The sequence below is a fragment of the Sceloporus occidentalis genome, unplaced genomic scaffold, assembly GCF_023333645.1.
Source record: "Sceloporus occidentalis isolate IW3139 unplaced genomic scaffold, rSceOcc1.0.p SCAF_23, whole genome shotgun sequence".
In the NCBI taxonomy this organism is placed as follows: domain Eukaryota; kingdom Metazoa; phylum Chordata; class Lepidosauria; order Squamata; family Phrynosomatidae; genus Sceloporus; species Sceloporus occidentalis.
The window spans coordinates 2854281-2926369 of NW_028317003.1; the positions used below are offsets into that span (position 1 = coordinate 2854281).

A 72089-nucleotide genomic window follows, 5' to 3' on the forward strand; every position below is an offset into this window, starting at 1 on the left:
AAAAGATAATTTTAAGATTTTAAGATAAGTATTTAACTCCGAAACATCTACACACATAATACAACAAAATGGCTAATCATATAAAAACTTGTACTGACCTACCGAATAAAGCAGCCTGTAAACCGCAAGTGTGCAGACAAGGGAATCTATCAACTAAGGGGAAAGTCGGTCAAGGGTTGTTAAGTAAAGCCAACTTCGCTTATTCGAAATTAACAGAATTCACTCTGGCACATTTTAATTAATTAAACAACGCCGACATTGGTCAACTCAGTCCTAAGAAGTGAGATTGATTTTGTCATGTTGGAGCTATTTCTACAGCTCAGCTTTCTGTGAATAAGTAAGTTGTTATTCTTTTTCTGTAGCTGTTAGTTACACCAATGAACTATGGATGAGCAATTCATGTTTTATTTAGTAACATGTTGCTGAATTTCAGTCGCTTCGGTCAAGAACCATTAGTAGTAAGATGAGGTTCAAATGCTGGGTCTGAAGATTGATGCAATCTACCTCCAATGCCTGCGAAGGCACATGTACATTTACCCTTCTCCAGAGTGATGAACACTAGCAACTAACTTCTACTACTGGGAGCGTGATGTTGGGTATGACCAACAGTTTTCATTAGGCCCAAACGGGCTTGAAAGAGAGCTCTCAGTGCTGCTTGTATCCTATTCAGGAGGATGGTCCGGGTCGGTCATCGATGAACTGCATTGGGCTGAAACATTGACAGAGCACTTATACATAATTCAGCCGTTAAGAGCTCCAAGATAGAATGCCCATCGTTCACAATCAGACTTGATATAATTTGGACTGTGAACGGTAAGGGGTCACTTTCTCTCTCCCTACCTCCTTAAATCTGTGCCTCTTGCTCTAAATGAATGGAGCAGTTAATCCTGAAGAGCACACACATGAACAGAAATCAGCAAATTTAGCCCTGTTTGCATATATATTATTCTTTATACTACAGTTTAACAAAACCAATCTAAAAATATAAGCAGAACCTTAGAACTGTGATGGAAACATAGGTGCATTTCTACAGGGGAGCAGTGCAGTACTGTATATTACAGCTGCCGCACCACAACAAGACACATAGATGCCTGAACTACTATAGTGGGAGATGGATGCTCAGCGTCACAACATGACTTTGTGCCACTAGCGGAGCAGCTTCCACCATATTGGACACAGACGTCTGGAAAAGTACGTATATTTTCTATTGATAAAGTGCTAAAAGATATACTGTTCTAGAATACCTACTGTTTACAGTATAATAAATATCAGGTACAATAAGTGTAGCGATGCAAGAGACACAGCGGTCACACAGACATTATGAATGCGGTACTGTAGGAAACCATACACTAGAAAATCCCCAAAGATTTATCGGTCTAATGTAGGTAAGCTTAATCATCAAGTGTACGTGTGTGGTTTTTTTTCTCCTGGAGTAGGCCCCAAAAGACATTGGGGCCCCAACTCGGTCTTTATCCACCACTGCAGTAAAGGCCTCATTGTGACATTACAAACAGCACCTAGCTATTAAAATAAGATAGAAACACAGACAGAATGATCAATAACCTGAGTTTCACACCAGTGTCATTTCCATTTACTACTTGATTATTGTATTGTCTTATCAATACTGATTGCAATACAGCTTCCATGTTGTGTAACTACATGACTGTTGAAAGTTGTGTGACAGGAATGCTACACTTGGGATATTTTGCTGAATGATGTTGCTTGTAGACTGTCTTGTGGTGGATCACTGTTACACTGTCATCCTTACGAGACTGTGGCAATAAGGTACAGCTGTGTCTCCAATGTATTGTTTGACATCTTGTTGTTGTTGTGCTGGTGGTGTTGTTGTTGTTGTTTGCTGCAGATTCTGATATTTGTATATATTTGCCCTTCTATCGCACTGCTTGTTGTCTAACCATTACCTTGTTTCTGTTGTTGTTGTGTGTAACCGTGTAGTCTGACACAGCTGCCTCCACCCGCTCCTCCTCTTCCGCCTGTATCAATATCAGCTGAGGGTCTCAACCCGGACACAACGCACAAGCAAGGCTAGGACAGGGAAATGGGCGTAGAACGGAATTACGTCACACTGCCCCGCCCACCTAGCTGTCACCGCAGTAGGAGGACCACACAACTAGAGGTTGAAAGCGCAAACAATTACGCGCGATGGTCTGTGAGGCAGATTGAGAAATGGGGACTGTGATTGGCTACAGCTTGAAGGCGGGAATTAAGAGGCGTTAGTTGTAGAGGGATGTCAGCTAACGTTCTGCTGCTTAGAGACTCACCAGATGATGGCAGCAAAGCCTGTCAGTGTTGTCTTACTGCGTTACTACAGGCAAATAGCTGAAAATGCTACATGTGTAACAGGAACTGTGGGTATTAAACAGGATATTATGCACGCTTTTTGGTATGCTGTAAAACTATGCAGTCTTTAGCTTGTTCTTCAAGGAAATGTAAAGAAAAGTCATGCATTTTATAAAATAATCACATGCTCAGTTTTATGTCATGGCAGGGGATGGATTGTTGCTGGCATCAATGCGCCAGGGGATGGATTGTTGCTGGCGTCAATGCTCCAGGGGATGGATTGTTGCTGGCGCCAATGCGCCAGGTGATGTTTTCAAAGCGACTACTTGTTAGATACATTTTAAGTATTCACTATTAAAATATGAATTGTGAATTGTTCAAATTATGTGGAAACTAAAGCTTTGACACTTCGGATAGCTCTGACAGAGCCCAATCCAATAACAAGCTTTAGACTCATAACTGCTATTCAGGTACATTTACTTTAATAAATGCATTGCATCAAAGTTATGCTTGAGATTAGCCAGTGCATTTTTCAGTATTTGCGCAACCAATCAGTCGCTACTTAAAAAGGTAATGCTTCTATTCATGTTAGACATCTCTAAATATAAAAGAAAACAAGCTGCGATATTAAAAACATGAATAAATTACCAACCATATATAATTAACTTCAAAAAATATTTTTATTATTGTTATGAGAGTTGTCATTACTAAAGTCCACTGAACAACATGCTGTTAAGGGTTAATATCTATGATTGAACAAAATTATTGTCCCGCAAAAAACAGGTAATTTGGCAAGTATACTAATAGTAAAATTTGATTCCAAATCAAATATTTATTTAGTGGTACACTGGGACACTTACTGGAGCAACAATTTGGCTCTGACACACAGGCTGACTCAGTGTGGGTGGTTCTGTACAGCTCTACAGCAGCCAATAGACCAGTGGGCTGAGCTGCCAAGTGCCAACCGTAGGCAGTACTATGAGCTGTGAGTGATGCTCTCACTCTCCATTCTACCCGTTAATGCAACATCCAGTGACGTCACAAAGACATCTGCTTGCTGCTGAATCAAAAGCTGACGCCTGGGTTCAATAATTTTTTTGGGTACAGCTATATTGCTATCTCTTCCCCTTAATAAACAACACTTCTAACTGCACCATTTTTTGTGGCAGCCACTCCACCTCTTTAGCCCCCCTCCTGGATTAACATGCCATCCACTTCCCACAGTGCCAGCTTTGCCCCCAAAAAGCTTGTCAGTGCCTTATGTGCCCCCAAGCAACTTACCAGTATCACTTTTGCCCTCCAAACAACTTACCAGAGCCATTGTTGTCCCCAACCAGCCTTTCGGTGCCATCTTTGTCACAAACAGCTTGTCAGTGCCATCTTTCTACCCAAACAGCTTGTTAGTGCCATTTTTGTGCCAAACTGGTTGGCAGTGAAATTGTTTCCTCCCCAAACTGAGTGTGACAGTGTTATCCAGTACTCTGACTTTAAAGTAGGCACCGAGCACAAGGGGCAGAGACGTAGCTAGCTCCTTTTGCGCAAGAGGCAAAAGCAGAAAATTGAGGCCCCCCGCTATATATTTACATATGTTATTTTGGGTAAAGTATATAAGTAACAATGAAATAATGATATTGGAACTGAAGAGAAAACTAATAGCAAAACAATTTTCCCCAAATCCACTGACCTATTCGCATTTTGTGCAGGTCAGAGCCTGAGCTCGAATTTTGCATGAGGTTAATGGGACAATGGGACAGTAAAGTAACTGGCACTCTAGAGGTTGTGTACACATTATGCATGTGCAGATGTTTTAGCGACCCTCTCATTAGCATACAGTAAGCCATACATTTTCTATGATACAGTGCAGCTCATAGCGAGCATAAGCACATAGTGAGCCTGACATATGTGGTACAGCATAAATCCAATTAATATATGTGGAGTCAGACACTGATGGTTGTACATTAAATGTAGCCATTAAGTAGGACTGTGTAAAATGATTGTGCTGTGTGATCAATGAGATGAGTAAACAAATTATTTTATGTGCTCTCAGCTAGACTCATTTGTGGTCTTTCCAGACTCTGGAATATCCACATATCCAGGAACATGGGATTTGTTTATTGTCCCAATTTGTTCTGTAATGGATGAAGTGTTATGCATGCTGCCTGTACTTTGCACCCTCTTCATACATTCACCCCTTAACAATTTGAAACTAGCCATGATCTGTTTCGTCAATTTTTACACTAGCCGGCTGAACAAGGTTGCCAGATCATGGAAGGGCAAATAACCCTCACAAAGACCCAGTTCTGCCACTTACTATATACTAAACGGTTGTTTCAGTCCATTATTCTTTGAAATAAATGCGCCATGAGAAAGTCTTCATTGGACTTCTGGATTTTCTCTTTGAGCAGTGTACAAAAACCTCCTGGGATGCAATTATATTGACTTTAGACTACTTAAAAAGCATTACTTTGTATTTGACTTACACAAATTGCATTTCCGTTTCTATGATAAACTTATTTTTGCATCTTTCACCATCAAGTCTTGTCCAAAAAATGATTAAGCAATTTAGTTTGAACCAGAGCCTTCCTTTAGCCAAATGTTCTTTTGCAGATCCAAATTTTTCTGTGTGTCTACATTTTTTAAACATTCAGAACATTTAATGTGTGTAAGTGTATACCACAGAACTCCAAAATCATCTATTATTCTGCCACAACAAATGAAACCTTTCTTTTTGTGGTTGTAAATGTTGTTCAGCAAGTGCTGCATTAGTTAGAATTGTAAAGTTTAGTTAAGAAAAGGTTTTAGTTGTATTAATCATGTCTATTTGCCTTTTACATAATTATTTGAACCATATCTACCCTTTTGTATGCTAGAACTGTTTTATTTTGCTTTTTTTACACAGAGGTCCACCATAACAGTTAATATTTTCCATCCAAGACATCACAACTATAGCTGAATTGCATGCCCTTTAAAGTGTTAAATGTTTTGTGAGATGCTAATAATGTGTGTTTTTATTTTATGGAGTTTACATAATTACTTGGGAACTCAGGGCATGAAAAACACAAGTTCAATACCCTAACCATTTCAGAAGCCCATAGTTCCTATATGTGTGTGTATATATATATATATTGAATCTCTATTTAATCAGCAGTGGAAGTTAGTGGAAAGTGAGCACACTACCACGATCTGAATTTCAAACAAATCCATTTGACAAACTATATAATACATCTCTAACAAAAGTAAATCATTTTCACATAAATTGGTGATTCCATTGCAAATTAGCACCCCTTGTTCTTCATTGCACATCAGATGCACTATATCGACAAAAGCATTGGGATACCTGACCGTTAAACCAACAGGGACTTTGATGACATAACATTCTAAATATATTAATATGCAGCTGAATGAATGGGCAAACAATTCCCACAGAAACATTACAAATCTTGTGGAAAACCTTCCAAAGAGTTGTTATAGCTGCAAATGGGAAACCAACTTCATATTAATGTCTATGCATTTAGAATGCAATGACATCCAAGTCCCTGTTGGTGTAATGGTAAGGTGTCCCAATGCTTTTGTCTATATATAGTGTAGTTCTGGTAGACTTGTTCACTCGGATTTGTACGAATGTCCGAAGAGGAGGAAGGGCCCAAATGAAACAAACGAAAACAAAGCTAAAAGCGCTCAGAATTTTGTTTTCCGCACTCACTCTCTGTCACGCTCTCTCACGCTTTCTCTCACATTCTCTTTCAATGACTTCTTACCTTCTCCATATCCTTTTCCACAGATCTTGTTCTCTGTTTCCTCTCCTCTGCGTCCCCAAGGTGCACACCAAGGCTCTGCCCTATTGTAGAAGTGCTCCATGAGGCCAGAATAATGCACACAGGGGGCCAGGGTGGAACAATTTTAAAAATAAAAACTTGCACATTTAATTTTTTTTGTCCAGCTGTAAATTATATTTCTTTCAGTTTAAATTTCTATGCTGTGCAAATGAGGCAACAATTACTGCTTTTGTACTCGTGCCAGAATAGTAACAAAGTTACATTCCCCTGTAAATAATTATCATACACTTAGATCTTCAGATACAAAACATGCGGTATAATCAGTCCACATCACATGGGTGGAGCAAAGTCCCAATGTTTTTTTTGCTATGAAAAAACATATTTTAAATGTGGCCAAATTTGTATGATGGAGAGCCACAGCTGCTAAAACTCCAACATAGACCCATATCACTAAAAAGATTCAAGGTAACTTTTAAAATGTGTTCAAGTATCACACATAGAAATAAATATTTTTTATCTTGTTATTTAATATGTTATTTGCAGTTTAGTAGCCAGGACACGGTGTTAAGTATCTCTTGTGTGACTGGTTATTAGGTGAAATACAAGCAAAAACAATTTTCTTATGTCTCCTCCCAGCAGAGTTACAGTCAACAATGTGGTATTTTTATGGCCTGATTAAAAGCAGGTATGTTCAGCTGTTATGAAATGCTGGTTTGCAGAGCGGCACAGGGGGCTTGCACTGGGGCTTGTTGTGATAAAAGGAGCACATGTTCTTAAAAGCAAGGAGGAGGAATTCCTTTCATCATCTTCACTCATCTAGCAGCAGAAAACTTATCAGTAGAATCACAGTTGAAACATGCTTATGCAATTTAGTAATAGAACAAACCTAATGAATTTACCTTTACATACCTCAGAAAGAGTTTGAAAAGCATCTGAAGACACAGTTGTATTATTTATCAACAGCCACTGAGGAAACAAAAACAGTGAATGTTTTACAACATCAACTTATGAAGTAACTGGAAAACACTGTCTATAGCAAGAGAAAGATCAGAAATCCCTATGTTATCATATGAAGCTTATATAGGAATATTTGTGTGTGTGAGTCAGGAGAGAGAGGAAAATGGGTTCTTCCTGGGATGCCTTTCTAACTTAGTATTATATTTAGAAAGTACCTTAGTACTGAGGTTTGCAGGTACGAAACAGTGCCCCAAGGGAGTTTCAGCAGGTGCACCTACTTGAGCGGCCTGTATTCTCTCACCGAGGTGAATTGTTATGCTGGTACTTATGGTGGCCAATACGCGGTCCGGGGGCTTTCTATGATCCATGAGGATCAGAATTGCCATGGAAGTTCCCTCGAGCAAATGCATCCATTCTTCGAGAGCGAGTATTATCACTAGCAACTCACGGTCCCCAATTTCCTAGTTGAATTCCGCAGGACTTCTGTGGCTTTTTGGGGAAATACCCACATGTGTTCAACTGGCTCTCAGGAGTAGGATGTTAAGACAGAAGGGAACCTACTCCTGTCTTAGATGCATCAACCTCAAGCATGAATGGAAGTTTGGGTTTCCAGTGTGCCAAAAAGGGAGCTGTGGCAAAGCAGCCTTAATAACTCAAAGTCTTTGATGGCCTCTGAGGATCAGTTACTGTCTTTTTTTGGTCATGTCAGTAAGGGGTTTTACAATAGAGGAAAACTCACAAATTAACTTCCTGCAGCACTTAGCAAACCCGGGGAACTGATGAAGGGAGCAGAGACCTACTGGTCACAGACAATCAAGTTTTTTAGGGTCCATTGCGAAGCCGACCTCTGAAATCATGTACCCCAAGAAGGTGACCTGTCTGTGGTGGAACTCACACTTCTCCAATTTGCAAAATATGTTATTCTCTCGTAACCTTTGCAGGCTACAGCTGCAAGATGGCATTCTATGGAAGCTAAATGGATCAGAATGTCGTCTAGGTATACCACCACGCATTGTTGGAGCATGTCCCGGAGGACATCATTTATGAATTCCTGGAAAATCGCAGGAGCATTCCAGAGACTGTAGGGCATAACAATGTATTCGTAATGCCAACTCCTGGTGTTAAACACAGTTTTCCATTCTAGGTCCTCCTTTATCCTTACCAAATTATATGCCCCTCGCAAATTGAGCTTAGTAAACACCTTGGAAACACCCTTTCAAGCGATCAAATAGCTCGGTAATAAGCGGAATCTGGTAGGCGTTTTTAACCGTAATATGGTTGAGTCTTAGGGGCAGGTGTTTCCCGGACATGTGTGGCAAGTTTGCACAGGCCCTCCGCCCTCTTAAAGGCCCTCTCCTCACCCGAAAGACAGGTAAACTCAAGTTGCATGGGCTCCACATCGCCCAAGGTGCCGAGAATAGGAGGTGTGGGAGGAGAGGGAGGCACAAGTGGGGATAAAAAGCTCGGGGCTAAGCAGATAGGAGGGCTCTACATACGCTCCCTGAAGGATGGTCTCTCATGGATTCGAGTCGTGTTATGTGCATACCTGGTAGCTTTCTTAATAAGCTGGTTCTGAGACTATTGAAATGTTGCCTCTTTAATATCCCATCATAAATGTTCTATGCAGTGACATGCCAAATGTGTTGCCAGATGACCGAATACCAGTCCTCTTGGAAACTTTGACTCACTTAATTGACTCACCTGTATTCAAATAGGGACATCCACTATAGCATATTTGTAGCATAAGAACCAATTACGAGTCTTATATATTCTCATAGCAGTGTAGAATAGGAGTCCGTTCCAGACCTTGTGACCCTAAGAAATTGCTCTTTCACCCTGAGATTGGGACAAAAAAACCTGATAGTTCCTCAGCATGGTTATGTGACCCTGCTGGGTGCCCACCTACCATCTACAGTAGCCTGTAAACTGTGGCTATTGTTATGAGGCCTGTGGAAGTGCGGAAGCCAAATAAACCATAGGAGCACTTGGGCCCCAATGCTCGGCGCATCTAAGCATGTGCCTAGTAGACCTAACGGATAATCCGGCATTGGCTCATTGAGTTTTTGGTTCTAACCAATTACGAGACTGAAAAAACTGACTCTAGCTATGTACAAGAGAGAGACGTGGTCTACAATAGCCAATCAGCACCCCCCATTGGTGACTTACAGTATCATACGTTAGACAGAGTTAGAGAGTGGATAATATGTTGTCTTTTGGGTTTTGCTGATTTTGTTAAGATTTGTAACTTCTGGTGTTTTCAAATATCCTGCTTTGTGTTTTGACCTTCAGACTGCATATTGTTTTAGGAAGCCTTTTACTGCTCTGATATATACTGGGATATGTGCTGCCTGCGCCTGAAACAGACCTGTATAGCAGGTAAATACTATCCATATTCTTTGATTTGAGTGTCAAAAAGGGAATCTTATCTTAGCAAATATTATTTTAAGAATTTGTCAATTATTAAGTGAATACGTAATAGGCAGATAAATGTTAACTACAATTCAAAACAGACAAGAGATTTACAATGTCTTTCACGCCGCATTCTGTCATTCTACGCCTCATAGGTTTGTGTTAGACTGACCACTTTAGTAGGTCATCGGGTTCCCATCAAAACACTACATGTGATCACTCAACTGCTTTTCAAACTTTCTTTGTTTCCTGCTCTTCTGCATCTCCTATCCCCGCAGGTACAAAACAGTTTTCTGTCATCACTAGATGTCGTTTGTCTCAGCAGTCTAGCTATACACCGGGCAGTGTTGGTGGAAAGTCCAAATGGCTCATTTCCTAGTTAAGCTCTCTTCTACATTCAGCATATTTCCCTTCACTTTGTAAAATGACTTCTCCGTGCACCTCTTGTTCATACATAGGTTATCTTTCTGCTTCCTGCTTCTACCGCTGATCTATATTTAACATACAGGAAACCAAGTTAATGTTTAGATAATGTAAGCAAAGTCAAAATTTAATAAATAATTATATCTCAAAGGAGCAGTCATGCCACTTTATTTACATGCAGCTCTGTCATTTCCATGTGAAAAACCTGTGCATAATCACTTTCTAGTACTAAAAAAAATATAACTTGTGGGTAGGTACAGGGCTTCAGAGAAAGAAGAAAATTTCAGCTAAACTCACACACTGCAAACATATTGAAACTCCCATTGTCACGAAGGGTAGGAAATATTTAAAAAATAACAGCCCTGTCATGAAGCGGTTAATATGTATTTTTCATTGGTGGTGCTCTGTTTTGCATAAGACTTAATCTGTATAACTTAAATTAACCTATCTTTTGGATGCAAATATGCAGCCTCTTTGCAAATGCTTCTGCTTCCGTAATGGTAAAAGAGTTTTGTTATGCCAGTTATAATTGAACTGACAATAGTAAATGTCTTAAAGTCGCTGACACTCAGCAATACAGCTCTCTTCAAACCACCAGCAGATAGAGCAAATACTTTTTTTTAACTGTAAATATATACATTTATTGCAATTCTGCCTTCAAACACCATAACCTTGGCTTGTTTATTGTAGTCGGCTATAAAATCTTGCCTTAGTGAGAAGTAAAAAAATGTAAGATGCACTTCAAAATTACTGGAAACCGTGTCTAGAAAAATAGCTTCAGGTGAGGTATCCCAACTAAAAATGTGATTTCCAGCTGTTAAAGGCAACGTAAGGTCATATTTCTTGTCTGAAACAAAATTCCCATAATATGCGGGCTATCCCCAGAGGCTTGGTCATAATGTGCCACATGCAGCCTGTTATCTGACGTGGCTTCTGCAAGAATTTTCAAGTTTGCAACTAAAAACATGGCTTACAGTTTGATATTCACTGCTTATTCAGGGGGCTTTCTGGGACACTGGATCTGAAGCTGCCATCCTAATCCCCCTTACTACCAGTAGGGAATAAGGCTCACTAGCCTCAGTGGGGTTTAATTCTGAGTAAGGAAGTTTATGTTTATGTATAGAAAATAAAGAGAATCAGTACTTTCAGCCTAAACATTTTCTATATCTAAGCAGTTGATTTAGATCTTCACATCTTCATCCAAAAATTCCTTTTTTTTTTTTTTTATGAAGAGCATTTTCATGATGTTGTCTTAAAACCAGGCTCTGATGCACCATATACTCTATTCCTATCTCACTTTTTTTTTGTAAATGCATGTAGTAATTCTGTTTTACAACAGAAACCATGATGTCCCAAACTATTATGCAGTATTAATAGGACTTTACATGATTAATGATTTCTGGTCAAGTCCGGCCCTCGGAAAAACATACAGTTTAATTATTGCTGGGTGTAAAAATCCAGCATTTCCCAACAATATTTTTGAATTTCTGTTTATGTAACTGGGTTCTTCACTTTAAAAGAAAATTACAATTCTGTTTCATGCAAAAGTCACCGCAGCACTCAACAAAGATTTCATTTATACTACTAATTAAAACCACTTTCTTAACCCCATAATTTAGTGTTTAATGAAAAAGACTACCATCAGCAAAATAAACATCTTGAGATCCGCAACAAAACACCGTGTAAGCAGCCTCAATTTCTCCCGATACGCTCCTGTCTCCCCGTGCCGGTTCAAAATATTTTAGGAAGGGCCCTTCCCGAACTGGACCTAGAGGCATCGCTGCAACCCCTGCCAGTGGCTTTACAACTACTTTTCTAGCACATTGCGCTAGAATCATGTTTTCTACCTTTTAATTTCATGAAATGCATATTTTATACAGGCTTCACTATTAATAATCCTCTTGCCATGTGTCTGGAAAATAGTAACATTTCCCACCATTATGGACAAAATAATGAACACAAGTGTAAGAAAAATCGCTATACCTTAAAAGCAATTTTATTGTCGCTAACTGATGACATTTTAATACAGATAATAAGGATAACTAAAAATTTCACAGACACTACAGTTTCACCCCTGGACAGCCCTTTACTTAGGAGTAGTCTCTGTTGGAAGCTATTAGCATAGTCTTCTCTTTATCCTTCCGCGCAGGGGCTTTATAGCACATAGTCAGCATGACATCACAGTAACTTGTGACAAGAGAATTATTTCTGGGCAGCCATCAGCATTGTAACTAGTGCACTTGACACCCTTTCGAAACACACTCTTTTCCCTTATTCTTTTCTTCCTATCTCTCCATACATCTTCTCTTTCTCCCAATCTCTTCCTACCTGGGTGGTCTTGTGATAGAGCAAGTTCTGCTCCTATATACCAATGTTTCTGCGTTTCCTCACGGTGGCCATGGTTTCTGTGCTTAGCACCAGGATATGACATCATATCCTAGCACTCAGCATCAATAGCCAGCCCACAGCGTAAGGGAGCACTGCAACAGACCTCCCGCTCCCTTCATTTTGGCATGGTTCTGTAGCACACTGTCATTGCTTACTACTATTAGTTAAAAAATACGTTTCGGAAGGAAAATTGTTCTTCTAAAACTATTCCAGGTGCGCATTAGCTAACGTATTGAGACAGCCTGTCTCCTTATCATACTGTGTTGTGGTCTTCATCACTGAGCAGGCAAACAGCTCAGTGTGGTACTTATGCAGGAAAGCCACTCAAAATATCACACAGCATCCTCCAGGTCTGCAAATAAAGGAAGTTCATTGGAATAAAATGACATGAAACCAGGCGTTTGTCTCATATACTGAAAGTACCCTTGCTTTGAGAACAGGGCAGAAACATGTATAGAAGAAGCCATCTTACGATCCAAACTGCTAGGCAGCTTGTTTGTTATTACAACGTGTAATTCAAGCCTCCTTCCTCCCGCAAGAGAGGCGGAGCCTATGGAATTCCGGAGCGCGCCTCAAAGCTTCCTGTGTGACGTCGCAGTGTGGGCAGAAGCTGCACTTTCCTTGCCCATTACGGACGTAACGCGCACGGCAACGTCCAGGGGCTGTGTCAGTCAGACAGAGAACCGATAGACGTGCACAAGGCGAGCTAGCAACTGTACACCACCGAAGGCAACATGGGTGAGTCTCTCCCTCGTTAGCCATACATTCGTGCACGAGTTCCCCTTTCGACTTGCTGGAGGGCGTTCGTGCGCCGGTGTGCTCGCGTGGAGGTTCGGGAGAGGGCCCTTGTCGCGTACGAGGAGAGAGGGGGGGAGGAATGATGGAGGGTAGAGGAGGCCCCGCCGAAAAAAAAAGAGGAGAGCGAGATAGGGACCCGAGGATGAGAGGAGCAGCGGTGGCAGGGTGTTCTCGAAGTGGCAGTAGGGCTGATATTGCGTAGGGGTTTGGTGCCATAGGAAGCTCTCGAGGGTCTTCGGTTTAAGCTTGTGCATGTTTTGGGTGAAGAAGAGCTTAATATGTGGGTTGAGGGTGTCTTGTGGTCACGGTTGTTAGGGTTACAGGCCGGGATACTCTAAGGTTGTGGTTATTGTGTAGGCGGGTGTGTGTGTAAGTAATACTAGTATCAATGGAGAGGACCTCACATAGGATGTTGTGCAGTCTGCCATCTGGGTGTGGGAGATGTTTATAAGTGCTCGCTCCTGAATGCCGAATCCATTATATCATTCCAATCCCTGTGTAATATCCGTATACAATCGGAATGACACCCTTTTTCATATAGGGGTGTATTCACTAAGTTGTCAGGAGAGTTGTGTGACTTCACTATACATCATGAAGGGCTGACCTCTCAGCTTCTGCTGCAGGAAAAGCCTGGCTGCCCCTGTACAATGTATAGTTAAACTTGTGAGATCTCTCCAGTCTTCACACTCCCTAAATTATACATTTGGAAGGGCCACCTAATTTATAATGAATGAAAACTACAACTCTCCATTTAGTGAATAAACCCCATAATTTGACCCGGTGCGGTGAAATATTTTACACCCAACACTTTCACATATAGGCTTATCCCACGATCTGTGAATTCAATTCCCTTTTAACATCACGTGTTATCTTTTCTAGCACAATTCTTTTTTTGTATTCTGGTTTTTTTTGTGTGTGTTTCTACAATAGCACTTACAGCTATGTTTTTTTGTGTGTGTTTTCACTAATTTATGTTGAAATAAGGATATACAAAATGACTAGAACTGTATGGGGTGACATCTGCGACTGTTAAGGATCACGGGGTGTAACTATTAGTGTTGCGTTTCTTTGACGTGTGAGCGTTTCACGTGTTGTGAGAGTTTTGGAACCCAAGGCTTACTAGATATTTTAAACACATCTTTACATTCACATCATAGATGGTGCCGCAGGGCTTCACACTGTATAATAATCTGTGTAAATATTGTACTCGAGCAATTCTGTTTTAGTGAGAGAGCCCTTAACGGTTTCCAAAGTATGTGTTTATAGCTGAAGCGTAGACATATCTTTTAACGACCCGGGATGGAGTTCCAAGTAAATGCGGTTAGTAGGAGTTGAGTTGTAGTTTGTTAAAGCGCTGTTGAGTTCATTAGGATGCTATATAGTTTGGTGTAGCTTTCTGTTTGTTTCCAGACTATAGCGTATATGTATTTAGTGTGTAATTATATAGCGTATGCACATATGTTTCAATATGTTTAAAAAAAAAAAAAAAAAAAAATCACAGTTGAAATATTTTAGTTACCCCAGAAAGGGAATTTTGTGTCAAATAGTTTTTTGGCTGTATTCTAAGAGACTTATAGAGTCCAAGTTCTTCTTTTGGGATTTTGTTTAAAATTGGAAGAGAATGATGGGAGTTCCCCCTTTTTTAAATTTTTTTTATATACATATAGCATGCTTCGTGTTCTGTGGGGTGGGTGTAATGAGTCGCGTCTGATGTCTTTTAGTTGGTAGTTGAGGGGCCGGCAGTAGTGGGAGGAATAGGGACACTCAATGGGAAGAAGGCTTTTCATTATTTATTTGGCCAGCGCTACAGGAAGTCTCCTCCCCTTATTAATACGGGAGATGTCTGGATGTGCCGTGTGTTTCTGTTAGCCTCATACCCCAAGTTGCCTTATTTACGCTCAGGGGGCCGGATAGCTGTGTTCTTGCCGAAAAGGCAGGCGAAGAGACCCGTCGGTGGGAGGAGATGGAGGAGCTAGCTTTGGAAGGTGAATCTGAATAAAACTTCCTTTATAATCTATAATGTAAAATATATGCCTTTCTTAGTTTTGGGTAAATGTGGTTTTGAGTTGAGCTTGTTTGCTGCTAAATGAGGCAAAATCTTATGGATCTCCATCAGTTGATTGCGTGCTACAGGATGAAATATGTAGATCTGTATCCGCCCACCAAATTCGTTCTGGGCATAGAAAGTATTGGGTTTCTGTGGGTAATGTTTGCTGGAAAGGATATTTACTTGTCTCTGTGAAGAGTTTTAGTACTTTAACAGATGGCCTATAGTTTGGATCTATACTGAGAAGGGAATGTCAGCAGGCCAAGCCTCTTTTTTTTTTTTTTTTTTTGCAAGTTTATTGAGCTTGTCCTAGTTTCGGGTGATGGGTGTTTACCCCTCAATAAAGAATTGCGCTTCCATTAATATAATGAAAGCCGTAGTGAGTGTTAAGTGCATTAAAATGCTTCCCGTTTACTTAGTGAAGTTCCAATACTTCTACAGTCTTTGTACTAAGTTTTTTTTTTTATATATAAATTTTTTGCGAGGTGAAAATCCATTGCTGTCTAATATCATTACTGCGTAAAATATTCTGTGAATCAATGTCAAGCATCGTATGCTGCTGCATATTGCAACAGTTGACTAGAATGTACGCGATCAAGGGGGCTGCTAATTGATGTTGTTTGACCCATATCCTATACATGACTTTATTAGTGCGTCATAAATAACGGAGTTTCTCTTATGTATAATAACACGTTTATACACCCCCTTACATTAATTACTGAATTAACCTTCTCTTGTCCAGCAAAAACATAACCGTGTGTGTGTGTGTATGTGTGTGTATATATATATATATATATATATATATATATATATATATATATATATATCACACACCCCTTATTATGAACAGTATGTTTACACATTAATTCCTGTATTATTTCTTGAAATGTGAATTATTGATACGCTGTTCATAAATAAAGCCCGATTGCAGGAGATTGTTATTGTGTTATTGTATATAAGAATGTTGCGTTTCCGAAAAATGTAAAGTTTGGTGTTTTCAATCAAGGCACTAGTAATTTAGCGTGTGATCGTTCCCAACCGTGTCCTGCCCTTAATACTGAGCGGGGATATTTAAGGCAGCCCTAGTTTTGCATTGATTATTTGTTGTTTTATATAGCGCCATCAAATTCTGTAGCGCTGTACAATGGGTGGACAGGACATAACACATAGTATGTAACATAACAATTTGATTTACAGAAACAACACGTGAGGAGAGCTTACAATCCAGAGGGAAGCTGAAGCCTGCTTTTCCTCATGACTTGCCCTGCCCCGAGACTTGATTTTGAAGCTGATGGGCACGTTTATATCTCCCTCAGCCCTTTTCTGTGTTCTTAAAAGAGCGAGAGGAGGGAAATCGGCCCTCCAGTTTGCATAGTTTTGAATTCCCTGCACATCTGGGCGAAAGGCAAGCTGCCGCTTTGGAAGCTGACCACAGTGTCTTGCTCAGTACAGTGCTTGTTATTTTACCTGGCAGACTGTCTTGTAATTGAAAATGAATTTAAATTAAGTCTATGTTTTACCTTCTTGGACGGCCTCCTCCAGAGCATGAAGTCAAAGTGATATATTGTGTTTTTTTATTCTGCTTATCTACCGCGATCATTGAAACTCTTTGCAGTTCCTTCTGATACATAAACCTTTTACGACTACTGAGGTGATCACATTTTTCAGTTTGCTACAAAATTATCAATCAGGACATGGTGAAGACTAGGATGGACTCTCTCATCATAGGGAATATAATACTGTGGCATACATACTGACATTCTTGCTATTATATGCTACATTATAGTATGGCGGGCTGTTAGTAGATTTTGGTATTATAGCCAGTGTATCCCTGCCTCCCCCATATCCTCCTTTTCCTCCCTGGCCACTCACGCATCAGGCGTTTCCTCTTCCGATTTCCCTGCTTTTTGTCGCATCCTATGTGTATAGCATAATGTCAGTTTAAATATTTCACCGCTTCTGTGCGGTCTGACTGCAAAACTTAGGAAGAGAAGAAAAAAAAAAAGTTTTATGTGCCCCCCCCCCCTTAACATGTGACCAGAACAGCCTACAGCAATGTGCTCTTTCATCCCACAAGTATGCTACTTTAACTGCTTGCTTGCTGGAATAACTTTCTTTCCTGACCACCTGAATAATAAAGGTTCTCTGGAACAAGAATGATGCAGCCTTTAAGAATATCTACATATTCATCTTAAATGTATGTTTGATTGTTAAGTTTGGACCCTCTCCTCCTCTCCTTTTTAAGAATCCAGAGAACGTGTGAATTCATTGAATTTCCACCCTTCTGTGCGCTCTTTGTGCAAGCGAAACAATCAAAAGCTTGTTTTACCAGATGTCCACATAGAACCGTCACTGAACTTGCTAGTAATGGGGAATGCAAATTATTTTCGCACATTGCTGGATCTATTAAAGAACGTGAACTCTTACAGTTGTATTAATATTTTACTAGCCCCCCCCCCCTTCCCATTTTATTCACTGTTGTAAATTCCATGGCACTGGAGGTTTATAGATCTTCACTAAAACCTGATGTTAGATGAGCCTGAGTGAAAGAAGCAACATATTTATCTCCTCTTTTTATTGTAGAAATGTAAGCAACACCCCCCCAATGCCCCTGTGTGAATAAACACCCCATGAGACTCAAAATGGTTGTCATCTTTAACCCCTTAATGACAATGGGTTGTCCTTAAACCCATTAAAAACAATGCATTGTGAGCCTGCACGTGTACAGGCTTTGTCATGAAGGGGTTAATAGTAGTTCAGTCCACTTCTTCCTACTTGCTCCACTTCCCCACATACAAACTGCATAAATTCCATGACATTCGTGGAGTTTTTGACCGTAAACGGCTCATTTCAGGTCTAGCTACGACATGTCAGTGGGGTTTGGGCTTTGCTTTCTCCGGTAGTTTTCTCTGATACGCTGCAGAATACGTGGTTTCTTCAGCGAGGTAACGTTGTCCACAACCTGAAGCAGCAAAGCATTGCCAGACCGTGGCGCTGCCATCACCACGCTTAGCCGCTGGTATGAGGTTCTTAAAGGAAAGTCTCATGGAAAAATGATATTACTCCTACAGGGCAGAAGTGTTGATTAGAGTTGACAATACGTTAAAGTGTTTAGACATTTATGCCATTTCATGAATCACCTTCTTTCCCACCGCTCCACAATTAGCGTGTACCTTTTTAACCCCCCAAAAAAGAAAAAATATCCAACTGCCAGTTCCTTTTTTTATTTTTTATTGACCTTGAGCTAGAGAGGTTATTGTATTGACTACCTACTTGCAACTTCTAGTAATCAACCTCTCTAGTATGTTTTTTTTGTTTTTGTTTTTCTTTAACAACCACTTCGTTGTATTCCATATAAATGAGTAGTTTCTTATATGTATTAGGTCAGCATTTCCTGCCAAAGATGGAGAGCAAAAGGGGTTTAGGTTATCTTAATGTTCCTGATAACATGATGGGTACAATTAACACACAAAAACTTTCACCAGATGTTTTTTGTCAGTTTGTTGTAGTATTTTGCCTCTTTATGACCTGTTGAGGATGCTTGCGAGTTGACCCATGTATCGCTTGTCACGGAATACTTGTACAGGCATTCGAATTAGCGTTCTTCAATTAAATGCGACCCATCGCTATTTATTAAAGTGCCATTGGGCTGGGTGTATATATCGGTTATAGGGTTGAGGTGCAGCAGCAGATCTCACCGCTTATGGCCTTCCCTGTGTTTCATCTTTAGATATTAAAATCAGGGAGGATTGGAGGAGCTGCATAGCCAAGACTGATTATTTTTTTTCTGCTGGTGCATTTTTGAAGTATTTACGGTAATTCCGGCTTCATGCACCCAGTTACTGCTCCTAAAACTGTTGCTGCTAAATTATACTTGCTGAACCCTGGTAATAACGCTTCCTAGTTAAATATCCCCCTTCCTTCAAAATGTTTGCCCAGTGGACCTTGAAGACTGAATGTTTACTGCCAGATTGATAATTTTAACTTCATACTAGTGGCATAAGGACCAGCATTTGCTACACAAATCCCTGGGTTTATTCATCGCATGATCTGTTTTTCAGAACCCCAAGAAACGTGGGAGCAGGACATTTGGGGGGGGGGGGGGGTTGTTTCATTGGTTAGTGATTACTGCAAATGTGGCTTTACTATAAACTTGAAAAAGTAGCCAACCCTTAGATACAACAATGCAGATAATGGAAACAAAGTTGGTGTCAATCCCATGGACAATTAGAGAAAACACACAGACAAGTTAGTAGCTATGGCCTCTGTTATTGACCAGTTATTTTGAATAAAAAAAAAAGAGTATAAATAAAAGTAGTTCTAGTACCATTGTGGTCTCTGCCATTCGAGGAGGAGTTGGTACATTGCTGAAGGCGTCCAAGTAGATCTGTGCATTTTCTTTCCAAGGGGGATAGAGGAAAAAGTAACTCCTGGATAAAAATAAAACTTTCATTTAATGCAAATATCATTTAACATAGCTTGTTTTACTTTATTAATGCAGAACTTGCATTTCTTTTCCTCTTAAGTAGAAAAATAAAAACTAAACACTTATGGGCTCCTAATACATGACCTTGCCTCTGTCCTGCAGAGATGTCAACGTGTTTGTCCTCTGTTGTAAACAGTTTACACGCAACCCACTTTTAATTCCAGGCTAGAAGCAGGAATCCTTGCATTGCAAACCCCCAAATGAGCTAATCTCAATAAATTGAAGCTACGCAAGAAATATTAAGGCTGATGGTTTTTCTTCTAGCTGTATATATACAGTACATTGATGTTCAGCCAAGGCTTTAGTGCCAAGTTTCTTGGGTTTTTTCCTTCCTTGATTATTTACTCTTTGAAGTAGACATCTGTGTATTTTAAAGCACTGAAATATATACATTTTGCCTTTCAGCTCACACAAAATATGCCATATATAGTTTTTTCATTTTTTTTTCTAATTTTCTGTTTAAACGTTTTTTATTCAAGTTGATTAAATTGTTACGCGCTAATTAGTATTCATCGAGCAACTGACCTTCTTTCTACATTAAAATCACATGCCAAGGCAATGTCCTCAAATGCTTCCTTTCAAAGACCCCAAATTAGCATAGCAGCAGTTCCTTGTATTTTTGGTTATTATCAGTATATTGATTAACCCCTTGATGGCACAGGGAGTAATACTGCTTCATGATTGCTTGAGGACATGCCCTAAACTATTTTAAAGTTGCATCTCAATTTGTGAATGCCGGCAAAGTGGTGCTCATCTGATGCCTTAAACGCCCAAGATAGATAGATGTAAGTAAAAGCGGTGTCCAAAGGGAAGCAAAGAAATATTATTTGGAGGATTTGGGGTGTTTTTTGTTTTAGTTGGGACAGGTGCACTTTTAAAGGGTTAAAAACATCTCCAGATAACCAGCTTCTTTGTCAGCAACGTCATTTCTGTCATGAAACTGGTTGACTTGGTTCCCCATATTTGTTGACTTGATTTTTTTTCCTTAATTTGTCCCTGAATGCTGTGTTGTAGAGTTGAAATGAGCCGGTTTTTCACTTGTTTGTGGGGCTCTACAATTTGTGAATGGCCTTGTTGCAACTGCTAGTTGCAGTGGCTTGTATGTCCCTGTAATGTAAGGAAGCGCAAGTAATTATAATAGCCGATGCAAGTACAGAAGAAGCAGATGGTGGCAAAGATTTACATATGAGCATACGAATGGAAATGTATATCTTCGGAGGCCGTGTGGGGGGAAGTGGTTAGATGACGGTCTGAGTGAGGAGGCCTTGGCGTGTGCACAGATGTCCCATTTCACCTTTGTTCTTTTTAATGAGCAAGCACAAGATAACATTGAAAGCTGGGATGTATATATGTGCATGTAATAAAGGTAATGGGTTTATTTAGTGTGTGCATGGTCAGATCTCCATTCTCGTTTCCCTTGCTTTTGTTTTTAGTTTTTGTTTGCTCCACCGTAGTGTTGACCATTAATTTCAAGAGCTGCTGAGTATCATGCCGAGGTGTTTCTGTACAGATCTTGCCTCCACTTAAGATTTTATACTCCCCATTGGCTGGAAAGGACCCCAAACATTGTCAACAAGATCGTCGGATGAGCTTATTTGCAGGAGATTATGGAGTTTCAGTTGCAGCCAGTTATAGTAGCTTTTGACCTAATACTTTTATTTAAATAATATTCTTAATTATACCCGATCACCAGCTTTGATTAATATCGCAAACATCCAACATTAGCACACTTTTTTTTTTTTTGTACCGTTTTGTTGCTTGCATGTTTATTTAGTTTTTGCACTACCATGTAATGTACACTTTAATGCCAGCCGCCTGTGGTTTCCTTTTAAGCACGATTCATCTCGTGGCTTCTCTGTCATCTGATTTTTATACTCTATTTGTTGCTTTTCCAAGTCATCAACTCCAATTAGAGCCTGAAACTCTGTCTGTCGATGGGAGTAAACATCCCCGTGACACGTGACGGGAAATATTACGCAGAATTGTGTGAAGTGTACTCGCTAATACAGGGAGCGTTAACCCTCCGCCTAAAGATTTATTTCAGTTGTTTCACATTTTTTAGTCTAACGTGAAATCACTGGTTTTCCCTTGTAAAATGGGTAGGTGGATGATAAAGCTCTCTAAATAAAGATTGTTTTTTATTGGTTTTGCTTTTCGATAATATAAAAGCACTTGTGTGCATGAGTGGTTGGGCAACTTAGCCATCTGGTAAACTTCATTTGATATGAGTGTCTTAAGAGTTTCTTCTCAACATAATCATTTTAAGTGTTTGTAATGGGTGGCGTTTCAGGTCATTGTCAAGAGTTTTGGTGTTTTTCCTTGTTTCTCTATGATGTCAATTTAAGAATATGCCATTGTAATCTCTGTAGCCTGCACCATGTGATATGGAAAATTCAGCAAGCTCATCTTGAACTTTTTGTTAATATGGGGCCATGCCAGATGTGTTTATTTTTTTAATAACTCTAGCATGAGTTGTCATGGGTTTTGAAAAATAGCCAACCATCTACTGTGGCCTCAAAGGCAGTTTATTACACATGCTATAAACTAAATGAGCCATAGAGTTTAGCAGCGATACTTTATATTAAAAAAAAAAAAATTGTCCTTTCATCTTGAATCGTTTGTTTTTATTTTTGTAGTCTTCAACAGTCTGACATAGTTACAAAGTATGAGCAGAAAAAGAACCAATATTCCACGTGCAATAAAACCAAATAAACAATAAATACTTCCCCACACTAAAAGCAGCCTCCAAAAACACTCTTCCTCAAAGTGTAAACGAGATCCAACATCAAAATATGGAGCGCATATACATGGGGGAACAAAAACAAATACCAATAGTGCAATATGTAAGAAGCCGACGTGCCATCGGCGAAACGCGTTGGGACTAATAAATTGAAGATTGTTGTGGCTGTTCACCGGAGTATCCATTTGATTTAGCATTTGCACATTACTCTTTTGAGTTGTGCTATTTCATCTTTGTAAGTGCAATACGATTTATTTTCTTTTGCGCTTTTGAAGATACTGCACCATTTTGGTTCTCCTTGGTTTTACAGCTTTCAAGATCTTTTACATCAGAGTCCGTTTGATGAGCCTCTTGTATCCAGCCCATTTGTGAGTGGATCTTACATCCCATTGAATTATCTTTTATTTTACATATTGCACTATTGGTATTTGTTTTTGTTCCCCCAAGCTCCATAGTTACAAAGTAGCCAGGCTCTCTTGGTATTGAAAAGCAATTTTAAGTCATTCATTTACAGCTAGAGCGCTGGATTTGTCCTACTGTAGTAGTTCTGAAAAACCTTCAACAAGGACGCAGCAGCTTCTATTCATGCAAATGAAGTAGAAAATGCTACTTTTTTAGTTATGTTTTTGGTCGTCTTTTGTCAGTAGTAGGCAATGTTCAAGCAACTTAAAACCATAACAGACTATTTTGTTCTCTGGACACAAGGGATACAAACCATAACCAGAATTTTGAGGGTCCCCCTTCCATTTCTCTGAATCGTAGGTTAGCAGGCAAGTATTAGTAAAATGAAATATACTTTGACAGGCCATGCCTTCAAGTTCCTTCTCTTGTAGAATACATGACTAAATCAGGTGGCTTTCTCGAGTGTCATCGAGAAAAAGAAAAGTGTGAATACGAGCCACACTTTAAGTGTTTTGAATAAAATTGGTACAAGGCTTTGACTAGGTCTGAAGCTTCCATTCAGAGGAGGCCAAAGACAAAAATCGCCTAACCAAGCCGCTTATCGATGTGTTCAGAAGACATGAAAGAATATTCTGTGTAATGCGGCAAAAGCAGTTGATGTTGTGATCTTTCTCATACTGGTCTGCTTACTTATACACATTATCCCCCCTCCTCGGTATGTGGATTTGTTTAATCTTTATTTCCCAAATTGTGTTGCTAATGTGTGTGTGTGTATATATAGGCGTGCATGTGGTGTCCCGCACTACAGTAATACAACAATAAAATCGTTGGACCAACCTTGTCTCTAAAGGTTATCTACTGCCTGTAGCAAAAATCTTTACTGGATCTCTTCCGACACCATTCAGTGTCACGACCACCCACACTTTAGTCACCCAGAAGGCGAATGAACCCACCATGTAGTAATTAATACATGCATTTTGGCTTTTGTATGTTTTTATACCTCTTGACTGCAGTATTTTACCAGTTGCTTTTTATTTGTAGTCTTGAACTATGTTTCTTGGTTCACTGTAGCAAAACTCAACACAATAACACGTTTTAACGTGTTATGTCATGTACAAAATATATTTAGTGACCTATAAAAAAAAAAAATATATATATATATATATATATATATATATATATATATATGATATAATATACAAAATCTTCCTACATTATCCTGGAAAAGCTACCCAGAATCCCTTGCAGTTGTGGCAGCACTACACGATTTCTGAGTCTTCTGGCTTGTCTGCTCGGTGTAGGCTACTGTTTAATAATGCCTGTGCTACCCCCTTAATTTTAAGTGGAGGGGTTTTCTATCGCCTTTACCCCACCGTAATGTTATGTGGGCTTCTGGAAAAGCTCAGCATCAACTTGATGTTATCGCTATACTCTGAATAGTTTAAATCTATTGCACTATCCAAAATGTATTAATATAAAATCCTGCAACCTGCATTTTTATTTAAATGCAGACGATTCTATAGTTGTAAATTATACATTTAGTGGTGAATTCCCCTTTTTACAAGAACCATGTAAAAAAGAAAGCTGAGACCTAAGTATTTGCCTACTGGTATATTCCACGATTGATTCATATCTGAGGGAAGGACTATATAAATCCTCTACTGCCTGCCGCCAATATGAATCTGTTTGTTAATACATCAGTAGGGAGATGCTCGGGACTTTTCTTTCTATTTTTATGAGCCATGTAGCAGGAAAAAGCTTTAAAAATCCATAAGTTTCTCTGAACATGTACACTGCAACCAAAATACTTACAATAGCACAAGAGGGAAGACTCAAGGTCTTGGGTTAATAGTATTACTACATAGTATTTCGTTGAAAAAAGGGGGGTTTTGTAGTAATGTACCTCAGCAACTAGCCACAAATCACTGTTGGTCTATTATTTAGTGTTAAGACATTTCAGTAGCCATCACAATATCATGTTACCAGCAGCTGAAACAAAGATCTACCTTAAGGAGCTTTCTAGAATGTTGGCTATTTGCTAAGAACTGAAGAAGACCCTTAGTGTTATGGTGGGAGACTTGTTTGCTTTGTGTTCGCTTAACAACTCTCTGATCTGGCTCGAAGATTTGGCAGTAGGATAAAACACTCAACCAGCAGCACAGTGTCATTAATAATGTGCAAACTTCCTGTTTTGACCGAATTTTGGAATTTTGAGGTGGAAAATCTAATTTGTGCTGAATGGCTCCTTCATGTTGACTTTCATCTTGATAGCTCCACCTAGGCATGTTAAACTGCCGTTCTGGTGGGCATTGGTATTTTAGACTTCTCCTTAGCGTAACACACCGAAGAATGTTTTGTTTTGGGGATAAAAAGCTGGCAGCCATGTTGAAATGTCTAGGATACTTTAAAGCAGACAGGCTAGGTGCAATTTTTTTCATTTTTTTTTTGTTTTTTTATGATACTGCATTGTGCTCCACCTCTGATCCCGAGGGGTAAAGACTAGTATGACCTTCTACTGCACTTTAAAACGTGTGCTTCATTCAGCATCATGTAATTTTGTGGACTGAAGCTTTTTTACGGGTAAATCTGTAACTCTGTGAACTTCATTTAAGGCCTTCCAGTGCAAAGTAACAGCGCAGAATGTTTTATTCTAAGTGTTTTCCGTGTGAAAGTTTTATATCATTGCTTTAAATGTATAACTATTTTCGCAAATGACTGTGGCATCAGCCCTGCTGGTTTTGCAAATGTGGTGTTGTTAAAATTGTTCGGATTTGAATTGTACCAATCTAACATATTTTCTGTAAGTTTGTAAAATAATTAACAGGTAACTAACTTTGATTTTCTTTCTTCTCCTCCTTTTTTTCTCCCTGAAACATCGCTTTCCATTCTGGGACTGATGGTTGATTGCATCCCATGGACGACATCCCATCATCACGTTCATCCTCTGGTAACTCGTGTGATGAAATTGCGTCGCTTACAAAGTAGCTGTAAGTAGCCCTATACCTTTTACCAACAAGCAGTTCTCCGGTTGTGATGGAACTTAATTTCCCATAATTCTCAGCAAGCATTGTGAAAGTACAACTTCTATGGCTGAGTGGGGTTATATTAGCTATGGGTCTTCAACAGCTGTATAGATGCTACCACTGTGCTAGGCACCATTTGCAAATTCATACGTCAAATTGTAGACATTTTGTATTTACTAGTCCCTCGATTTGTTTGGCGTGTTACCCTTTCATTCACGTTTTCTTGTGTTCGAGTTTCTTTGCCAGAATCCTAGGTATTTGAAACGCGCCTTTTTTTTTTTTGGAGGCACTTCAAAGCAGAACAATAATTCCTACAACTGTTTGTTCCGGCCATAGTTGCAGATTATTATTACAAATTACAGTTTTTGGTTTTCGATGTACTTACTGATGGGCCAATTTCACTTTTTAAATTGAGCTTAATTTGCCAGTTATTATTTTGCAGAATCTGTTTTAAGTATTTTCAGATGGCGCACCATAGACGTGCAAAACGTCTTAGTGTGGTTTATCTGTAGTAATTATGATTTAGAGATGTTAACTTCCAAAGCATTAATTTTGCACAAACTGGAGTCCCAACTAGTTTAAAATCCCTGCTTTTTCTGTACATTATAAAGTGATGATTACAGCTTATATAAAAAAAAATATGGGTATAAAGAGCTTATCCTTCAAGAGCCCTTGTAATTTTGGACTAGCCAATGAATTCAGGAGCAATTGGCCAAAAGTGGGGATTATTGTCCGTTAAGTAGAAATTTACCTTTAAGAAGATATCCTAATAGCTTATCCTGTGTATTTACTGCAGCAACAGAAGAACCTTGAAGGATATGTGGGGTTTGCCAACCTCCCAAACCAAGTGTACAGAAAATCTGTGAAGAGAGGATTTGAATTTACGCTTATGGTAGTAGGTGAGAGATGAAATCCTTTTAATTGTACACGTTTTATACCATGTGTTTGTTCTCTTGAGAAAAAAAAATGTCTTCAAGATTCCCTTATTAATTTTATTTTGGTTCTTACAAGATAAGTGACTCAAGGCTTCTCCATCTTTTTCTATCTTCATTCTGTTAGCCTTGTGGTTATACTTTTCTTAGAAGATCAGATAATGGCAACACTTTTTACTACTTAGAGCCTTTCTTAGTGGTGTATAGTAAAATTTAAAATTGTACAAATACGAATGCACAGGTCTAACAAAATTTGCCAGTTTTGTTAATTCGTACTGAATAATCCTACTCTCGCTTTCCCAAAACGTCTCCCTACCTCCCCCGCCAATCACTTCAATGTCCTTGTCTCCCTTTTTCCTGCAACTCCGCTTCCTGTCTTGCCTCTTCTTGTTCTCTTGCCTCTTTCTTCTTCCGCTTCTCCCTTGTATCAGCTCAGTTAACCAGACCTCCTGGAAGTACTCAAAGAGGATATTGCAGGCAGTTGCAGAGAAAGAAGTGTTTCTGCACCCCTCTTCTCCGTTAGTCTGTATCGTTCTGGCTTCTTGGGTTACATCCACAAAAAGGCAGAGCCCAATGGGCCAGCTTCTTCCCCATATCCTCAGGGGAATCGGGGATGAAGGTGCTGATTAACTGAGCTAATACCAGGGAGAAGAGGATGAAGAAAGAAGACAAGAGAAGAAGCAGACTTGTGGAAAAGGAGTCAGGGACGTGGATCCAGGGAGACATTGAGAAAGCGTGAGTGAAGGAGTGACAACAAACTTTATTTCTGAATGGTGAAAGCTGGACCAAAATTGGACCAAAAACGAAACAAAAACATTGTCAGAATCATTTTTGCTACATTTGCAAAGTGTAGGTCACTCAGGATGCCGTGAGGAGGGTTGTGTCATATTGTCACTAACCAGAGCAGAAGAAGCAGGAGATCTGTGTTTGACATTCTTAGGACTCATACACTCGAATACATCACCACACACTGTATGTTTGGGTGGTAGGTATCTGTTAGTGTTGGCAGTTCCTATGTGTATCCATATTTTTTTAGTGGTGGGAGTGCTGTTTTCGTGCAGGGTGCTTGAAGGCATGCTGGGCCTGCAACCCCATTCTGCATGTAGCAGCAAAGACTAGAGGTGGCAGTTTAAAGCTTTAAAGTCTTCTTTTTATGGAATACAAGCATTTGCTTCGTACACTAGATGTTACACTGCTTCCTATACACATATTCACTCTTCCTCTCTGTCAATATAGGTAGCTAATGTGTGCCTTTTCTGATGTAATGTGTCTAACGCCATTTTAATTTTAGCAGAATGGTTTACTAGAAAAGCTGTGAGGTTCTTTGATTTGTGTTTAGACTAAATATGTATGGCAAGCAATGCAATACTATTTACTCTGAAAAATACATTAATTTTCCCGAGCTATTCCCCATCCTAGGTGTTGCGTTAGTGACTTGTTTGGAGAAGATAAATGGCGCCTTCGTGATACCTGTATTTAACTTGGACACTAGCCAAGGAAAGATTGGCCAGACGTGTGTGACTACCAGCTAGTACCAGCTAGACTATCTGCAAGGCTGAAAAATGTGCCTGTTCGGACTGTTCACCACACGATTTTAGGTTATCTTTAGGGTTCATATTCATGTACGGCATTTTGTTTATCATTTTAATTACAAACATGTTAAACTGCCAAGAGGTAATCTGTGTCAAACAAAACTCACACAAACAAATACTATAATTGACCAATTAACTGCTACCATTAAGTTTTCCTTCCAAAGTCTGTGAGTTTGAAGATTCATGAGTAATCGAGCGGTTGCATCCACCTGAATGCGCTTCTGGCAGAATAGTTTGATGATGCGATGGAAGTGGAGGAACTCGTTTTTAGAGTCACAGGCTTCGTTTCTATATATAGTACACAGTGCTGGTATTCATACACGAGTATTGACATTGCTCATCTAATTTAACTAGCTTCTCCAGTCCAATAGTTCCTAAAGTTTTCATAAGATATAGTTTCCAAGTAAAACTTTAAGCACTGCTTAAAATAAAATGTACCTGTTATTTAACTGTGAAATTCCATAGTGTATATTGTGTATGGAAGTTCAGCTTCTTCATACACTCTCTACCTCCCTTTTTTTTTTTTTTTTTTTTTTTTTTTCTGAGCCAGAAACAAGAAAGTGATTCATGTCCCAGAGGCAGTGCGTATCTGTTGGTAATAGCTCTGTAAACAATGATCATATTGAAAAGTGAAAAAACGCTGCAAAGGAAACGGCAATGGCTGTTCTTAAAGTAAAGGCATGAAATGTACTTCCTGACTACGGCAAAGCGGTTCCTTTTGTGAAGGCCAAAAATTACTGTCTGGTTTGTGAACTGCGTACGTGACCTTCAGGTTTCAGACGGACTGGCCGCATGATCCCATAATGAATGTAGTATTAGAGGCACAGTATAATGTCCCTTGGACCACAAGAAAGGCATCTACATCCTAGTGCCCAGGAAAGCCAACTGGTGAATTGTTTGGGGGCCTCAGACAGATCTCATATCTTTCATTCTTTTCTCCTCCCTTCACTCCGTTGTATTGAGAAGCGGTGTTATTATTGTTCTGTTTGTAATCCCACAGCAGAGAATTTCACGATTGTGTACATATAAGATGGCAGACACGGGGGAGAAACCTATTCAAATGTGCATATGTATACCAATGTATGCAGTGCCACTCTGGAAAATTCTAATGGTCTTCTTTTATATATTTACATACGTTGGGCTGCCTTTTTTTATTTTAGGACTTCAATTTCTTGTGGTATTTTTCCAGGCTTATTTATGAATCTGTTTGAGTAGGAAATAAGGGGTTGGAACCTTCCTATTATTCTACAACCATATGTTATGTTTAGAAGTTGGGTTTTTTTTCTTTATAAAGACTTTAGTGACGTGGGTAATGATGAACCAGTCAACCATAACTCTGGCCTGTATGAGATGTGGCAGGAAAGTACCTTTTACTCAAAAATAGATGTCTGGAGCCGGAAATTGTGGGAGTGCCTCAACTGCGAAAAGCTTTTGCTGTCAGATGAGACTAGGTTAGAGCTTTTTGGAACTATATTTGCCACAAACATAACGCTACACATACCCCAAAACACACCATTCCTTCTGTGGGTATGGTTATGGCTGTTGGGATGCTTCTCATCAGCAGGACCTGGCTGACTTGTTACATCAATGTATCATACAAGGTTATTAAAATACAGAGAAATACTACAAAACAACCTTCTTAAGTCAACCAATAAATTGATGTTTGGGAGGAAATTCCCCTTTCAGCAGGACAATGTTCCCAGACTTAGCAACATTGGAGTGACTCAAGATCAAAAAAAAAAGACCTACGCGTTCAGAATCCTGGTTGCTGCTAGAATAATGCGGATCCAATAAATACACAAAACAAAAAAACTGAAGCATTGATGTTGATTCCATCTTTTTGTTTTACAGTTATTGTTCTATACATGTTTACCCATTAATAACCGAGCTGCAGAATATTATGACACTATATACCGGTAAATAAAACTTCAATCCTTTTTTAAGGATGCTGATACTGTTAATGTCTCCTAAGACATCCCAGCTCAAGCTTTTGTGTGTAACGGAGGCTTTACCTGGGTATCCGTCTGTCATGAGCTATGATGTAATGTAAATATATGTCCCTGGATATTGGTTTAAGATGTGTCGGGGCGTGGTAGGTGACTGGTAACGTTGCTGTCAGTGGGGCACACCCTAGCGTCTGGAATCTGGTTGTCTATGTAATGCATTTACATTCCACTCTTCCCTCCTTACACGCACACATTCACTTGGATGCTGCCACCCACTGCTGCAATTTCTACAATGTACGATTGCGAAGCACATATGTTTACCGTGGAGTAAATGCCTTTACCGTTTTTTTCTTTCTCACAGTTTGCCTAGTTATGGTCGTCAACTTGACCAAGTAAGAGGTTAAAATCAATTTTATTTCTTGGCAGTAGATCTCTTTCCCCATCCCCCAGGCTTCTTGGGTTTGGGCTGGGAAGCTTCCTGTGTTTTGCGTTTCAAGCAGCTAGAGTCAGGAGCCAGAGAACTAAGCTGAACTTAAACATAGCGCCAGATAGTTCCAAGTTCTTTTAAAATCTTGCTTTGGTTTTTCTTTAGAAAAATGTGAGAATCTCCCATCTGAGCAGAACCTTTTGACTGTTGCAGGAAAGATTGCAGTGAAAACATGTACAACCTTTTAACCATTAAACCAAGCTTCTCCAGATGATATCACCAACCATTCCCATTTTGAGATTTATAAGCCAGTGTTCAGTATTCTGATAATTCTTTATGTCGTGGATGCCATATTGGCTTTGCTGGGCTTAGCTTTCAATAAATGATTGTTTTGGCACTTTCTAGCTGCCTTTTTTTGATAACTGACAAACAGATGCTTGTTTCGAAATCTGAAGAACAGGAATGTAAACGACTGTTTTTTTTTTCAAGATAAGAGCAAACTCATTAAAAATTTCCATGTCCACATAACTACACGCAAAAAAACACTCGTTATATCTATCTGTATACAGGGTTCTTATAAACAGAATGCAAATTCAATGAAGCCTTTTTAATTGTAATTTTATATGGAGCCATCCCAGGTTTAAACCAATGTTAACTTTAATTTAAAAAAAAAAAAAAAAGTAGAACCACCCTTGTCTAATACTTCAAAACTACCACGATCATGATGTATATCCATGGCCTGGAGCTTCCAGATGGCAGTTGTGTCATGACTGCATGTGCTGGCTGTGTGAGTCTGGGGGAGTTGTGCTGTGATTGATAACGGCTCTTCCATTGAACCAGGCAACCATGTATGTTTATCTGGCTGGGGGACATCAATCAAGGTAATTAGTAGTGATGGATGACCCGTTTAATGAAGTGGATAGTGTTTTTTAGTGTACTATTTCACCTAATACAGTTCTTTTTTTAATGCTATGCCTAGAAGATCAAGAAACCCCCAGAAAAAACATGGACAAATCCATAGACCTCTGTGAACCCTTTCTGTAAAGTTCTGGTAAGCTTGTAAGCCTAGTGAGGGTAAAGCAGTCTGCGGAATGAAGATAGATGGTGTTTGGGGCAAGGGACGGTCTTTTCATAGTCAGCGTTTTATATTCCTCCCAGCTGTTGAGATGCATGCATTCATTTTAGGTCTTCCTGTTGTTTCAGCTGTGATTGGCATCTTGGAATCAATGCCTGGACAAGTAAAGCCTAATGCTGAAACGCAAATTATCTTTGGTCCTGTTGTGAGAAAGCTTCTCCGCTTTCACATATTTCCAATAGGTCTTCAACATTAATGAAAGTGAAAAACATTTGTTGGTTTGGCCAAAAGAGTTAATATGATTGGGATTCGAGTGAGGGTTTAAGCATTCCCAAATAACGCAACTGGGTCTGCAGTCCCGCACAGCTAGAATTCTTACCCTGGAATTTATGAAATGCTGTTATGCGGATACCACCATGTTGTATTGCTTTCAGTGCTTCGTTGGATAACTTCTTCACTGTTTGTATTAAGAGTTACTGAAAACACAGGCGTCGTTGCTTTGCGTAACACTTTGCGTAACAATAGGCATAGAAGATTTTTTGTTGTCTGTCTTTATGTTCAAGTTGGAGTGGCAGAATTTTCTACAGATATTTCTGTCCTGTCTCCATGTATTTTAACACAAGTCACCAACATATGTAGCGGATGCTATACTTAATGTGTGATTACCGAACAAAACTATACCGTAACATATATGTTTAACAGTTTAAAACCATATGTTCTCTGTGGTCTCGTTGCTGAGGAATGGGAGCCATTTATGTTCTTATGATTATGGTAATGTCCTCATAGGTAGGCATTCCTCTTTAATGCTTGGTTCTACTGTCTGCCGACTAGATTTCGTGAAATGGTGCCTGGGCACATATGGCGGAGTAACAGCCCTTATACGTCTGTTTTCTTAATCTATAGAAATTGAAGCAAAATAATGACTATACCTAAATTCATATACAGAATCTGAAATCCCCACAAGCTGAAATGCATTGCAGCCTTTTCTTCTGGCTACGTTTTTCTTTTGTTGAGATTTTCAGTGTTCTCTTACACTAAAGGAGGATCCAGAAGAGGAAGGAAGGGAAAGGCATTCCGTAAGGACAGGAATGTAAAACACATGTTCAGCTTTTTCGATGGGTGGAGTGAATGCAAATATCGTGTAAGGAAATCTGGTTTAACTGTCTGAGCACCAGATGGCCTCCTCAGTGGAGTTATTTCTTTCCTTGGAATGGAGCATTAAGTAATGGATATGCTGCAGACTCTTCAGGGTGGGAGCACACATCTCTTTCTATTAGAATAAACTGATGTGTTGCATAATACGTTGGAGTATACAGCTCATCGTATCGCCCTTTTCACTTGTATTCATTTCAGCCACCATAAGGAGTGTTGCCGGTGTTTTTGACAGCAACGTCTTCAAACTGTTTTGTTGATGTCTACCACAAATGTGCTCAACTATAACAAAGAATATCAAGCATCGTCACTCCATGTGCTGGCTGAGTATGTAGGGCTGGACAAATCTATGTAGAATTTACGAGTCGGCTGGATGTATTGTGCCATAAAAATAAGATGCCGTAATACTATTTGCGCAGCAAGATAGAATATAAAACCAAGTCATTCTGGAGCTTTTAGTCTTCTGTGGTGGATTTGCTCCATTGATGAAATGGTGTTGGCCGTCTAAGCATTAGCTTACTTAACATTGAGGGCCATTGCATCACATTTATGGAAGGAGAACAGTACCTGGTTCATCTAGCACATTCATTCCTTTTGTCCATTAACTAGTTAAACTTTTTTTAAAGCTTTTTTTTATGTAAAGTAAATAGATCACAATCTGTAGGGACTAGCAGATGATACGTTGACAAGAGAACTGACATGACTGAAAGCCTGCCTAAACTCCTTGCGCGGGAGAAAATTACTGCTTCCCCAAGCGTTTGTTTGCAAGTAGCCATGATTATGTAGACTGCTTGCATTTACGACGAGCGCATGTTTCAGATTCCTTATCGACCACAACCATTTCTCAGAAGACACGGTGGATTTTGCAGATCTGTCACGTAAGGAAGTGAAGGCGTATTTCTGCCAGTAACGAAAAAGCTCCTACTCCCTAAAGTGGAGATGGAATGGACAACTATTAAAATTAAAACACAGTAAGCCAGAGGCTCTTACACACTTCGAGGGCGGCGACAATGCAATTTGGAAGAAAACCGAAGTTTACTATTTCTTTTAGGGTTTATTTTGTCTATAGCCATGGTTGCCATATGTTTTAGGCGCCCTAGTGTTTCTGTAAATGACTAGTTAAAATGAAACCACCAAAGTCCACAACTAACTGCTTGGTGAACACCTGAGCGTATTTATGAATTTGTTTTCAAATCTGATACCTATGTTTAGGAACAAGTAGCACCAGTCCAAACTCTTGGTGGCGTGAAATGGTTGAACATGGACCATCACAGCAATGATTGTATTGCGTTTCTTTTGGCGTTTCAGCAACATGTCCATGTCATGGGGCCACGGTGTTTGACGTCCTATCAGCTCATCTGATGATCAAAACATTGCGTCATTTACAAAATATATTTAGTTCAAAGTTAACAAAGCCCTTTGAATATGTTGTAAACAGCCCTCAATTTATTCTGTACAATTAAGCTAATGTGGGGAGGAAAGACTACGTCCCTCACTCATAATTTGCATATGGAGTACATACAAGGGAAGAGTGCATCTACTGTGTGTTAATACATAATGCAATAGAGAGAGCGCATCAGAGCAACACATACATTTGAGTTGACCAAAGGCTATCCCTAAATTTGAGTTGCTGGCAGTCATATACAACAGACCTACTCTGCAGGTGCTGCTAGCGGCCAAAGTTAAAAGAATGTGGTGTAGTCACTAATCGTATAAAAGTAGCCAAAATTGCATGAGAAACCCAAGCTTTTGTTTTACTTTTACTGTAAGACTGAGCCTTAGTCGTTCTGTCCCCCAAGCAGATTTTTTTGTTCTTCGTGGAAGGTCGGCAAAAGGCTCACCAAACTAGCTGTGTACAGAATGACAGTATATACAGAATATAATTTTAAAATGTAAAATTGGCACCTTTTAGCCTTATTATTAAACTTGGTTCCACCAGATTAAGCCCTAAAATTCTGTTTCTGTATTTATAGTTGCAAAGAACTAAACGACTTGAGAGACCTTGCAGATCTGTGAATGACTTTCTTTTTTTCCTACAAATCTGTCAGATCGTGTTGCCTCATATCAGATGAGAATGACATGGGAACACACAGTTTTTAAGGTTACCTGAAACTCTGCCAGGTTTTTCTGAAATCTGATACAAGGTCCTGAATGTGCGTATGTGTACCGGTCACTGCATTCTGGTCACTGCAACCTGTGATGTAACGCTAGGTGCCGAGTTAAACTAGATCTTTCACTTATCCTCAATCCTACATTCTACAGCTCCATACACCTAATTAATGTAATCGTGTTTAGATGTTAAGATAACCAATATATAAAAAAAAAAAATCTCATGATTTGCCTAATTACAACAGCAAAGACAAAAAAAGTTGCCTGGTCCTCTTGTGATATTATATCCATATGTGCATTTAAAACATTACAAAACTAGTCCTTAGAATAATGGCCGGTATCCTGCCAAGTAAGCACACGGTGAGATCCATGCCTGCAATCCGTCGCTGCGCCCATTGCTGCTCTGACGTCGGTGTTAGACCCAGAGTGGCGACGCAACTTCTAAATATATAGATAGCATTTGACACTATACTAATTATCTTGTGCAGCATAAAGCGCATACAGTCCTAAGCTGGTTAACACAATATCTGAAAATTATATATTTTTTCCCCCTTGATCTGTCCATGTGCTTTTAGTCTTTTTACAGATATGTATTACTTTTTTGTTTATGGTGTAAATCCCTGAATGTAGTGTTAGTGTAGCGAGTACAGAATGCTTCTGTTGTGTCCGTAACAGGAAAAAAGACAGATTTTTCATAGCGAAGTCTAGTTATATAAAAAGCATATGTATGGATTTGAGAGGTTTACGTGTGTGTGTATGTATAATATGTATAATATATATATATATATATATATATATATATATATATATATATATAGTGTGTTAGGAAGCTTACTGAGTGCAATAATTTACAGCAGGACTGACATTCTTTCTGCTGCCACTGTCCTTAAAGGTGTTATATACTATTTACTTATGTGTATACAATATGGCTCTCTGTGGGCTTTGAACTGTGTGACGCAGATGAAAAAGGATGCAATTGAACTCTAAAAAACCTTATTTTAAGAAACGTCTCCATAATTCCCACCTTTCACCTCTAATGTACCAACCGCTGTTCAGTGCAGGATATTCCGGAATACTCTTGATCTTGAGAGTCATCTTTGCGGTTCACCTTGTTGTGACTAAAAATGAAGCCGGAATCATTAATCCGATACCCACGCTAGTTTTTAGGAGGGAGTTATGTGGTACAGACTTCGCTTTCCTAAGGAGTGCCTCACATTGTGCATCGTGCAAACGTTATGCCCGGAAAACAATAGCCAGCCATATGTGCCAACCGATTTCCCCGGGCCATAAGCCAGGAGATAATATACCTATCATCATTTATTCATACATTGTGCTTTTTATAACGCCGTTATGAGGAAACGTTACAGACGTTCTCAATCCCTTTCTGAAGGGAAAAAGAAAAGACGTTTTATAGTCAGGGAAACCGTGACGTGTATATGGTTACGAACGCGTTATATTTATAGCAAGTAGCCAAGCAGTGCTAGTCATTTCAGACTCAGTGAGTTGTATTTCTGGGGGGGAAAAAACCTTTACAAGATACAGGAATATTTTAAACTGCACAGTCTTTCTTCTATTGGTAAAAATGAACATATTTCATTTTCAGGGACAAACATTTTTAGATACATTGAAAGATCTTTAGATTTTTCTAAACCCACCTCAAAGTTCAATGCTTTGCAAATCTTGCCACTGTAAGCATGGGCTTCCTTAGGGGCAAGATTATCTGCATCGTGGTAAGTTGCTTATGGTGCCCTCTGAAAGTAGACATGTCAATGACCTGTAAGTGTGTTAACGTGTGTCCACTACAGGTTAGTTTATACATACACCAGGGCCGTGTGTGCAAACCGGGACCAGTAAAGTTAAGCTAAGATTTTAGGGGGAAACGCTGCTGATGTTTAGTTGAGAAAGCGTTTCGGACCTCTGGACCATATCACTGTCGGGTGCTTTTATACCCACTGGGTGTTGTGCTGGCAAAGTGAAGCTTTTTTAATTGCAGTCCCTGTAGTATTATAGCAAAAAAAAATAAAAAATAGAACGCATGGTATTCACCTAAAATTGGCTCGAGGCAAGAGTTTTTGACTGGCTTATTTTTCTTTGCCAGTTCTCTAATGAATAAAGCTAGAATGCTAATTCTGCTATTCTTTTTATTACAGGCTCTGGAAAACCGAGCCTAGTTGAGATCCGTTCATCTAAAGGGTAGCATTCAATTTGTTTTACAAATAAGCATAGGGGGTGTAAGCTATTCCAGTCCTTTCAATTTCCAAATGCTCTCTTGTCTGGAGTTTTTATTCCTGGATGCAACAAAGAGAAATCATTTTAAGCCTCATTGGATTGTTTCCGAGAAGCTGCTGTAATGCTGTTCCTACTGCTTATTTCCAGCACCTTTTCTTTCTGCATTACATTCTTGGTTGATGGGTGAATGCATGATCTTCCTTATTTGTTGTTGTGCACTTCACTATACTCGCCAAAAAAACTGTAGGAAAAGCTGCAGCACCAGAGCTGCAGAGGATTGCCCCCTGTATGGTCCACTATTTTGCACCATTGTTTGGCTGTTTAAAGGGACCACTCAGCTGTCAAGCTATAAAACATTTTAATAAGTGCATTAAAGTGCCTATGATGGCTGCAGCGTCCCTTTTAAGCTAAGGAATGTTAGGCACGTTCCTGACCATATGTATGTCTTAGTGGTCTAATTGTATGAAACTTCCCAAAATTGACTTATTTTAACTTAATTTCTTTTTAATCCTAATGCTGTTATAGCCCTTTCTCTTATAGTAATATTTTCACATTGATGTGCATTATTTATTCAGCCAGGTTTACTGCCTCCAGTACAGTTACCACGTCTTAGTAGCCCCTTCAAAGCCATATGTCCTCCTCTACAGCAGAGATTAACTTTCTATTTAGTCCTCCAGCTAAAATGAAAACGACTTCTTTGGACATCTGGCTGGGCCAGCAGTGCTTACATAACCTTTAAAGAAGCATGATCGTTTATAGGAAAAGGCTGTTTTTAGAGAAATTGGATATCTAACTTTAGTTTGCACAAGATTAAAAGCTAAAGAACATGAGGCTGTTATCTTATCTCCTCCTCTCTTTTTTGGTCTTTTTTTGTATTTTAGTATCCACCCTTTAATTGCCTGTTATCTTAAAAAGCACTAGATAAGTAGCCCCCTTGTGACCTCTTCACTTAGTATTTTAATTTAATATAGTTTCCTAAAGCTGTCCATTAACCCTGCCAATTACTAAGAACACTATGATCAACATTTGTGATTCTTTCTCGTTTTGTTTTTGGTATTATTTCTACCTCCTAAAATCTTAGCATGGAAAAGCATGGAAACTTAACCTCTTATGTAATTACAGGGCTTTAAGTAAAGTATTCTCATGAATGCCATGCCCCTCGTTGTAAACAATGGCACCCAAGTGGCACCGCTTAACAGAAATGTAATGAGAGCCATTGTATTCTTGGCGTAGCTTTACCAGGAAGGGCCCCTAATGCTTTACACTAAATGCAGCTATCTGTTCTAGTATCTTATGTCACGTAATCCAGAGTGAACCTCGGCCCAGATGTGGAAGGATGTGACCAAGTGCTTCCAGTCATCATATTTTGTGAAGCACAGGAATAGGTAAACTGCTACCACGATGTCGTAATGTTCATTGAGAGCTTTGTCATACCCTATTTACTGTGTAAAGAGCAACAGAGATTGTTCAAGCTAGCATTAGTAACGGTAATGCTGCTTTCATTACACCTATCCAGATGTATTCTAACTGGGAAACTGTACTTTTACACGTTTCCCAAGAATACGAGGTGTAATGGCAGAGCTGCAAAGTGGAAATGTGTTTTACATTTGGAGTCGAAGCACATTTTCGCTTAAATCCTTGGTTAAAGTTACCATGGCGTTGCCAAGTAGCAGCTGAACATTCTACATTTCCCAAGACTCTGTTTAGGCACAACAGAGCATTAATAAAATTAGTTTCCCCTGGGTTTTTAACATATTCTCCAATGCACAATTCAATTTATTTATAAACATTCATGTGTAGGCTTTATTTTAAAATATCCAGTGCCTGCTCCGTATTCATGCTTTTAATATTAAAGTTACAGAAGATCAGCGATGAGTGAATATTTCAACATGGAAAAAACAAACATTTCCAAGAGGAATTCATATCTGTTTTGCTGATGTGTGCAGTCCCACCATGCTTTCCATACTCTCAGAATATCATGCAGTTAGCTGCATCTTGGCCATTTGCACAGCGCCATGTGGAATCCATGGTACAAATTTAACACAAACGTTAACTCGTTTATCCCTTCTTGTGTCCGAATCCAGTTCTCATGTCGTCATAACCAGGCATTTCATTCTTCTCACCGTATGACCTTGTAGGATCATTTCCCCATCTACGATTTTGTTGGTCACAAGAGGAACTTCCTTGAGCTTGTGTTCACTTGATGTCCCTATCTAGCCGCTGTATAGAGGAACCTCTTAGTTGTAAACATTAGTAATGTGAGGATGTCCTCTTCAGTCTGCTACATGGAGCCCAGGTTGCATATTCCAGCTTCCTACGGGGGGATAATACAGTCTTTACTGATGTATTATTGTGGGAAAGAAATGTAAAGCATCTTGTATGTGCAACTTTAAAAAAATAAATAACAAACAAATATATTTGCAGAAAATGAGCTTGTGGTATGTTGTATTTTTAAGATGGTCTTACTAATGTGGAATTGATGTATAAAAAAGCTAGAATTTTTTGTGACGAGACATTATTTCCTCAGTTGTATGATTAACAGTATGTATTATTATTTTTATTTTTTGTGGTGAGGCTTCTTACTTTTATTTTAGAGCCTAAGAAGAATTTTAGGTCTGTATATTACGCTTGGAGGCTGGACCTGACTTGAGTCCCTCCTAACCCAGCCCAAATCAAATTTATTGGTAATGGTTTGTAGAATGGTGTTTAGTGGTTAAAAATCATAATGCAACAAATTGCTCAATTGGTGCAGATGCCAGACTTTGATGCAGGCGAGAGTTTACATCTTCTCTAGATGCCTGGGGCAGTTTAGGCTATGTGGCAGCGGTGTTATAATGAAACAAAATAAAGCATCTTTTCTTCCAAATCTTTAAATGTACCATACATATGGCAAATGTTTACACCTCTCTTTAGATTAGCAAAGCCATACGAAAAGGTGTGTAATGAAATACTTGTTTCCTTTAGGTGAATCTGGACTGGGAAAATCAACACTCATCAATTCTTTGTTTTTAACGGATTTATACGCCCCGGATTACCCTGGCCCCTCACACCGAATTAAAAAAACGGTTCAGGTAGGTCTCTTACAAAGTGACTTTTCTCGAGGAGTTAAATATAATTTGGAGCATGAAGTGTGTAACTAATCTAATTCACCCCTTAATCTGTTTATGCCTGGCAGTTTCTAATGCATATTTTCTCTTTTCAATCTTATTTCCTTCGCATCTATGGATATCCAAACTCAGATCATTCTGAAGTCACAAAGACTGTACTGAATAATGTTTTTGCTTTTGTTTCTACATTAGGTATGGGGTGCATTTTTTTTTTAATTTTTTTTTTTTATATTTTGTTCTTCCTCCCGAGTCCTGGATGTGGGATAACAGCAAAGGCTTATATTTGCCCTGTGCATCTGCATAACTGGCATCTTTAAGATCATCCACAGAAAGCTGGCCTTTGTTTTCTAGCATCTCACATGACGTTCCAAGAAAGCCTTCTCGTTTTAAATTAACCTAGGGCAAGTTTGGCTGGAGTTTTTGTCTCCATGTGGTAGATGTCCAGGGAAGCTCTGTAAGTTCCTTTCTTTCCGTGCATTCTGACTGAGCTGCTTGGTGTGAGCCGTCACATGGAAGTACGGCTGTGAAGGCATATATCCGTAGAATGTTTTCTTTTTAAGTCGTGGCTATCAACGAGAAGTCCAGTAGTTAGATAAGTGAGCCTGGATTTATATTTTGGTAAATCTATGATCTCCAGGCTTAATGCAACAAATGTGAAGTGTACACATTCCAATATATTTGAGCAAAGCGGGTAATGTCATAATGGAGAAGATGGGAGCCTTCAGTCACAGGTGAAATCCCAATAAAAGGTAGCAAAAGGTGCCGCCAACTTCTTTTCTGATTCTAGCTGAACATAGACCTCTGTTATCCTGAAAGCTTACATGACTGCATGTTTTTTGTTTGTCCAACAAAAGATATTACCCTTGAGCACTTCAAGAAGACTATATGTATCCACCATCCTCCTAACATTTTGGCATCTGTACACGAGACTTTGACTTGCTATTATATGTGAGTGATTTATATGTAAAATATACATATATATATATATATATATATATATATATACACACGTATCTATTAATGAATCATGCGTGTGTACTCGAGAGGCCGCTGCCTTATCTGCCATAAGCTTGGTTTCTGTACATTTTCCCATGCATGTATCAGAATGTGTACATAGAAAAGTTCAGTGATCGTGAAGATTTCCCAAAACAATTCCATGTTCAGGAAGTTGTCTTGACGACCCCACCCTCGCTGTTTAGTTTAGGCCCTTTAAAAGCATCTGCACACATATTTTGTTCTGACTGGATTCCTTTCCAGAAGACGTGCCGCCCCCCCCCCTCCTCCCCATAACTGCATGGGACCACAAATAGATCGTGAAAATGGCTGGAAGTGACCTGCTTTTCAGGAGTGCATGGGAAAGCAGCCATTTGGAGTGGATCTGCTGAGAAACGTTTGAAATTCCAGGACTCGGGCTAATTTGTTTTCCATGAGTCTCTTGGGAATTTTGGCTAAAGCAGATGATGGGATACAGTTGGATGTTTAACCGTGAACGACACTGGTTTACAGTTATGTTTTTTTGGATCCCTTCCAGATGTTTCTCTCTACATGCATTTGACCATGTATGGGCACGCCGAATGCTATAGGTCAGAATATTTGGGAAAGATTAGAAGAACTTTTGAAATAAACCATAGTGTTTCTTGTTTTCAGGCACGGGAACTCCGGTTTGTGTACGCAGCACACGTGATATAAATGTGTCTTCATCTTGTTCTTAAACGCATGCAATTCTAATATAGTACAAAATATGTGAACGTTAAACAGAATGTCTCCTACTAGCCTGTTCATCATTACTTTGCAGTGGTTTTGTATTTATGGAAATAAATGGCATCTATGTCATTCATGATTTTACGTCGCTTTGTAAACAAGTATCTAACATGAGTTTGAACAACCTCCCTGGGCAAGTCCCAAAAGCCCAGCGGCCACGGCTGCCACTTTGGTGACCAGTTTCTCAAATCCTGATCATCCCTACAAGTCATAACTTGAGAAGTAGCCATGTATTTCAGTGTGGATGTTCCAAAAAAATAACGTCTCGATCATTTTTAAGAGAAAGTTGTTGTCCGTTTTTTTTTTTTTTTTTTTATTAAATATTTTTACTGGGCCAGAAATAGACAGTAATCAGGAGTCTGTTATTTTCCAGACCCCTTTTTAATTGTATTTATTTCTAGTGATGTAATCACACATGGTCCTCTTTCTTTTGTATTTGTACAAGTAACCTTAAGTGCATTTAATCACTAGGAACTGGGTATATTATTTATAGCATTACATTTTTGGCCATCTGGGACCTTCTGTGGATAAAGTAAATGAATATCAATAGTACCTGTTTACATACCCCTGGAGAACGAAGAGGTCTGATGTATCGTATGTTCTTCTGGTGCTTAAATGTGGAGACAAGGAAACAAGAAATTGGGGTGATGCTTTTAATCGTCTGCCCTCGGTCTGTGTAATGCGTGTGTATTTAACTACCTTTTTCCTCTTTAGGTTGAACAGTCAAAAGTTCTAATCAAAGAGGGAGGAGTACAACTGCTTCTCACAATAGTAGATACTCCTGGATTTGGAGATGCGGTGGATAATAGCAACTGGTAAGATTTTATTATTATATTTCATAGTATCTATACCTGGAAACTTCTGGGCTCCGCCCTTACAAAATAATACTGCAGTTTTTTGGACATGAAAAAACTGCAATACTGCACTTTTACTGCAGTATTACTGCACATTTACTGCAGTTTTACTGCATTTGTACTTCACTGTACTGCAGTTATTTTTGTACGGAAGTACAAATGCAATAAAGCTACAGCACATTGAAGTAAAACTGTAGGTTTGCAATATAAAAAAAAAGTGCAGTAATACTGCAGTAAAAGTGCAGTAATACTGCAGTAAAAGTGCAGTAATACTGCAGTAAAAGTGCAGTAATACTGCAGTAATACTTCAGTAAAAGTGCAGTAATACTGCAGTAAAAGTGCAGTAATACTGCAGTAAAAGTGCAGTAATACTGCAGTAAAAGTGCAGTATTGCAGTTTTTTCATGTCCAAAAAACTGCAGTATTACTTCAGAAAAAACTGCAGTAATTTTTCGTAAGGGCGGCTGCCCAGAGCCTTTCCCTGTGGGACGCGGCCAGGACTGCGCACTGATGTGGGAGTTCCCGCTGACGGTGGGCGGTCCTCCTGACGGCAGACCCATTTAGAGAATAAAATGGGTGGGGAGCGGGGCGTGTGAAGAGCCTGTTCCCGAGACCCGGAGGATTCGACTATTGACCCGGAGGAGCAGCGCTCACCCAGCAATCTCTGGGTCAAACCCGGAGAGTTTCCAGGTAGGATAGTATCTGTATTATAATGAAATGTAATTGTGCAGTCACCAACAACCATTGAGTGAATTCTTTGCGTTGGACCAACATGTATGTGGCAGTTCACACTTAATTTGGACTAGCTGTGGCCATCTAGTTGGCCATCTGGTTGCTTTGTTTACATCTTGAGAGAATGGTTTTGCTTAGGGAACCTGGTGCATACTTAGTATGCTTTCATACAGAAGCCTCTAAGAATGTTACTGCTATTTCTGGCATTTTTTTAAAAAAATTTTTATATATGAACATATTGATTTTCAAGCTAGTCTTTCTGTCTCAATTTTTTCATCATTTTGTCAACCTGTCACTTAATTGGTAATTACCCCACCCTTAAATATGTGGCCGTCTTGATCTTCTTGCAGTTGGCAACCGGTCATCGACTATATTGACAGTAAATTTGAAGATTACCTTAATGCAGAATCCCGTGTGAACAGGCGCCAGATGCCAGACAACCGAGTGCAGTGCTGCTTATACTTCATTGCTCCTTCAGGCCACGGGTCAGTATTTAAACCAGAATGTTGTCTGCAAATCCGAGACCCTCGCAATAGGGTGTTTTGTTTTTCATTTGTGTGTATTTATACATACATACATATATACACACACAATTGTTTTCAAGAATGTGTACTTGCTGCATTGCACAACCGATATCATATAATTTTCTTCTGAGCTAGCTGGGACCTATAATCACAGCTCACAAATTATTTTAAAGAAAATCACCATTGCTTAAATTCTTGTTTTGACTTCCACTGTGGGAACAGGAGACTGAGTCAACACAAATAAGTACTGGCTGACCTTAAACTTTTAGATTGTACTGTTCCCTAAATTCCTTTGTAACTGTTATTGAGTGTCAGCGGCAAATACCATGCGGTTTATCGTTTTGAGATAAGAGTAATCATTTCACAGACAGAAGGACTCAGGTTTGTGAAGAACGAAGCTGACATGTTTAGAACAGGGAATAGAGAAGTGTTCTTCAGGTAAGTTCTGGGTGAATGGCTACCCCTGCTCTCTAGGTTTAGCTCATCCTTAAAGAGACACTCCAGCCTTCATATGGACTTTATTGTCCGTTTTTGCTAATGCATTGGGTATTCTGCAATATCCCACCCTATGCATTTGCCCTTTTCCACACCCTCCAGCTTGGCTGAACACATCCCCCTGTGCGTGATGTACTCAACCTTCAGTCGGCTCCATCACTGGCTCAAGGAAAGCTGGGGGCAGGGATCTGTTCAGAGCCATGTGTGTTGCCATTGATTTTAATGGACATGGCTGTGTTAAATGGGTGGTATAGGGTGTAGACTTTATCCATAACACCTACATTTGTGAAAGAGGATAGGCTATGGCAAGTGTTGTGATAATGTCAATGTAGTTAGCAGATTTCCATTTAATATCCATCTCAGTTTATTATGGTGTTCAAATTGTGAATTTTTGCCAATGTTGGCAACGCTAAGCATCCCTATTTTGGAATAGATGCATTTGGACTGAATCCAGCCCCCCATTTTATTGTTCGGAAGTCGGAATTTAACTTTCCCTTAAACAGGGAATAATTTTTTTCCATGGGTTTATTGACCAAACTAGCACATTCAGTTTGATAGCCAAGTTTTACTCTATAAAGCATGTATTGAAATAAATTGGATGTTTTTGTTTCTTTTTAATTGTGCGTGCTACTGCTTCTCATATAATGCCACAATTTTGATTTGGGTTCTGCCTAGAATTGCAGCCCCATACATACGTGTTTGTAGTAAGTCATCAAATATATTTGTTCTGCATGGCACATTATTTGATCAATTTGATCACCTTGACCCGGGTTTAGATGAGATCTTGGCAGCATTAGTATGATTGGTGTTTATGTGACTAATGGTACCAACCGAATGCTGAATAGGCCATCCCCTGTTTTCAAGCACGGATGGTGTGCTATACCGGTGAGAAAAGCCCTGCTTGGGATACTCTTATATTCAATCAAGAGTAGAATATTAAGGAGTCCAGTCTTAAATATAGTATTCATTACAGTACTTCCCAAGTAAAACTTGAAGATGCGGTTCATGAGTCCTCACACATGCTTTCTGGTTTTAATGATAACATTTCATGCTGACAAGAAATGAGGGACAGAGGAAGAGTGTTGGTCCTGAGCCAGAAATAGAGTAATGTTTTACATATGCTCCAGACTGAGGGGAAATCATCTGCTGATTGTCCCTTTTTGTCATTAAGAGATGGGTTAGTCATGTCTCTGCACATCTGTGTCTTAAAAAGAAACGATCAACATAGAGGTTTCTGAAGCTCAGTCCAGAGCTTGTATTGTCATATAGGTACGCTGGCACTATATAGGAAGGTACATAGTCAGCAAGCAGACATGAGGCCAGAGACTGATATTTCTAGTGGACAACATTGGCTGCTTCCAGAAAAAGAATATTGTTATTGCACAGAGACCCCAATACGTGTGCGCACCAGGTATCTATACTGCATTGATGGCATTTACAAGCAAGGTTTGACCAGTTTTCAAAATTGACCTCTAATAGCAGAATGAATGCAGTGTCCAATGCAGAACGAACGTCTCCTACGAAGAGCTTTATTATCTGGAGCTCCCTCACAGCTCCATCGGTAGAGGAATGCTTTCATTTCCTCTCTATCCAGTTCTTGGTTCAGTACTTTTCAATGGAAGAGACTGGATAGTCATATCTTATGAGTACAAATAAAAAAAAAACTATTGTAATTAGCAGACGCAGCTCTACAGATTGTAAACCTCCCAGCATTCAAAATGACTAATGGCTGAACAGGAACACAAAAAGTTCTGACCACCTAGAGATAGCGCCGTAGAGGAAATGGGATGTTTGGGCCACTAATAAGAATTTGTTGGTAGGGAAGTTAAGAGTCTAAGATATACACATGGAAAATGTGTCCGCCTACGCGCAAGCAGGCGCTTACGAAATGTTTAATAATAAGGTTGCATAATTAAACATAACTTTTATTTATGTGAAAAAAAAACTAGAACGGCTTAATGCATGCAGAATGCTGTGGTGTGAAATGGACACAAATTACTGCCATTTATGCTCTCTTGGCCACATTTTGCATATAAACATTTTTGTGGTCTGTAATGACTGGCTATTAACATGAATTCATAGATTCCTTGTAACTTCATGAGCCACAGGAGTGTTTCCAATGTGTGGCATATTTAAATAACAGAAAGCAGAGCTCGCTGCTCAACACCGGGCCACGTGGTTTATGCTGCACCCTGTAATCTGTAAAGTGTTTTTGATCATACCTCTTCCAATGATTTTCCTTCCCTTCTAGAAAGCATTTATTTATTGCTCATTCTGTTGCATACGTTTTTTGAAACTAATGCCGCTAGAGTACACACAACACTGAATACTGTGTGAGCCTGGAGACTTTGTGACCTAATCATGTTACTGTACCTTTAAGGCTAAGCATTACAGCAGAGCTCGGGAATGTTGGCGCGTATAACACAGATGTAGCATTTGCATTCTTACCACAGGAAACGGCAAGACACAGAGCAGAGTCTGGCAGACTACAGCACTTTTCTTTTAGCATGGTGGCTTAGGTTAGAGAATGTCAAGCGTCTTCCTGTGTTCAACATGACCTATATCCTGCCCCTTACCCCCCCCCCGCAAAGATTTTTGATGACATTTAACTTTAAACTTTAAAATTCTTGTTTAGGAACAAGCAATTTTCACTATAGAAGTGAACAGCTTCTCAAACAGTTAAAGGGCCTTCAGAAACCACTAACAATGGAAATATGAAACGTGCAGCTTTAACAATTACAGTAGGTCTGTAACATTAGCTAAATCAACAAAATGTGGCTCTAATATGTGGTTGAGTAAATGCCAGTCATTTGATTTTATTGCTGAGCCATGGGGTGACCCATTAGTCCCAAATCTCTCCATCGAAAAAAAACTTAGTGTTTTTGTCTAAACAGAAAACACAAAAGGCATACTATTCACCGCAACCTAGGCGGCAGCGACAAGGTGCCACGCAGAACAATGAGGTTTCCCTCTTCTAACCAACCGAACAGGAATAACTTACAATAAAGTGGCATATAGCCAATTTTCTTTCCCCATGCATTTATATATTCAATCTCTCAAATATGTTTGCATAAAAAAACTCTCCCCGTTCCACCATTTTGACAAAAAATTACAAAAACTGTGGACCCTATACGCCGTAGCATTGTGGTATGCGACCTCATCGTAGGAATTTACATATAAGGCACTTCCCCACTGCATCATTTGATCCAGATATTAATAAAACAAAAGTGGAATCATTTACGTTACTACAAGTAAAATACTAATCTGCCTGAGAACAGGAATACATCCAAATGCTTTCAGAAACTGATGCAAATTCAATGTAAAATCCTCCCCCTCCCCGCAAAAAATGACATTGTATGAAGACGAGTAGGATGTGAAGCGGTGCCTTTTAAGTGCTTTGTGATCAATTGATTGCTTTATGTGTTTGTTTTTTGCTTCCCTGCCAAGTTACGCATTAAATCTTTTATTTTTTTTTTTCGTGAGGGCTTGCGGTCATATTGGGAAGAGGAATGTCCCAGTCTTTGACATTAGTCTCATTATGTAGAAAGTTCCCATCATATAGGACAAAAAGGAGACGGTGCAGTGCCAAGCCAAAAACATTTATTTCATTCCACCTTAGCCAAGCACCCTGAACAGCTGAATAGCCATTTACTTTAAAATGGACCTACGTCAACAAGCTTTCTCTGAAAAATAAAAGTTAAGAGTTGTAGGTATTTGTTGTTTACGGATTACAACATTTTGCGCGATTTGTGAAGGTCTATAATGTCATCAAAAGAATACTTCAGAAGTAAAATGTTGAGCTTTTCAACATAAAGTTATTTTTTTGTCCAGTAGTTGAATTTTCAGATGTTAATGCTTACTGTAAATAAAGAGGGATAAAGCTCATCTAACTAGTTCAAGAACTAATCTTAGTTGAGTTTATATGCATCTCAATTCCCCCCCCCCAGATTGAAGCCGCTGGACATCGAGTTTATGAAGCGCTTGCATGAAAAAGTAAACATTATCCCACTTATTGCCAAAGCTGATACGCTCACACCAGAAGAATGCCAGCAGTTTAAAAAACAGGTGATGTATGATCACTGCCTCTGTTTTGGAACTAAACAATATGTATCAATCTTAACAGATTGCGTCTAATAGAAAAATCTAATTTAAGGGGGGGGGGTCAACTTTTCCTTTAATCAGTAGATGGGGGTCATTAAAATTGAGTTCATATTTCCAAGTCCAGGTTGGATCCGTTTCAAGTTTAATGGTCTTGGTACTTGGTCCGATCTCTCTGTAGTTATCCTTCAATGTTAGAGGAAAAGGGCTGTTCTGAAAATTAAAGATCATACGACAAACTTAAACCTGGTTATTTGATTCCCCTAGATAATGAAAGAAATTCAAGAACACAAAATCAAGATCTACGAATTTCCAGAAACAGATGATGAAGAAGAAAATAAGCTGGTGAAAAAGATCAAGGTTTGTCCAAAAATCTTTGAGATGCTACATGTTCAAAATATCACATCTATATCCGCAAAGATGACACCTATTCAGGAAATTGTGGTGTATTTTTCAGAGGTTATTTTAAGTCACTTTTCTGCGTTCTGTAAGAGGAAGTCAGAGGGCAAGGGTGACAAATATAAGGCCTGTGGTAGTTAGGTAGGATTTACTACTTAGGTCACCAAGCCTGATTGTTTCAGCCCTTTTTCTTTTAATGCTCATTTTGTATGTTTATGCTTCCCATACCAAGCCTTCATATGCACCATACTGTTGTCTTTTTAGGATCGTTTACCCCTTGCTGTGGTTGGTAGTAACACTATCATAGAAGTCAATGGCAAGAGAGTAAGAGGAAGACAGTACCCATGGGGAGTTGCAGAAGGTGAGAAGGGCAATGGGATTTTAAAGCTTTTTTTTTTTTTTTTTTTTTTATAATCACATTTCTTCACTTTTTCACATCACCCATGGCACATGTTGTTGCCACATGTGCTGTTCAACCAGAACGTTTCTATCCTAACATGTTTACTTCGCAGATGCTTATTTCTGTTTCAACACAGAGCTGGAAAAATTAGAGTGGTTGCCAAAAATGTTAGCTCTTCTCATTTTATAGTAAACAACTGATACATTTCCATGAGGGTGGTTGGCTCAGTTTATCCTAGATACTTCTGACTTACAACATCCAGAGAACATTGGCATGCTTTTGTCTTAATTGAATCTGGGAATCCCATTTTTGACACAGGGTCCTAATGTCAAAATAAAATATAAACATTTTTGGAGGGGGGATTCTTGGATTAGCCCAGGAATAAATGAATCTGAAGAATATGTATTTTTTAAGATCATTGACTTATTGCCCGATACCTCTTTCCATAAAATGGGCAACATCTGCCTTGACTACGACTGCTACAAAGGAGGATTTGTAAGAAACATAGTAACAGCCTTGTACTAAGGAGTGATGAGACGTGTTTTTTTGGGGGGGGGGGGGTGTTTGTGTATACACACACACACACACAACTGAAAAAGTATTCTGTGCCTCTAGAACCAAGAAATAAAGAACAAAAAAGAAAGTGAAGTGGTGCGCTTACCCACACTCTACACGCTGCGTAATTACCGTACTACAAGGGGTAGTAATCCTCTTAAAGGATATCAACTAAGCAGCAATAACATAAGGAAACAAAGGAAAACATGTAAATCAAAAACACAATCGTGTCTGATAAACCAGGAAGCCTAGACAGAGAAATAAAAGGCCCAGTATATTCAGCTCAAAGGTTAACTATGTATTTCAGAGGCAAAGCTCCACCATCAAACATAAAAATTAAAAGAGGGTAGTGTCAGTAAAACATATTTTTACAATATAAAAGTATCTAATATGAAAGCAACTAGCAGAACGTATAAATAGTCCTCGGTACGAGACAGTACAAAAAAACATTACTTTGTAGTTTTTTGGGGGTTTTTTTGTACTGTCTCGTGGTGATTGAGAACTATGTGACATGTCCCTGGCCAAGAGTTTATTAATCTGTGTAGAAAAATGTGAAGCTGTTTCCTGAGAATGCAATCTTCATGTCGTAGAAGCAGATGTCCGGCAGATCCTGCTTGGTTTGCTCCTCACCCTTGGCTCTAGGGCGATTTGTGTGATGCTTATAAACCAGCCATGTTTCTTCGCTACCCTTAATATCTGCTTTTTTGCTTATATCTAAAATACCTGCTTACTGCATAGTGAGGAATAGTTTTTAAATAGCTGCCTACAACCATTACTATATTGGCAAACAAACTTGGTTAATCAGAATGGACATCAAGCTGCTCTCATGGCAGGGAAGTTGCAGCAAAGTCTAATAAAAAATGAATGTATATATTTCCATGCAGTAAATTATTAAATCTTTGTACATTTCAGCAACCAACAAGCTTCTTCAACATGATCAAAAATTCCTAATGGAAGCTGATTCAATGCCGTTAGCGATATTAACCATTTTTTACTTTGTATATATTCAATAATTCCAAAAACAGCTTTATCATTACCTTTTATGCCAAAATAATGAATCCTTCTACAGAGCACTAATTGTTTTTGTTTCACTAATGCCAGCATTTGCTTAGTCTGTACTATTATAACACACCTTTGCTACAAATTACTGTTTCAAATCTACACCATTTACAGTTTATGAAAGTTTTAAATGTGACTGAAAATGCATGCTTTTATATTAACGTCAGGTGCTATGTTTTCCCTTTTTTGTAACAGTTGAAAATAGCGAGCATTGTGATTTCACTATTCTACGGAACATGTTGATAAGGTAAGCAAGAACCTTTTATCTGTAAAAGTATCTGTGCTACGTTTAAAAGGCTACACAACGCCAAATGAGACGGTTCTGGTATTTGCCTACGGCATGTCATATGTTTGAAGAGAAAACTTGCAAGTTCTTGTTGCACTCACCGACACCACCTGTGTGGTTATTCTTGATTCAATATGAAGTGCTTCTAGTACAGGAAACCTTGTCGTATTTCATTTTGGCCGAGGGCGCTGCAAAGTGTGATAACCTGGTACACCGTAAATGCCATTCCACTAGCGCATTAAAAAGTAGAATGACTCTGTCTTAATTATCAGCCGGATGCTCTGGCTAAAGTCTTTGATGGAATGGACTACATTAGCATAGCCGTAAAGGATCAGCTTAGTGTGGGGTTTGAGCAGTATAGGTCAACTAAAATATCACATGACTGCAGATAAAGGAAGTGTGGATCAAAATTATGTAAAACCAGGTTTTTGTCAATACTAACCTAGATTACTGTATACTGTATGTTATGCTCAATGAGAAAAATATTATTTTCTGCGGAACTTCCATTTTAAGTGCGTTAGAGAAAAACACAATATATGGAAAACGAATGCAAACCACTCGCGGATCCCCAATAGAGCCGCATTTCATTTTAAAGGAGCCCTTGGGCAAACCTTTGGTTGTTGGGCCCTATACAGATCTGTATTTGGGTGGAGTCTTTAGTCAACGTTAATACCTTTTATTGGGCCAGCATAGAAAAAAAAAATTGTAAAGATTACATAAGCTTTCAGGACAAGGCCTGTTGATGCAGCCGATTGATCATGTCCCTTCTGTTTACTTTGCTCTCAGAACTCACATGCAGGATCTCAAGGATGTCACCAATAACGTACATTACGAGAACTACAGGAGCAGAAAGCTGGCAGCCGTGACCTATAATGGAGTGGACAACAACAAAAACAAGGGACAATTAACAAAGTGAGTGTCTCACAGGGGTTATGTTCGTGACCTCTGTTCTCTTTGTATTGCCTGTTTAACATCCTCTCTGGGTCATTTCACTTCTCCTTTCCCTCGGACTTTTCACTATATGTGTTATCCCTTTCAGTCATGGTCTCATTCCACCTTCCGCTATTGCGTCATTTGCATAATTTGGTAAAAATTGGCCACAAAAACCTGTTTGTTTATGTACATTCTTTTTTATTATTTGTATCACCTGTTAGTTTTGCAGTATTGGTCATTCCCATTCAGACTTTCCAAAATACTGTCTATTAAGTTGCAGTCACCCAAGTTAGATTACACTTTGCAGTGTTTAGGTTCTTTTCTTTGATCTACCTTCATACATTTGTGTATTTAGATTATCAAAATAGTACTGTCCTAGCAGTTGCAGAAGGAATTAAAAATAAGAATTAAAAAAATCCAAAATTTGCCCATGAGACGTTCACTGCACCTGTCCTGCACTGCAATGAAGTCCTAGAGGGTAGGTTTGTAGTTCATAAGGTCTTAGGTATGCCTGATCAGCTTTAAATGGATTGTGTAGCTGAGCCTGATGAATGGTATGTTTTCTCTGAGATCTGTTATAGATTTGGTGTTGAGGCCAGATAGAGTTCAGAGTATTGCTTCATCGGGAATGCTTTCACTTTTGCATTTGGGAAGGCGCTTATTGTTTTTAGGGAAAACTGTGAAAGTCAGAGGTTTAGCAGGAAACAACTTTTTTTTTTTTTTTTTGTACCAGACTCAGAGTTCGATTTGCAAAGTTTTGACGTCGAGCTGTATTCACGTGAAGTTGTGTTTTTCACAGCTACAGCTGTGACACATTTCAGAGAGATCCTGTTAGTGACTCCTGTGATCTACTATCTTGACATCTACAGTAGGGATCATAATGCATCTATTTTTCTGTACTTTCAAGTGCTGCGTAAAATGCATACACGGTGAATGGTATCCATTAATATACTGTGTTTTTAAAGATAGGCTCCAGATTGTAGACATTAATCTCATTATATGACATGCAGTCATATAATAAGAGAAATATGAAAACGTGAAGGTCTCGGTGCTATTCATAGAAACACTAGCTGGGGGCATCAGGGGTGAGGGCACAAAGTATTTTAGAAAAACGTACCTTTCACACAGTTGCATAAAAGGTCCTTAATGTATACTCCCTTTCAATCAGATTATTTGAATTGTTATTAACGCAGGCATGTTAAATATTCCGATTTCCTAATGCATGCATGCTGATGGAGTTGTCACCAGTACATTACCAGCACCTTTTGCCTTGTCTGGTAGATGTTGGTAGCTGATATGTGGCTGGCTTTATAACCAAATGCTTTTCTGAAAAATCCTTATTTTTTTTTTTTTTAAAAAATATATGCACGTTCCTTTTAAATTCTTGCTTCACTCTTGGAGTCATAAATGCACAAAGCTCTTAATTTGATTGCTTTATATTTAATTTAAGCATGCTAAGTCTTTGTATTGTGTTTTTGTTTGTTTGTTTTTTAGATTTGACACAGTTGAAGGCATGTAAGTGGTCCTTTCTAATTCATTTTTTTTTTTTTGCCAAATATCTTGCTTCCTCTTACCCCATCGGCAATGAACAGTAAATATTTTTCCATAGATGTTTACTGGCTTTTATGAAAAGTTAAATTCTCTTTATGAAGTTATGCATGAATTCCTCTTGCCACATGGAATGGATGACCTGACCCCTTCCTTTTCTGAATCTGTGTGACTTTATATATAAATTTGTGTGTGTTATCTAGGACAAATGTTTCGGTCACTTGACTTTGTTTGTCTTGGGACAAGGTGAAGTAGTTCTGAAGCGTTAGTGTAATGATATGATTTGTATTGCAAAATCTGTGCCTTTGTTACCGAACAGCTCAGCCCTAATTTCCCACTTTTGTGGGCACTGGCGATCATCTTCCTTAACTCGCCCATTTAGCTTGCAGCAAAGATCTCAATAACTGGTCCTACTTTTATTTGTAATATAAACTTCATTCCCCTTACACGTGGATATCTAGAAGCTACTGTGCTCATTTCTCATACGTGTTTTGTGTAATAATTCTAGAAATTTAAGAAGGAGCACTGATTTGCTTGCAACTAATCTGTATATACATTTATGTGGACACACACATGATGGGGACTAGCATGGCGTTTGTAGGAGCCAGATAGTTATACTCATGGAGATCTATATAAAACACAATTTAGAAATCTAGGAGAATTGGCTACTTGGCTCAGTGTATTTAAGTTGTGGTTTAAATACAAAACTTCTGAATAATTTGATATTATGTGCTATGATCTTTCTTTCTTCTAACAAGCTTCCTTATGAACATTGTATAGAAATGCCCGAGTTGGACTTTTTAAATTGTTGTGGATACATTCATAAAAGGGCAGATTAAAATCCTTTCCTGATTCCCGAACTCATCGTGCTAGACACCGAACAGCCATTACATTATGACCACTGACAGATGAGGTGAATAACACTGATAATCTTGTTATCATGGCACCTGTCAGTTGGTGTGTTAGAAGCAGGAAAGAGGCGCAAGGATCTGAACGACTTTGACAAGCTCCAAATTGGGATGGCTAGACGACTGGGTCAGAGCATCACCAAAACTGCAGCTCTGCATGGTTCCTGGAGTGTGGAGTGGTCAGTACCTATCAAAAGCAGTCCAAGGAAGGAAAACCGTGAACAGACGGTTCATGGGCGTCCAAAGCTCAATGATGCATGTGGTAGACAAAGGCTGGCCCGTGTGGTCCAATCCAACAGACAAGCTACTGTAGCTCAAATTACTGAAAAAGTTAATGCTGGTTTTGATAGAAAGGTGTCGGAACACACAGTGCATCAATGTTTGTTGCGTATGGGGCTGCATAGCCACAGACCAGTTATGGTGCCGATGGTGACCCCTGTCCAATGCCAAAAGCTTCTACAATGGGCACATACGCATAAGAACTGGACCACAGAGCAATGGAAGAATGTGGCCTGGTCTGATGAATCACATTTTCTTTTACATAACATGGATGGCCGTGTGCGTGTGTCCTTTACCTGGAGAACACATGGTACCAGGATTCTTCCACGGAGGCCGCACCTCGCAACTTACAGGTCTTAAAGTATCTGTTGCTAACGTTTTGCTGTCAGATGCCACAGCACACCTTCAGAGGTCTAGTGGAGTCCATGCCTCGAAGGGGCAAGGCTGTTTAGGCGGCAAAAGGGGGGAACCCAGGCAGGTGGTCATAATGTTATGGCTGTGTATAAAATCAATGAGCTCTTACGTTCAATGGCTGTATGGAGATATTCTTCAATGGTTGGGCTGGAGCACTTAAGGAACAAAATGCAAAATTTCTAGCTATTGGCATCACAACCGGTGGGGCTTTTCTTGTTGATTTGTTTCTTATTTTTCACTTTTCTCTAGAACTGTTCCTGTTTAACATATATATTAATGAAATTTTGATTAGTGATCTGATTTTTGGATGGAAGACTGCACAGAATCACATTGTCATTTCTTCTCCAGTTGTTCACATTGCTCACTATTTTGCATGTTTTGGGAGAATTCTGGTGGTTTACGGAATAGTTCATTTTTTCTGCATATTTTTAAGGAATTGCATTTTTTTAAACTTTTTGTCTTTTTCTCTGCTTGTAGGAGCCCTCTGGCTCAAATGGAAGAGGAAAGAAGGGAACATGTGACCAAGATGAAGAAAATGGAGATGGAAATGGAGCAAGTCTTTGAAATGAAGGTTAAAGAAAAGGTTCAGAAACTTAAGGACTCTGAAGCAGAGGTAATGCCTTTCTCAACTTAGTCCCAGTGGATCATTTCAAATTTTATTTACTCCTTGCGCAACAAATTACACATGCAGGTGAAAGACAATTTTGAAATAGTAAGTCCCTGAAGTTAGAGCCCTTGTAGTGAGGAAGAGTTACTTCTTATCAACGTGAGCTGGGGTCTACCAAGACACTGCAGGGACTGAAGAGTATGGTTATAAAAAGTGGCCATTATCTGTGCCCGATATCGTATCAGGGCACGGAGACTTCTTTATGTTTTCAAATATAGCGTTCTGTAAAAGAGAATTTGTACAATTTTCCTGGTTCTAAATAGCAGTTTACCATTACTAACATGTTGCCTTAGTGTAACCCTTTGTGGCATTATTTGAGGGTAATATGATGCCAAGAACGTTATTTAAATGGAGTTTGTGGTATATATTCAACTCGTGTCTGCTGCACAGTGACTGTTAATGCACAGATTTAGCATATTTACATTTTTATTTTTATTTTTTTACTTTAATACCGCCAGTCTCAAAAAGTTAAACTTCACTTAAAAAAATAAATAAAACCATTTCATGTTTGTACTGATAGCACAATTTGTCCTCTGTTCATTGCAGCTTCAGAGACGCCATGAACAGATGAAAAAGAATCTGGAGGCTCAGCACAAAGAATTGGAGGAGAAGAGACGTCAGTTTGAGGAGGAGAAATTAAACTGGGAAACTCAACAGCGTATACTGGAACAGCAGAACTCTTCCAGGTAACTGAAATATTTACTTAACTACCGGCTTTTAATGTCATTTTATCAGTTTTCTGGAGGTGATGGCACTGCTTGTCGAGCCATTTTCTACCTGAGCCAATCTTCTCTTCAACCAAAACAAACCCAAGGGGGCGAGTTGGCCAGTTGTAGAAGTTTGAGATGGTTTAGCTGAAACTTGTGCTCCTCCACTCTTGACAAGGCAGGTGATAAACTGCCAACAGCAGCTGACCCAGCTACATAATTTAGGTTTTTTTCTTAAATAGTACTCTTTTACAGAGATTTGCACACACATAACTGCTAAGAAGCAGCTTTCTTTTATAGAACTAAGGATAACCGTTGTCATAGCAACATAGCTAAGGGAATCAATGCGTTGACAGTTTTAAAAATGAAATAATCATCTCCATAGCAACACAAAGGTTATTTGCTATCAGGTAAACAGATATACCTGAAAATAGACTAATGGTAAACCTTTTTTTCCCTCCACAAATATTTGCACAGATGATCATGTCTGCATAATTAGCATTCAAACACACACATTTTCTTTTGTATAGTAAAAATGTAAAAGCTTTTACCTTCAATAGGAAGGTTTTTTTCCCCCCTCCATCAGAAAGTACAATAAAAGAACATGACTTGAAGCCAGAAGGTTGACAACAGGATAATTTCCAAAATAACTACAAAAAAAAGGGAGTAACTAAAAAAAAAAAAAAAAAAACAATTCATCAAGAATGGCAAATAAAATGGGTAGATTTAGCAGTGTTTATCATGGTTTCTACATCAAACATGCCATTAAAGGTGAAATATATGAATAGGCACAATTCTTCTGGATTTTACGGTTGGATGGATACCCTGACAGGTTTATTTTAAAATATTTTTTTACCGAAAAAAGTGTGGGAGTTTAGCTTGTATGCAATTGTGACTTTTTCCTCTTCCTTTCCTTAGAACTTTGGAGAAAAACAAGAAGAAAGGGAAGATATTCTAGAATTGTTTAACCACTGCACTCTTATCAGTTGCCAACTTGCCAGCCCAGACATCAGTGTTCGTTGGAGCCATTCAGCCACTGTTGAAACCAGATGCATCCTTAAATGTTGGATTAAATGGCATGAGCTTTTTTCTTTACTTTTTTCCCCCTTTTTATTTTTTGGTGGAGGTGCCTTGAATTGTTTGAGGTTTTGCATACCTGAAGAACTATACGCTTCAAGTAACTTTCTCCCTTTTCTCCTTCCTCCTTTTTTTTTTTTTTTTTTAAACTGATGTCTTCATTTGAAAAACAAGATAAAGCATTTTACTGTTGTATAACCATGATCTGGTGGCTGGTAGCAGGAAAATCTACAACACAAGGACTCTGGCTTATAATGAAGAGTTAAAAACATGCCATAGATCTGTTGCATCTTCTCACTAGCGCACATGTATTACAAGACTTCCATACATACGGTTTATTGTAATTTACATTTTCCCCTAATTTTGACACTTCCATTGTTTAAAACTACACATGGGAACATAGGCTTACAGTGCACAGAAAAGCGTTTTTTTTTGTTTGTTTGTTTTTTTATCATTTTAAATTTAGAACCACCCTTTTGTGTTGGGGAATTCTTTAAGAAATATATACTATTTCCATTTAGTAACTTTAGCCAGGAGAATCTAATTACTGCTTCCTTTTGTAATAACATTTACCTTAGATATTTTTTTTCCAAAAATTGGTCCTACTGAATTAAAATATAGCTTTTCTTTAAAGTAGGAACCAGTGAGTAAAACTTTTTTTTTTCCATCTTTTTAAATCCTTCCCTAAGTTTTGTGATAATGCAGCAGGAATGATGCATTTATATTGGTCATTTCTTGGTAAAATTAACAGCCAGTCTGTTCCTACCCTATTGTGCAATCTGTTTTATGGTTTGGTAGAAACAGAAATAATGATCTTGCAAGGAGAGGAACATCACAATTTTGCATTTAGCTGTATTCATATACTGCATTTCTGTATTTTTGTTTGTATTGTACAAAGTCACATAATAAAAAATGTTGTGATGTAATAACTTCCGTGGATTTGTATTCTGTTATTGCTCACTGGGAACTCTCAGACTTTTTTTTCCTTTTATAGAATACTATAGTTTGTGTTGCATGCTTTAAAGGCACATTCCAGATATCATTGCACTTTAAAGCATGCAACCCTCTGCTATTTCAGTGCACGTCCAGCCACCACTCATCTCCAGCGCTGGTTGAGGCGAGCATTGTGCCTAAATGGGGTGCCACTCATCAGGGGGTGCTGCACCGGCCACCTAACTCGGGCCTGCAGCTTACCGCCATGGTGCCCGTGCACTGTGCAAGAAAACTTTTACCACCCAGGTTCCTGCTCCCCTTGGGTGGGAAAAGTTTCCTCACACTACACAGGCACCACAGCAGTAAACGGCGGGCCTGCATTAGTCGGTCGCTAGGCTGCATAGCCATCTGCGTGGCCCCAGTGTTGCTCGGCCGGCTCCTGGACCAGTGAAATCTGCAAGAGAGGTAAGGGAGTGCGGGAGAGTGAATGGAGGGATGAATGAATGTTGTAAGTGTTCAGGGGCAGCGGTGGCACAGACAGGCTGCTTCAGGGGTAGATGTCTACCATGTCAATTTCTGGCTTGGCGTATAGCTATGGGAGTTACGCTGTACCACCATCAATGTCAGGCTCGGTATACAGTGATAGGAGTAATGCTGTACCATATATGTTCAGTAAATATTAAAATTTATTTAATTTATGGGTTTGTTCAGATTTATTTTTTTGCCTAGTTGACATGCAGTTCACAGATTTGTGAAATAAATATTATTGGCAACATTATTTGGGGGGCATTTCCACATACAGGATCTGCCCCGGGTGCCAAATACTCTAGATACGCCCCTGCTTCAAGCAGCTTATCAGTGGCAAAAAGGGTCTATTTTAGCAAATGCATATTTAAATACTCAGAGTACTCTACTATGCAATCTTCTTTTGAGATGCTGTTGGGGTCAGTAAACCGTCCCTTTAAGCATGATAGAAGTAAGGAAAAAAAAAAAGGCAAACCCATCGAGCAGAACTAAATTTCCCAAATATTATATATTATACATATTTTAATGCCATGTTTTGTCATTAAAATTTATCAATGAAAAATAGATATGATGAAACAAAAATAACTTGTCCACAAATTACAGGTTTGACTAGTGGCAACCGTGTTAACTGAACACTACTCAGGAAAAGGGGAAAATTACGTCTGCAGTCCCTGTAATACACTACAGTAGTCACTACAGCTTCTTCAATCCACCCCACAACAGTATATTGTCTGCACTAAAATAAACTACTACTTTATTACCTTTCAGTATTGTATATGAGTAATGAGCATTAACCCCTTCATGACAAAATTGAACCCTTTAGTCATCCTCTCCTTGTTAGACCCTTCACAATCTTTGACTCACCTTATGCATTTTCTAGATATGGTAAAAGTTCTTATAAAACCAATAATGGCAAAACCCAGGCTCTTGTCAATTTACATTCCTAAACAAACAATAGATACTCTTTAAGAGACAGGTGTTTTGACTGGGGGAGAGACTTATCATATTTAAGTATCAAACTTACCAAAACATATCCTGCTTTACTCGAAATGAACTTAATGGAGGGAGTTATTTGTCTGAGACTGCTCATGTCTGCAATGGGTAATGCGCCTAAATGGTTTGTCTGTGCCCTCAAACAGCTTGTGTGTGCCATCCTTGCGCCCAAATGGCTTGCCATTGTCCCTAAAGGTTTGTGTGTGCCATCTTTGCCACCAAAAAATGAGTAGAAGAGATAATCTTGGTGGCATGGAGGGGGGTTGTCTGGAGAAGTGGGACCCAGGTCATTTGTTTTGTAAGAGGGGGCCCTGCACACGACTTGCCTTTCTACTGCATTCACATCTCCAACCACACTCTTTAAGAACTGGTACACTGTCTGTCCTCACTGCTTCACATAAATTTAAACCACCTTTAAATGGAGAACAAGACACATATTTTGGTTTTGATTACCTTAACTTTCTCCTTGCCGCTTGCCACACAGCAGCATCAGCGGGACCTCCTGCCTGCATCCCGCAAGGGGGCTCTGGGTAGCCAGGGCCATAAAGTTCCCATGTTAGTGGCTGTCTGATACCCCCCACATACAGTAACACTGTCAGTCGTGGGCTGACAAAGCCAAGCCATAACGATAGCTCTGTAAAATATGCATCGGGCATATTTTTTTTTATTGTGTCCCATCTTATTTATTATCACCGAAGTGTTTTGCTGACTGCATCACGCATCATCTCTGGCATGGTGGTTTGCAGTGTTGCTGTCTTTATTTGGCAAGAAGGGAGCACATCAGTTTATGAATGAGTTATATTTGCAGCAAAGGCTGGAAATAGAAATTGCTACTTGTATGGGTTTTTTTTCCCTCTGTGAAATGGTCCAACTGGTGGGTCTGCATAGTTAAATATTGAATTATGCATTTTACAGGGCCATCTTAGCACTTCTTATATAGTGAAAAAAGGATGTTAGGCTGAAGAAAACATCCCTGCAGTCTCACTGGATCAACAAGGTATAATCAGTGATTTCCTTGATATATCCTTGTTTGTAGTAATCACTAATCAGTGATTTCCTTGATATATCCTTGTTTGTAGTAGAAACTTACCGGGGTCCTTCTCACTGAAGTTAGTGAGACAACACCTTGGTTTCACTAACTCATGTTTAAGTGAATACAGCCCAGATTGAGAAGAAAAGTATCCTGCAGGTAAGACAAAAATACAGTATTAGCTACAGAGACCGGCATGCATAATATAATGGGGGCTGCTGCAAAAACCTGGAGGAGATGCAGACAATTTGCTGTCCCTGTACCACCCGTCAGCCCCAAAGAGTCAGAAGACTTTCGCATAAACTCTCTCTTATTGCAGAGCTAGCGTATTTCTTCTTATTAAAGAACTTATTTATAAACATTTTAGTAACGGGCCGTTTCTTAAAATCCTACCTGAAATTCTTTTCTCTCACAGAAAGAAATTGGTTACTCTAATTTTACAACTTTATAGACTGCTGAACTCCCAACAAAAAACACTAGGGGGCAGAAGTGGCAAAAGATTTTTTTAGGACTATGTCAGTTTTCCCAAATCCTACATTTACAGTTCCTTATACTAAATAAACCCATGGAATAACTATGACAAAATTTCTGTTTTGTTTTTGCTGCGTTCATTTTCGGACAACAAATTTATTTTCCCAGCTGCATGCTTTGGGACTGAATTTCTCCAGAAGTTGGAAAATTTTGATGAATTGATCACTGAGCGTAGGGAAGGTGATAAAGCAGCAGCAGTACTATGGTACTGGGCAGGCGCTGGCAGCCAGACACATCTAGTCCCATGTTACCGAACTGAATTTCACCCCAAATTAGAAAGAAGTGATACCTCAGAGTAAGGAAAGAAATTGAGCCACTGCTGCAAGAAGAGGCAGGGCAGGCATGAGTAGACAGACAGTCAGCCATATGAAACAGGCTAGCCCCCCAATATTTTGATAAAGAACAAGAATTGATCCCCCCGAGTAAGGAAGAACATTGAGCGTCAGAGACATGGCAAGCACTGTCAAACAGACACAACCAGATTGTACTAGACTAAACCCCCCACAATTTTTTTTAAAACAAATATTAAAAGAAAGAATTGATACCTCAGAGTAAGCAAGGGGACTGAGCTGGGGCGGGCAGGGCATAGGGTAGACACTAGCATACAGACAATACCAGCCACAATACTGAATCTCCCACTCCCAATACTAAAAAAAAAGAACAGGAATTGATCCCCCGGAGTAAGCAAGGATATTGAACCACAGATGCAGGAAGGGCACAGAGCAGGCACTGTCAGACAGGCATACCTAGCTTGTACAGGGCTACATTTCCCCCAATATTATAAAAAAAAGAACTGTCCAGAGCAAAGAAGGATATTTAGCCACAGAGGAAGGCAGGGCACAGCGCAGGCTCCGGCAGACAGACAAATCCAGCCATATGGTGCAAGACTGAATTTCCTCCATTATTACAAAAAGCAACATAAATTGACCACCCCAGAGAAAGGAATGAGATTAGCGAGGTACGTGGCCTTGGCAGGACTGGAAGATAGACACATCTAGCCTCTTGGTGCAGGACTGAATTTCCCCAATATTAGAAGAAACAGTTCTAATATAAATAAGTAATTTATTACATAAAAAGGGGAAAAACCTTCTGGAGCTGTCCCAGTAAATTAACAAAATGAACTATAGTTGTACAACATATACAATCCACCCCAGTACATTTTGTGCCCCACACTTGACACTTGCAGAATGGTACATTGATGATCTTCAATCTCAGCTGAATCTCACACTTCTACCTCCCATGAGTCTGCGGCTGTTAATGATTAGACTTGTGTATTCGTATTCGGGAGAACATGAAAACGAACATGAAGGTTGCGTTTTCATTGTTCAGTCTGAATACCGAAGAAACGAACATGGCTGCGGCAAAACGTACACGAAGACACACAACACGAAGAATCTTTGTGTTTGTTTTTGTTAATGTCTCCAACTAACCAATCACTGAGGAGAAGACGCTTTGTGCAGCGCGGCGTGCATTAGGTCCGCAGGACCACAGACAAGCTAATAATAGCTTGCTGTGAGCTGCGGCGTCCAAAAGCATTTCTTGGGGCAGCAAAGTGGCGCCTCTTCAAAAGTGCCGTCTGGGGCAATTGTCCCACTCCGCTGTGTAGCAGGGTCGGCCCTGAGGGTGGTGTGTATTACTTAAAGCATTGGCGAATATAAGTACATGGGGCATCCTCTTTCGGAACTATGCTGAGACAATGCTTATGCATAAATCACTTGATTTGTTTTTTTCTTTGGGCTTCAGCTTCTGATGACTTATAACATAGTTACATCATTGATTTTCTAATGCTTACCTAGCAAAAAAAAAATAAACCCTGGTGCTTCTCCAGGTCTTCACTCTTAGCAGCCTTGCAACACAAATCTTTATTTATGATCGTTTTGGGAGAGAAGCAATTTGAAAGCAACGATGTGTAACACCCTGCACATTTTCTTCTCAGAATGTGAGAAAGTTTTTTTGAAAACGTGAGGTGCAATGCTGTAGTTGAGAAGGTGAGCCTTGTGAAAAACTCTTTGTGGAAAAGCCACAGTGGACCACTGAGTCTACTGCCATCTTCTTTGTGTGTTGCTTACCCCAAATGGATATGCATCCTTCCTTTTCTCCCTGCCAAAAGGCCATCCGGAGGGTCGGATCCAGGTCCGCACTGGGAATGAAAAGTAGTCCTGGAAATATTTGGACATTAGCCTATATATTTTGTTGCGTGGCCAAGCTCATGTGCCCATATACCACACAAGGGGCGTAACTAGAAAATACAGGGCCCTGGTGTGAAAATTGCCCCAGGGCACCTCAGCTTCACAAGCAACATGTCCCACAGTGCCACCTTTGTTCACAACCAGCTTGTCTGTACCATTTTTGCCCCATGCAGCTTGTCTGAGCCCCTAAACAGCCTGCCTGTGCTATTTCTGCCCCAAACAGCCTGCCTGTGCCACATCTGCCCCTTAGACATCCTGCCACCTCTGCCTCATAAACAGCCATCCTGTGCCAGCTCTGCCCATTAAACAGCCTGCCTGTGCCATCTCTGCCCCTAAACAGCCTGTCTGTGCTGTCTCTGCTCCCTAAACAGCCTGCCTATGTAACTTCTGCCCCCACGTATACACGTATACATTCATTCACTCACTTCCTCATTTATTCAGCTAGGGGATCCACACAAAATAGACTCCAATATGCAATATGCTCCTTTAAATCAAATTTCGAAATCTGTAGGCTCATAATATCCCAGACATTACCTTTTTACACTCATTTAACAGGGGACATCATGTACAATATGTATGTATAGTTTTACGTACAATATATTAGAAAAGGTGGTCCCTCCCCAAAAAGCTCAAATCAGGGAATGAATGAGACCATCCAATGAAGCCTTATTCTTTAATTTCTTCTTTTGTTCTTTGCACACATGAGATTGCTTAAACCATCTCTATACCCATCTTGGATATATTCAAAGAGAACAAAACAATTATTATATTTTATTTATACAGTACCAACATTTTACACAGCCCTTCTCAAAGCACATACATTCTAAGGGTATGACACAACTTGAACTTGATTAAAATGTAGATGTAGTCCTGCTACAGTTCAAACTTTCACACACATTTCTACAGACCAGAGATTGAATTATTAAACCCCTTGGTTGCAAAAGGGCTACCGCGAAAGCCAGACAGACATTAGTATGCAATCACTTGCGACAGAGAAAGATCCATGCAGTAACAGCGTGAAAGAAGTCTGATCCCAAGAAAAGAAACATTTCCATCTCAATGGCCGAGCCCTGTAAATTCGCTTTTGAAGCAGGACATGGCTTAGTACAAGACCTACTGCTAATTTTTCTGGCTATGAAAGTGTGATTGTTTATTGTGAATTGCCCTGTGATGTCTCTGGTCGATTGGTAGACCTGGTAGATTGCACATGGTCCTCATCATAACTTTGGCCATTGCCTAAATTACAATATATTTCTGGATATTTATTTCCAAGATAAGATAGCAATACCATGATGTGCAATGTCAGGTTAGCTTTTTATATAAAATAATGCAAATTTATATTGAAAATCTTTAAAACAAATGCAGCCTTTCTTATGTGGCTAATTGAATAGCAATACTCTTCCTCTTCTGTACAAAGATGTCGTCACGTGTTAATCTTTAAGTGAGAGCGTGGTAGGTACAAAGATATCTTCACATGTGTTAATCTTTAGGTAAGAGCGTGGTAGATAAGTGGAACAACTTCCCAGCAAAAGCTGTAGAGGCTAATACAGTGAGGGAATTTAAACATGAATGGGGCAGGTATAAAGCTATCTTGAATCTAAGACCATGGTCCTTACATCATAAAAATCGACAGAGTAGATGAGCCGAATGGTTATCTGCTGTAAAATTATATGTTCCTATGTTTATTGTCAAATCACATATTTACAATCAAAAGGTTGTTAATTTTTAGTCTCCCGTGATTGTACTAGTGCTACAGAACCTTTTGTATCAAATTACAAATGTAATTTACAATCCATTTTCTTGATCTTGGTGAAAATCATGTTATACTTGAGGAGAGGTGAGTGGCTGTTACTAGATCACTATCTGCCAACATACAAGTACAAGCTGCTTTCCTAAGATTTTGGGGCATTGCAAAAATAACTTGATTCTTCGTTTTTGTCTGGAAAAAGTTCTTACTTGCTTACGAGCATGTTACTGTTTTAAGAAACATAACCTGATGGGTAGATAGCTAGGCTACCTACTAAATTGTTATTATTATTTATTGTTTTATATAGCGCCATCATATTCTACAACGCTGTACAATGTGCACAGAAACAACAGGTAAAAAACAACCTGAGGATGGCTGCATTCTTAAATGTCCAGTTGTTGAGTGGTCTCATTCAAACAATTTGTTGTCACAATATATAAGACTCTAGTTTCATGTGCAGCCACAACAGGTTTATGTGGCAATCATTTTGAATAGCCTCACTCAAGAACTTCATGGAGTATATATGAAAGTTAAAGAAAAAGTGTGTATTCATGTATGTATGTATGCATGGTAGTTTGTCCCTATTTATAAATGTGTATATTCCCACCAGGGACTCAGTGCTCTAGAGGCTCACCTAGCTTGAACTGGATCTAAAAGAGAGGAAAAAAAGCTAAAAGCAGCATTAATTGGCCTTATTTTCCCATTATTTGCTACGCTGGTCAGTGAACCTGTTATCTGCCCTACCTTTTGCACTGTACTGCACTATTTAATCTTTGATAAGCAACACTGACTTTTGTCCCAGATAAAATACATTTGACCTTGTTTGTTTGCCAGACCTAAAGCATGATGTCCCTTTCTATAGTATTTATTATTTTTTATATAGTAAAGTTGGCTTTTACCATTGACTTTAATTTGCAATTTTACACAAAAAAAAAATCTCCTTGGTGAAATATAGTTTGTCTTATACCTAGTGTAGCATTACCAAATAGAAGCCCATTTTTTTGTATCAGACAATCCAGATTTAACCTTCAGATTGAATAAAGTGCCAACCAATTTTGCTTTATTGTGGGCCTTTCACTCCAGGGAAAGTATTAAGGTTAAGAATAAAATAAAAAACCACGCTTGTCAAGGTCATCTTCCAGCTTGGACGCTGTTATATGGGCATCCGTTCAACAGGAACTGGCATAGCCCCTATAACTCAGTTCACATTACCTTTCAGATGGTAATTTAAACATGCATTCTAAGGCTGAAAGAGTCTGTATTTCAGTGCCAGTGTATTGAGTCATCCTGTTCTCCATTAAAGTTTTTTACTCAGCATACTTTTTCCCCCAACTCAAACCTTACTTGCATCAATAAGGAATGAATAGTTCTCCGGTATGGGAAAATTTCCAGAGCTATACTACTTTTTTTTTACATAGTTCATCCAGAAGGTTATTATGATTAAATCAGCAAGGTTTTAGTGTTCATTTCCTTACTTCTAACAAACAATGTAAGACTGTGAACAAATTAGAAATTCACTTGTGTAGTTATACCATGTAACAGATATAAGTTGTACATTTTCCATAGATTTTAAAATAAGCTCCTGATATGTTAACACATATTTTGCTCATACTTGTTAAATGATTACAAAGGCCAATAGACTAAGCAGATGTTTAGGCCTCCTGTTTGTCTAAGTGACTCCTTAGAGGACAAGATCCATACAAGTGTGACACTGATTCCGCATAATGTTATACCACCATAAATGTTTTTATGAAATCTGTTGTCACACATATAGCATCCCTCAGTGCATATATGATTATTTTTCTATAATGTGTTAAAGATGGAGCCCTCATCTGTGCAGTTTTTCTTTACAAATGGTACAAGTGTGCATTGCTTAATATTACCTTAAATCTCAAATACACTATGGTCATTAAAGTGTAGTGCTATGTATAGATTTATTTAATTTTCAAATAGGCATTTATCTAAAAAAAAATGATATTAATAAAACTATTGTGTTACATTTATAAAACATCATATGCCTATTTTGATACAATACAATATTTGTACTCATACTTCATGCCTCCTGTGTCCCCCACATTTTTAAAGCTGTAAGACTTTGTTTCCCTAGAACAGAATACAGTGAGTATAAGGTGCATACTTCTCAATTGTCCATATTTATTAGGCATAGTCACTCTATGAAACCCAATAACATTATTCTTATACTTTTAAAGGCCCTACTTACTTGCAGAAATAGATATCAATTGCTCACAAATTCCCATCAAAACAAAGTCAATCAAAACCCTGCTAATACCCTAATACTCTAAGCCCACTCACACTTGAGAACTTCCTAGGGTAGGCTACCCAGAATTCTCCATCTTCTGGGCGAGTGACTTCTTAAGGGGGAAGTGCTAGCTATGTGTGGAGGCTATCCCCAACTGTAAGGGACCAGCTTGGACTGGCCATCTGGAACACTGGGAAAAGGCCGCTGTCCATACACTGCACATAATGCATGAGCTTAAAAACATAATATATGTCTCATATCCAGCTGTTGAGCTTGAAGTATTAGGGTCACCTCATACCCAGTCCGGCCCTAGTAAGGAACCACAGTAAATTAAACTGTACCTTTTACCAAAGCCCTTTCCCTATCTCTTCCATAGCCTTTGAGTCCCCCTTAGTTTCTTACTTCACCTTTCTGTTTACATAAACCCTCCCTTACTCAGCCTTGGACCTCTCCTGTAATAAGCCCCAAACCTCTTCCAATCACTAAGCCTCCGACCGCTTTCTCTTTACCAAAAGAAACCATCTCACTTATTGTTAAGTTACAACTCACACGTGGTTTAAGTAGCAGGATAATGTACATCACTGAGGAATCGGTTTTGCTGCTGGTACAGATTTACCATATTACAATATAAACAATATGGGTCCAAGACGTTGGTTGTTCCTACCTCCATTATATAATGAAGAGTAAATTTGTTACAGATGATATTTTAATTTCCATTAAGAATGTGACAATATTTCATTTTGTAAGGAATTATTTTTTGTTCAATTAAGCAGTTTAAAATAAAACATATAATAAATGAAAATATATTAAATATACAGTATTGTATGTCAAAATTCCAGATACATTGCATAATACAGTTATATATACATATACATTACCACAAGAGGTTAGGGGAGGATTGAGACCCGCCTTCCATCCTTAACACCACCTTCTATACCACCATTACCAATTCCTGACCGGCAAGGACACGCCACCCCCTTGCTGTTACAAAGAAAAGAAAGTTGGAAGATAAAAATGACATAGGAAAAAAGGGGAGGGAGGGAAGTGACTGCTAGGGGGTTACCAAAATTGCAATGGCCCTGGTCACCCAAAGTTCACCCCTATATCCCTCTCTGAATGCACGCCCCCCACCATGCACCCACCAATCACTGCGCACTCACCCACACTCATACATGTGCCCTGTACATTGAGCTATGCTCATTCCCAGGGGCCTAATCTCTTCTGCAGTATCATATTTGTAGGTGAATAAGAAAATTATGCATAGTGCATAAATTATATAGATATAGATATATTAATGTTATGTGTGGAGCCGCTTTGACTAAAGAACTTTCACATATCTCAGTGAACCATGGTCTATAGCTAATAGCAGTAGATGAGGGAAGTTGATAGCTGTGGCAAAGGCTATAATAACACAGCTGTAATGCCTGCGTTACAAAAACCATTTTGAGGAAACTGCTTTGACCGATTAACTTCTAGAATTTTCATCAGTGTCAGTCCTTGACCAAATAGCGCTGGAGACAAGAAGCCTCTCTCTCAACCCCGCCACCCCCCTCCAACAAGCCAATAGACCTCTTGTGCACTACCTCCACAAAATGTGGTAGTCCTTTTCGGCAAACTCCAGTCTCAGTTTGTTCAATCCATTCTCTACTTGTTTAATCCAAATGCACATTTCTCTGGTAGTGACATACTTTATGATAGAGAACAGGCTCGGACTGGCCATCAGACAAACCAGGGAAATGCCTGATTGTCGCTTGTACAGCAAATCTCTTCCTTTATTATCATTCATCAGCAACTGACCTTAACGTTCTATTCTCAGCTGGGTCCTCATCATACGTATTGTATACTTTTTACACTTTTTTTACTTTATATGTCTGAAATAAAACTTTTTATGTCAAAAAGGATCAATTGTGGTTGATTAAAATCTGCCACAAAAGCTGTCATCCAAGAAGCTCTAATAAAATAAACATCTACATTCAGGCATGTTTATATTACATCCATCACACTTAAAGGCAGATATGATTTAGTCATGGTTTCTAGAATATATCGGTTGGCGTTACTGGGAAAAATTCATTATTTTTACAGAGTCTCTCCTTGATTCCAAGCAATGTTTTTTTGTTGCCGTAAATGGAAACTGTCTCAGCTAAGATAAAATCATAAATTAAACGGAGCACTAAAAACCACTGTTAATTCACTGTTACTGTTACTTAATTCATATTTTTATATTGTGATGTTTGTTAGTTACTCAGCTTTATGTTTCCTATTTCTGACATTCACCCAAAGGCATAGCGATTGCATTTAAGGCACAAATCCCTTCATTTCCCATGATCCCTAAGGGACGATTGCACTGGAGTCCTCCAAAATGCGGGATACAGGTAGGAGCCCCCACTGACGCCGGCTGCACTGCCCACCAACATCAGGCGGACCTCTTACCCCCATCCCGCAAGAGGGGGCTCCAGGTAGGCGTAGCCAGTTCCCAGGTATGCCTACACTACACACTAACTTTTTTGTTGTTGACTGCAGCTCCCATTATATACAGTCAGTCATTACTGGCTGACCACCATAGAAATTCTAAACTGGGATAGTCGTCGCTAATCTTTACCACCATAGCTATTGTAAACTAAAGTTTTCATGTTGTGCAGGTACGTGCTGGTCTGCTAATTAATGGGTAACTAACATTTACCTCCCACCAGGAAACCCCCCTCCTGAAGAGGTAAGGAGGTATTGGGGTAGGAAAGGGTAAGGAGGTATTGGGGTGGGAGAGTGGAATAGTTTTCCCCCCTGGAAAAAATCTTGAGGATGTCCACAGGTAGTCACACTGAAATTTTAGAGCTTGGTTATTATCTAGCCCTAACAGAAAATTCTGCTTCTTTTACATGTGCATTGATCATTCAAGTTATAGAAGATTACGTTTGCATTACTCAGATGGTTAAAACACATTCCCCACTGACATTTTCGATATATCCTGCTGTCTATGTATGCCCGTGACTTTCAGAGCTGTAGAACACACAGATACATACGCATCCCTCCTAAAGAACACTTGAGGGTATGTCAATACTTTACACATATACACACACATATATATATAACCCACATCTAAATGCTGCTCCTGCGACCCTGAGATTTCAGACTGTGACCCGGAGAAGCTGTGCTCAGGTATGGTCACTACATGGTAAATATTTGGTTAATATTTAATATTCTCATTTAGTAAGTTCCTTGGTATGATACTGATGTAATATTATCAATTATTAACAAGTGTTTCTTCCCTCTATCTTCAGATATGTCCTACAAAGATTAAATAGGGCTCTCAGCAACTGCTTACTCAACCTATATGGTAGCACAACCTCTACTTTTGTTTTTATAATTTTGCTGGTGCGGCTCTCTAAGCCATTTAACTGAATTAGCACACAATTGTAATATAGGCACTTGTATACTGTAAAACATAAAACCCGCGTACGTATCGTTTGTTCACCCTCTTCCCAAATAATCTCCAAGGAATCATGGAGTGGTGGATAGGTTTTCACAAATTAGCTGACACCAAAAAGCGCCCCCGAGGCTTGTCATCACATTTCAATGAAGTCCTGCCAAGCTGGCTCTTTTTCTGCATCATTGGTATCTCAAGTCTTTGAATCCTTACAACATATATGCAACACATACGAGGGGCCGTTAAAATTCTCTCATTCATCTGAAGTTGTAAATTGTAACCAGCAGGGACAGCTATGCACTGACAAAACCTACTGCATACAGTGAACAATGTTAGTACTAATATTAGAGCCAAAAATATATTTACTTTTTCAACAAGTCTATGTTTACATATCTCAAAGGGATATAATTTATTTTTAGTTATTTAAACCTCATGGCCAAGATTTA

The 72089-nt window shown here is 39.1% G+C and overlaps 1 protein-coding gene across 2 annotated transcripts; it reads left to right on the forward strand.

Moving 5' to 3' along the window:
- Positions 1–26624: 26624 nt before the first annotated feature.
- Positions 26625–57895, forward strand: LOC149300687 (septin-7). Of its 2 annotated transcripts, XM_089484935.1 has the most exons (13): positions 26625–26649; positions 40177–40283; positions 42795–42895; positions 44016–44150; positions 48632–48749; positions 49050–49142; positions 49446–49542; positions 51391–51442; positions 52268–52393; positions 53909–53929; positions 56041–56176; positions 56777–56916; positions 57856–57895. In XM_089484935.1, exons 1-13 carry the CDS (start codon positions 26640–26642, stop codon positions 57893–57895), a joined length of 1176 nt encoding a protein of 391 aa, XP_089341061.1. In that variant the 5' UTR covers positions 26625–26639. The 2 variants fall into 2 exon arrangements, with proteins under 2 accessions (XP_089341061.1, XP_089341060.1); XM_089484934.1 differs by lacking the exon at positions 53909–53929.
- The last annotated feature ends 14194 nt before the right edge of the window (positions 57896–72089 follow it).

Excerpts from the sequence above, each read along its gene's own strand:
- LOC149300687 (XM_089484935.1), top strand. Across the intron at positions 48,750-49,049 it reads GCCAGCAGTTTAAAAAACAG|ATAATGAAAGAAATTCAAGA; the intron begins GTGATGTATGAT and ends TGATTCCCCTAG. Across the intron at positions 52,394-53,908 it reads AACAAGGGACAATTAACAAA|ATTTGACACAGTTGAAGGCA; the intron begins GTGAGTGTCTCA and ends TTTGTTTTTTAG.